The sequence below is a fragment of the Diadema antillarum genome, unplaced genomic scaffold (assembly GCF_040938485.1).
Source record: "Diadema antillarum isolate AM-2024a unplaced genomic scaffold, OU_Dant_1.0 seq00000562_RagTag, whole genome shotgun sequence".
In the NCBI taxonomy this organism is placed as follows: domain Eukaryota; kingdom Metazoa; phylum Echinodermata; class Echinoidea; order Diadematoida; family Diadematidae; genus Diadema; species Diadema antillarum.
The window spans coordinates 288,225-349,172 of NW_027271501.1; the positions used below are offsets into that span (position 1 = coordinate 288,225).

The 60,948-nt window shown below is 38.4% G+C and overlaps 5 protein-coding genes across 5 annotated transcripts in view; all 5 read left to right on the top strand.

Annotated features, from left to right (window-relative positions):
• The window catches only part of LOC139735044 (transmembrane protein 132D-like), a 74,343-nt gene extending 69,374 nt beyond the window's left edge, over positions 1–4,969 (top strand). The window contains exons 8-11 of the mRNA XM_071645819.1: positions 594–754; positions 2,148–2,345; positions 3,117–3,254; positions 3,547–4,969. Of these exons, the coding sequence (XP_071501920.1) occupies positions 594–754; positions 2,148–2,345; positions 3,117–3,254; positions 3,547–4,746 (1,697 nt within the window). The 3' untranslated portion in view covers positions 4,747–4,969. The remainder of the gene's footprint in view (positions 1–593; positions 755–2,147; positions 2,346–3,116; positions 3,255–3,546) is intronic.
• An 8,383-nt stretch (positions 4,970–13,352) lies between these two features.
• Positions 13,353–21,055, top strand: LOC139735014 (peroxisomal sarcosine oxidase-like). The gene is made up of 8 exons (XM_071645788.1): positions 13,353–13,454; positions 14,751–14,899; positions 16,187–16,403; positions 17,712–17,894; positions 18,478–18,615; positions 19,192–19,347; positions 19,711–19,786; positions 20,928–21,055. The coding sequence occupies exons 1-8, from the start codon at positions 13,353–13,355 to the stop codon at positions 21,053–21,055; spliced, it is 1,149 nt and encodes a 382-aa protein (XP_071501889.1).
• A 6,201-nt stretch (positions 21,056–27,256) lies between these two features.
• On the top strand, positions 27,257–37,562 carry LOC139735029 (peroxisomal sarcosine oxidase-like). Its single transcript, XM_071645802.1, has 8 exons — positions 27,257–27,382; positions 32,543–32,691; positions 33,124–33,340; positions 33,754–33,936; positions 34,538–34,675; positions 35,097–35,252; positions 36,137–36,212; positions 37,334–37,562. Exons 1-8 carry the CDS (start codon positions 27,281–27,283, stop codon positions 37,456–37,458), a joined length of 1,146 nt encoding a protein of 381 aa, XP_071501903.1. The 5' UTR covers positions 27,257–27,280; the 3' UTR covers positions 37,459–37,562.
• On the top strand, positions 28,223–32,473 carry LOC139735051 (uncharacterized). The gene is made up of 2 exons (XM_071645831.1): positions 28,223–30,290; positions 32,463–32,473. Exons 1-2 carry the CDS (start codon positions 28,223–28,225, stop codon positions 32,471–32,473), a joined length of 2,079 nt encoding a protein of 692 aa, XP_071501932.1.
• A 5,120-nt stretch (positions 37,563–42,682) lies between the features above and the next one.
• On the top strand, positions 42,683–56,671 carry LOC139735030 (vacuole membrane protein 1-like). The gene is made up of 13 exons (XM_071645803.1): positions 42,683–42,844; positions 44,719–44,975; positions 45,665–45,755; positions 46,363–46,473; positions 47,832–47,911; positions 48,185–48,281; positions 48,837–48,888; positions 49,519–49,601; positions 51,718–51,798; positions 52,401–52,517; positions 53,897–53,958; positions 54,993–55,098; positions 56,125–56,671. Exons 1-13 carry the CDS (start codon positions 42,755–42,757, stop codon positions 56,257–56,259), a joined length of 1,362 nt encoding a protein of 453 aa, XP_071501904.1. The 5' UTR covers positions 42,683–42,754; the 3' UTR covers positions 56,260–56,671.
• The last annotated feature ends 4,277 nt before the right edge of the window (positions 56,672–60,948 follow it).

The window sequence follows — 60,948 nt, forward strand, 5'->3', positions numbered from 1 at the left end:
AAATTTGAAACTTTTCTGGAAGGCCATCACTGTCAAGACTTTTGCCACTTATTTGTGTATATGTGTGCAAGTTGTCACTGGAGATAACTTGTTTGTTGATGATGAAATGCAGTGCACTCCCATTATAGCGAACACGGTTATTACAAAATTCCGGTTACAACAAAGTAAAAATTCATGCTACAGCATTATCCACTCTATGTCTTTTATTGCCAACTTGTTATGATGAAATTTCAATATAACGAAAGAAAACTGCCAGTCCCGAGGATTTTGTCATAACTGGAGTCAACTGTATATATTTTTGAAATTTACAGAAAGTATTATTTTCTTTGACATACTTAATTATTAGTATAAAAACGTTTTTATATGGCCTTAAACACCATCACTTTCGTGGGATGATTAACTTTTGTAGTGTTATCATCTGTTTTGGATTGGATGGGAACAAATCGTTAATCTGTTCATGTGGTAACCAAAACCTATCTACAAGCTGAAATATTGGACCTTGCATTACTTCTGTTTAAAACGGTTGTGAAACATGAAAGAAATTGTCATGAAGAATAACATTCATGTTCACTGCTTTTTCTTGTTTGCTGCAGTGTCAAGACCTGACGGCAAGAGGATCTACCTATTTGGAGAGAACTTGGAACAGTCCGTCACTCATTTAGTCAAGGACCAAATCACAGTACTGGATCGTACCATCGCCCAAGTAGAGGGGACCAATATCCTTGCTAGGATGCCTGGGAATACCAAAATACAGGTTTGTTTTTCTTAGGCAATGTGATAGCCAGTTTGTACATTACATAAAACCAAATAGCAGTTTACCAGCAGGACAATCTATGCTTGCCAAGTCCAGCTGTAAGAGCATTTTCCACTGACCATTTGAATGATAATTATCATAATTCCATTATATTGGAGAAAATGTAAAGTTCTGTTTGTTATTTTAAGGAGGGAGAGCCAGGAGTGAACAAAACTTTTCTCAAAACATTGTTGAATGCTGTGTGCCATGGGACTGGTCACTATTGGCACGTATATTGGTACATTAGATAGAGTATTCTTAAAAATCTCTTCTTATATTGCTTCTTCTGCAGTAATTGATTATATGGTTATTTTGTCTGTCCAAATATTAGTATGCTAAACTTCATGACTTTTTTACATTTCTGTCTGAATTCTTTCCAAGTATTCACAGATATGTTTCAAAGACATCTTTGATGAAAAATCTAAAGGAGGTTTCCAAAAAATTGATGGTGAGGTAGGAGAATGGCCCGTGTGAAATATCTATATTTCACAGTTAGAGTGAAATGAGCTGAACAGAACAGTGACAATATGAAGAAACTAGTGCAAAGCTGTAGAAAGCTTGGAAGGCTTTGAATACCAGGAAATCTTCTCTCTATCTGCACACTCCTGATGCCCCTCTCCTTACATGCTGTAATTCAAGGGCATCCTCAGCTAGAAGACTGGTCTTTGAGAGTGGTGCTCTGGAAGAGAGTGAAATTAAAAAAAATTGGTTTAAAGGGTGCGTACAGTTCTGGTTGAGGTGAGGATTTAGCTTTTAACGTTTTGCGAGATATTCAGAAACCACTCTATGAGATGTCAAAGAGCATGCAATTCCAAGGGGTATCAAAAGTTTATTTGATGAAAATCGGTTTTAAAATGGCTGAGATGTCCAAAAACAAGGTGAAACAAAGAGATCCTGATAAAAGGCATGGCCTGTTGCCTTTTATTATTATCACTTTTTTTGATATCTCAGCCACTTGAAAACCAATTTTCATCAAATAAACGTTGAATCCTTCTTAAAATTACATGCTCTTTCATATTTCATAAGAGGTTTCTCATTATCTCACTCAGGAATGTTCAAAACCTGAATCCCCACCTCAACCAGTACTGTACAGTCCCTTTAAAATGTGGCTAGAAATCTTTTATTAATCCTTTCTGTACCAGTGCATCAAATGCATCAAATGCCAACAAATTTCACACGCAAATCTGTGGACAGGTAATATAATGTGGCATACAAGGGTCAAGATCTATGAAGTGTGGACAGACATTGCTTAACCAATGATAACAGAAGAACAATCATCCAAGTTGAACTTTGAGAAAACTGTATTTGATCTGTAACAAGTATTAAGTCAAATGGGATTTTTCTTTCCCTACAGATTTTGCACCCCAGGAGCAGAGATATCCTGGGTGAGAGTGGACTCTTGGTGGCAGCAGACAAGGTCAACGTTGCTACCTACATGGATGTCACACTGGTCTCGGGCATGGCCCTCAGTGTCAGTGACATCACAGGTCAGGGGTCAAGAGTCAAGCTTGCCAGTGTCACAGCCCTGAGTGACCTCTTTGTGGAACATCAGGTACGTCTGTGACTCTTGTGTGTAATTCCACAAAACAGATGATTACATTGAAAGTGGGTAATTGTAGAGTAGTTTAGTATTAATTGTGATGTGGATCCTAATCAAATGATTGGCTGAGAGCTATCACATGACCAGTCGTATTATTTTTCCTAAAGCCCCAAATGTACTTTTCTCCGGGCATTAATATACTAATGACCAGTACCAGTGGCTGCTCCTGTGCACTCAACTACTGCCTTGGCATTATGTATGCTTCGCAAGTATTTGTGGATGCAGTTCAGTTAGCTTTTAGCTGGACTGGGAATCTTGCGAAAATGGCTGCCGCTTTATTCAAATCATGTTGCCTAAATTTTATAAATCATATAATGCACATTACTTGCTTGGGCATTTAGTAAAATTATCCACCCTGTGTGGAACAGTCCAAAACACCGTCAGCTTTGTCTTATATGTTTTGGACTGTCCCAAAGTAACTATCTGGTGGATAATTCTTACTAATGCCCCTGTGTCGTGTGCATTACAGTAGACTCCCGTCATAACGAAGTCCTTGGGACCAGCAGTTTTCTTTCGTTATATTGAAATTTCATTTTAACTGAACAAATAAACAATAAAAAACATAGAGCCTATAATTTTCGACCTGGATTTTTATTTCGTTGTAACTGGAATTTTGTTATAACCGTGTTCATTTTAACGGTAGTGCACTGTATCTGCATAATACCGGTATCCTACTCAGTACCCATGATACAATCATTCATGCTTTCATCTTATCACCCACAGGAGGCCTTCCTAAGTGCAGTCATATTCTTTGACGATGGCTCAAGTCTCGCTCTCCAAGATATCAGCACCAATGATTACACCATTGCCATAACAACACTGGATCCCAGCATCATCCTAGATAGTCCAGATTCTCTGCAGGTGAGCGTAGTCAAATTTACCAAAAGTAAAAAAGTTGAAAGGCCATGTAATCATTGTTTGTGCATGGAAAAAGAGATTATCATATAGAAAGTTTGTTATGCCTGGATTTTAAAACTAATAAAATGCAAAGAAACTTTGGGCATTCTCAGAAAAAAAAAACTTTGTTAGAACAAGAATCTATTATATCAGTGTTAACGAGAGTCAAGTGTACTAATGAGTAATATGTGAGAAGTAAGTGAAACAGTCGGTATAACAAAACTTAAAGCAACTCTCTGCTGCATTCATCCAACAGGCGTACCCCGGAGTTATTGCTATGGGTCAAGGGTCAACCACCATCACGCTGGAAGTGGAGCTGCCGGAGCCATGCATGAAGAGACGAGGCAGCACCATCACCCGCGGCATCATCCCCATCAATGTCACCCTCAACAACCCCAAGTATGCCGGTCTGGTTGGCTCTGAGGGCGAGTCACCTCCACAGGGTTCCGACAGCCTTTGGAGGAGTCTAACCAAGGTGCACGGTGCGGTGGATTATGGGATTGTTAGGACCAACTTCGAGTTGCAAGATGACGCCAACGTGAAGAAGGGTTCCAGCGTCATCTCCTCTATCCCCATCGATATCGATTTCAATCGGGTCTACCACGGGCCACAAAATGAAAACAGGGAAGAGAATGGTGCAGACGGTACAGTTGGACCCGGAGATGGTGACGACACAAATGATTACAGCAATGATGCAGAACGCATGTCTGGTATCGAGATTGGGATGTATGTACTGCTGGGTGTGTTCTCTCTAGCCATACTGGCGTTCATGGTGAATTGTGTCATGTTCATGGCGCGCTATCGTCGATCCAAGAGAATCCCAAAGACCCACCAGGGGCCAGCCATGTACCCCCAGAACTGGGTGCTCTTTGGGATGCATGAGGAGCATCCACGCATCTCGGCCGAACCGTCGGAGAACATCCCTCTTAGGCACAAGGATGAGGAGGAGGGGAGTAGTCGCGACGAGGCCATCGGCACCGAGAGTGAGGTGAGCGTGGAGAGACACTGCCTAGGAGAGTGTCGCAGGCTACGTGAGGGCGCCCTACAGGAGACGGTGCTGTCTCAGTCAGCGGAGTGTCACCCTAGCAACCAAGACTCTCAGGAACCAGATTGTGGTGTGGTGTTGGACTGTGATGACAACGAAGATGATTCATTACCTGACCTTGAGCGGGACTGCCACATAGCGGACAATTCATGCAGCGATGAATCACATACCAAGAAAACTAGCATTAACCATTCACCGAGGCTGGAACCAGTGTCATCCAATGATATTGGCAGTCAGTCTTCAGTGAATGCACCAACAGTGTCAAACACTAACCAGTCTAACAATTCTTGCGATGTCCGGATAACTTTAAATCCCTCGGATGAAAGCTTGCATCTGAAATCAGGATTTGAGGGAATGGAGTATAATCAGATTGTGAACTATTTAGACAGCCTGAAGGAGAGCTGTACATAGCAGCGGTAGGACAGGTGGTCTCTGGACAGAGTGCATGCGGTGTTTGTCTCAGGCGGACTCGCGGTAGCCTTCAAAATATCTACAGCACTCTTCTACTTGCCATGGAAAATTCTCCCGCCAGAGTTTTTGTCCAGTGTGTGCAGACACTGTGCGATGATGTTGGAGTGTACTGCTATGTTTCTTTCAGCCAAACAGAAATAGTTACGCAAAATACTGACCAACATCCAATCACCGACGAACCAATCTCAACCTTGTCTGTTGATTATCTCAGTCAGATGTGGTTGGTGTCTTTTAACTTACAATATATTGTCGCTGGGGTGACAAGACCTCGTATCTACAAAATGTCAAATGTACAAGAGAGCAACAAGAAAAAAAACCAAAAAAAACATGGCAGCCAAAGCACTATATCTTATGGGATAGCCTTTCCAGTGACATTGTTTGGGTATGACAGCTAGGATTTGGACAGGACATCACTTTACTGATTATCTGACCATAAATCCCCAAAAGTCATTTTCACCAAAATTTGAGATACAGGACTTGGCACCCCAGCGACAATATGTGGGTGTTGAAAAGCGTGTGTTAACTATCTACGAGCCACAGATTATATATGATGATAACTGCACTAGTCATTGCTCATACTTAAATGAGACATTATCTTGCGCAGTATGTGTTGTTTGTGTGTGTGTGTGTATGTGTGTGTGTGTGTGAGTGTGTGTGTGAGAGAGAGAGAGAGAGAGAGAGAGAGAGAGGAAATGGTGATAGAGCAATGCATGCATTGCAGATATTTAATGTGAACACAATATTAATGTACATATGAATATACAGAAAACATTTCTTTTCTAACTTGAATATATGTCTATGCCACCGTGAGTCAGTAAGGGGAAATGTGCCCAAATTGACCAAAATCTCCCACTGAAAATGTGTGTTTTTCTGTTTTGTTTGAAATTTGAAAGTTATGTGTATATGTTTCATACGGCACGCAGTGCATTTGTTTTCGTCGCATATCTTTGTTCCTGGCATACAAGTAAGAAAGATTCTTCAAGAATATGCTAAACTCACATGGAACGATGTCATGTACCTGCAAAATTATCTACAATGAAATTCTTTTTTCAATAATCATGATTTTAGTGCCTCCTTGAATGAGACTAGCTGATGAAAATTAGCTACAGTGTAGTCTCTGTGAGTTGGGTCATGCTATATTATGTTCTAGGCTATGCAAAAGTTGTAAGGCTATATTTTGATAGTGTGCTATTTTTTATTTAAGTGGAGGCAGTATATACTGTACTTGAGAACAGGACCTTCTAATTTTTTTTTTTCATTTTTCAGCATTTCACCCGTTGAGGACGAGTCCCAAGTATACTTGAGAAAGTGTCTATGGGGAATTCGTGTTGGAGCAAAATCAGCCCATCCTCAACAGGTTAAGATCTAATGTTAGCCCATTAAATGCATTAATGCAGGTATAATGTGATAGGAAATAAAGGGAATGAAGCCAATGGAAAGCAAAAAGAAATATTTCTATCCCTAGACAGAGTAGATATGAATGCTCATCCATTCCCAATCCTGAAACAGTGTGTGCTATGTCTTCAAAGAATAATGTGTTGCTTTTTTTTTTAAATATGAGAACAGATTGTAATAGTGCACTAATTGTAGACATTGACTGATGTCTACCATGATGAAAAGCTGATAGGACATAGGAAAAAGAGAATTCTACCTATCATATATAAATGTAAACATTTTACCACTTGCAGTTGGGTTTGTACACTGGCTGTACGCTACATGCAAATGAAGGAGGTGATCTTACACACCTATGTGCAACACACAGAGGTCCAGTGGGGTCACTTCTGCTGTTTATTTGTCCCCTTCCGGTAATGCCAAGTTACTGTGTAGCAGGCACAGGCAGAACCTAGATGCAGTAATCGGTATAATTTTCCCCTTTTTTATCATGACTGAAACATTGTTACTTCACAATAGAAATACAATTTCAGAGCTTGCAGTTGATATTTCTTTTCAAGACATGCAACAATTGCTGTGAAAATCTACAGAACTATAATAGTGTGAGATAGAGATAGTGCTTGGTGCTTTTCATATATGACCAAATAGAGCTCGCGCTTTGCACCTGCACAGCACTTTCAACACATTATTATGGAAATTCAATAGCGCTGCTGACGTTTGAATTTTTGACAGTTATATGGGATAGGGAGAATTTGCCCAGAACACGAGGTGATATATAAGTTTGTCATCATGCTGTTGTTGAAAAATCTTGCAATAAGGGCTTGCTTCAATGAAAATTCAGCAATGTTTCAAACATTCTGTAACTACTGAGTGTGACTAAAAAAAAGTAGCCACTACTTTAGTAGAGTAGCAAGAAGACATTCCAAAGTTTGTCTAACTTTGCTATTTTAGTTGTTATCGTTGAAAGTTGCTTTTATTGATGTCCAGAAGGATAAGATAGACCAAATAATCATGCACAAACTATTTCTATTTACGATTAATTAAGTCCAAATGTATCATAGTGTCTTTAGTATGGGATTATGTTGCATGTAATATTGCGGGGTAAAATCTTGTTGGCAAAGACCTGAAACAATACATGTATCTACAAAATGTTATAACAATGCTGCCTTTTGTTGTGCCTCAAAGAAGTCAAATAGGGCAACCACATTGTGACTCATTAACATCTCATATGTGCAGATACCATGATTTATTTGAATGTAAGGCAGCCTAAGAAAGTGGGAATGTGTATGCCACATTCCAGAAAGTATTGATATGATATATTACAAAATAAAAATGAAACTTGATATCTACTGCTCATAAAAAAAAAATAATGATAATATGTGGAGCAACTCAACTTCTCCCAGTCATTGACATTTGCCAAAATGTATGTAGCAGTAAAATGAGATGCATGCCAAAAATCATGTTTGAATACAGATAGATTTGAATAATAAATGCATTTAATACCACTCAACCCCCCCCCCCAAAAAAAAAGAAGAAAAACACACTCCGACAGACAACAACAACAACAACAACAACAACAAAAATGCTTCATTACAGCTTACAAAACTTTATATTGCTTTGTTTAAATGTGACTGGAAATGAGTTTGCAAATGCAGTACGATTTTTGCCATTCTTTTTATGATGTGAATTTCATGTACTTGTGAGTATGTAATTCACTTGTTGATATGACTTTGTTTCTCAGTGTAAGTATTCACAAACTTGACCATTTTCTTTCTAAAAGAAGTCTGAGAAATGTGAAACTTTATCCTTTATTTCTACATGAATTTTCTGTACAGAATTATTGTATTGTGTACCTGAAACATATTTGCCAACCAAACTTTATATATGAAGAATATAAATATGAATATTTCGCCATATGTATTTCTCCATTGGGAGTGAATAACGGAATTGAAATATAAACGTGGAAAAAATCATAACTTCTTTCTTTTGATGCTTCTTAATGACTGTTTTATCTCTGAATCAAATTGAAAATTGCTGCAAGTGATAACATCCATGAAGGGAGAGGAGATGACAAAAATGGAATGATAGATAGATAGTTGGGCAGACATAGAGAGAGAGAGAGAGAGAGAGGGAAGGGAATAGAATTGATGGAAGCACTATAATTTGTATATACATATATATATATATCTATATCAATATGTATGTATATATATATATATATATATATATATATATATATATATATATATATATAGAGTCAGCTGAGAACCAGAAAGGTGCTATCGCATTCTAAGATTTTGTGGCATAAATTCAAACAAAACAATCAATTCTCATGCAATCGTAAACGTTTATCAAATCAAATTGTATAGGGTAAAAGAGTGCCCTTGTGGTTTTGATCTTCAATATTTTACTTGAACCAGAAGAAATTAAAATTAACACCATAGAGGGGATATAAGATAACTCAATACCCCCCCCCCCCCCCCCAAAAAAAAAAAAAACAACAACAACAACAACAGCAGCAGCAACAACAACTTTGATAAAGGCCTCTGGTTCTCAGCCAACTATATATATATATATATATATATATATATATATTATAAGTAACAAAACTGCAACAAAGTTCATGCTGTATCAACACTTGAGAAAGGGCGGCGAGACGCTCGAAAATTTGTGTGAAGAAATAAACCGTTGGTGAATACAGCATGAACTTTGTTGCAATTTTGTTACTTATCTTTTTATCTTGCCAACACGTGGACTACCTCATCAACATATATATATATATATATATATATATATATATATATATATATATATATATATATATATATATATACACTCAGCAAAAAAAGTAAGTTCCCCCCTAACATTTTTGGATATATCTCAGAAAATATTTTACGGATGTTCATAATTCAAACGGGAATGGATAGGGAATTTCATTACTCATAACATGAATGGCATATCATTGCCACCAGATATCATTATTGGTGTAAAAAATCGCATTTTACGTCAAAATGCATGGGAAAAAAGTTGCACTTTAGGCCATAGGAAGCATATTGATCTTTTTAAATTGTGTAATATTCTCAGAAATTTCTTCAGGTACAATGTGCTTCCCTATTAAACAGATGATATGCATACTTTTTGAACAATAGGCCTTCTCAATATGAAAATATTGGTAGAAGCCATGTGATTTGTAATTCCAATTTAGGTCACATTAATATGCCAGTGGGCATTTTGCATCATGCCCTATAGATCAGTTTTGCTGAGGGAAATGGCATCGAACGTATGGAGTGGCCTGCAAGATCCCCTGACTGTGATCCAGTAGAGAATATTTGGGATATCATTAAGTGAAAAGCGAGCAAGAAGTTGAAAGATGACACTTCACTGCAAGAATAGCGCATCTTGCAGAGGGCATGGGATAACACTGAGCAGCGCCGAGTACAAACTTTAGTTAATGGTATGAGGAGAAGATGCCGGCTGGTCATTGAAGCGGATGGTGGACATTATCAATTATCAAATACTTCACCGTATGCTCATGAAAAGAAAGAGACAGAGAAATATGCAATAACCCATGCTTAAATGTTCAGAATCATGAGTGATTGTTTGATTATTTGTGTAAAAGTCATTGCAAATCACTAAAGTGCAACTTTTGTTTCCATGCATTTTGACATAAAATGCATTTTTTCACACCAATAATGATATCTGGTGGCAATGACTTGCCACTCATGTTATGAGTAATAAAATTCTTTATCCATTTCCGTTTGAATTATGAAAATCGGTTGAATACTTTTTGAGATATGTCCACAAATGCTAGGGGGGAACTTCCTTTTTTTGCTGAGTGTATATAAACTCGTGCTCTTTTCCCCCAAAAAGGAAGAACAGTAAGAGGAATATTAATTCCAAGCAATGCATCATATTCTCCATCGTTACGTCATATCTGATGACTTTAAACAATGCCCCAAATGGGTCCTTGTTTGCATTAATTGAATTCATCCCGCAAAATACTGAATAGTAATCCCGAATACATGTACACGAATGCCGTAATTTAAATCTTTTAAATATCTTCTCGTCAGCTGTTTTTCATATCTTCAATAGGCACCCCAAACAATTCGTATTTGTATTTACGAAACATCTATCAAGATCGAATTCTAATCCATTAGCTGGAGACCCTGGAGATCTGCACTTTCGTCCTGTTAATTGCGATTTATTAATCCGTAATTTTTCACAATAATAAAACAAAGTGTTCCACAAAATGATAACACTGATTTGTTAAGAAACTAATCAGTCGTTGGTGGTTTTTTTTTAGGGGGGGTTTGGTTTTGGTTTTTTGTTTTTGTTTTTGTTGTTTTTTTTTGCTTCTTTGCTTGCTTGTTTGTATTCGAGGTGAATTGATAGCCAATATTACGAGATAAATCGTCTCAAACTCTGAAAAACGCGCACCGATCCGATAAACCGATAACCGCCTGAAGAACTTCTTCGGGTCACTACTGTTGAGGGCGTATTGCAGTCATTGGTAGCACTCACTGGATAATGGCTCCTTCGGTTTGTGTGTGGTAGCTGCAACTTGTGTGTTGTGTTGTGTGAGTGGAGAGCTTGGTGTTCTGAAGTTGAACATTAGCTGTTCGCTGCGCCAAGCGAATTAAATGGACGAATTAAATGGCTTTGTATAATCATGATTGATTTTTCTTAACCCCTGTGACACATTTAGACAAAAGGTCTCATACTACGTCTTTTCAGGGAGGTGAGAGGAAACTGGTCTTTTCAAAGGGCAATGGTATCCCCCTCCCTCTTCAATCGTTGGTGGAATTAATGTGGTGGGGTTTTTTTTCCGATATCAGAACGGATTCAAAACATTTCAAAGTTCCCCTTTATGTATCTTAAAGTACGAATTTGATAGTGCCTGTTGTTACGCCGTTTTTGTTTTTGTTTTTGTTTTTTGTTTCACCAATACGCCTTTCCGTAATTTTGTGTGGTAGAATGATCTACAAAGGCATGTGCGATTTTTGGGCTCTAAACTTTATTTTTCGCTTTCTGCTATGGCATTACTCAATACACAAACGTTAACCTGAATTTTAAAAAACAAATGGGGGGGGGGGGGTGGGGGCTGCAGGTGTAGAGGGGAGTTGGGGTGAAAATGTAATATGAAGCATTTTACAATGCTTGGTATACGTGCTGCAGAAGTAATAGACCAGGAGCTGGCTGCTGGTCAATTTACCCCATCAAGCCCAAAAGGTTTGACCCCTCAAAGTTACTGGGGCCACCCCCCTCATTACAAAACTGCGTGTCAGCCTGATACCTGAGGGCGGGGTCGTCCCCCAGGGACCCCCCCCCCCCCCCAAAAAAAAAAAAAAAAAAAAAAAAAAAAATGGCCCCCGGCGGGTGTAATTTACCCCATGGACCAAACCTGGTCTAAAAGAATGGCCTAGGGGTGTACATAATAAAAATATAAAAACTGACAAAATATCTGGTCGGGAAAGGGGTTGCCAGACCGTCCCCCCCTGCCCCCCCCCCCCCCCCCCCTGGCGGATGTAATTTACCCCACGCAGCCCATGCACCAAACTTGGTCCAATGAAAGTACTATGGGTGTACATAATGAAAATATAAAAACTGACACGATATCTGGTTGGGAAAGGGGTTGCCAGATCCCCTCACTCCCCCCCCCCCCCCCCCCCACCACCGCCCATTACGCCCCTTCGTGGGTTTAATTTAGCCAACAGCACCCATGGATCAAATTTGGCTGGGGGAAAGTAGGCCCCACTATGGGTGTGCAAAAAATAAAGATAAAAGCTGACAAAATATCTCACTTACAAAGAGTAATCAAACATATCCCCTACCTTTGCTACCCCCCCCCCCCCCCATTTTTTTAGTGTGAAGGGCCTATACCGTTTGGAGAGGTATGAATGAGCGTGTCATAAAAAGTAATAAATGGAACTTCTTGAATTAAGAAGAAGTTATAACAACAGAAGCATTGTGTGTGTACATATATCCACATGCCCCATCCCACTCCCTCCCCAAAAAGAATGGAGTTATCGATATCTACACTAGAAACATACTCAGACAGTGCAGACCTTTGCCAAGCAGCTCATTTCCACCCATCCACACATGCTAAAAACTGCCAAATTTCCCATATAAAAGCCTTTTGCTTTTAAATGCCATCAACTTCCAGCTGTGTGGTAGTGCATTATACCTTGAGCACATGCCTTTACCTTTAGTGCGCATGTATGCAAACCTCAAATTCATGCAGCTTGAACTCCCAATTCCATTGATCTCATCTGCCATAAGATAAAAATCATCAAAATTTCATAAAGATTCCCGGATCACTACCAAAATTTATATTTATCATCTGTTTTTAAAATGTAATTGTGTTATTATCATCTTTTCATACAAGTTTCATCCAAATGTGTTCTCAACCTTTCAAGTTGTTTTACATACAAACAATAATGCAGACAATACTATATATAAGTAACATAAAACCTCAAGTGGCAGAAATAATTGCAACTGTATCCAACATCCTACAGTTCAACTGTGTTACCATGCATGTGGAGCAAGCTCATGTACAACAGTACAAGAAACTGTATACCTGTGATACAAAATTGTACATGCAGTGGGTGCATAGGCCATAGTGTGGTTAATTGCATGCATATATTTGTATGTTGTATACATTTTACTTGTTGCATGCAATTATACATTTCGAAGATCGGCGACACGTGTATCATCAGTCTGCAAACAATAAAAAGGCGGTGTTTTCCTGACCTTGGTAAGTGAACTGGGCTTTCCTGTTGTAGGTACTATACTGGTAGGCCCCTATGACAGTAGTACGCCCAGTTTTGTAATGAGGGGGGGGGGGGTGGCCCCAGTAACTTTGAGGGGTCAAACCTTTTGGGCTTGATGGGGTACATTGACCAGCAGCCAGCTCCTGGTCTATAATGTTTTGATAAATCTGCGTTATTTTCCTGCCGTTGAGCAACATAAACCATTTCAATAGTGCAAAGTGCGTTTCGTGCAGCCGCAGGAAATATCGCTTGACCAAGCAGTCACGGGCACTCTCGTGGATCAGGGAGGGTTCCATTCTGCAGGTTCTCTACTGGAGGAATAGATGTTTGTCATGTAACCTACCCTTGGTGTGATCTCTTCGTCTGCAACAGCTAAATACTACCATGTTGTCCTATGATGTCGTTGTGGTTGGGGGAGGCATTATGGGTCTCTCATCTGCCTATCATTCTGTACGAATCGGAAAGAAAACTCTTCTGCTGGAACAGGTAAGGTTATACAAAATTTGTCAGTAAAGTGATGTTATAGTTTTGCGTGACCAAAGCTTGAAAAGTCATAAGATTTCCATAACGCGAGATATTGACATTGTCTTTTCGTTCTTTAAAGGGATGGTACAGTATTGGTGGAGATGGGAATTGGGCTTTTAACTTTTTGCGAGATACCAAGAAAACACTTATGATATAGTACAGAGCATACCATTTTAAGAGGAATTCAAAGTTTATTTGATGAAAATCGGATTTGGAATGACTGAAACATCCAAAAACAAAGTAAAACAAAGCGACCGTAATAAAGTGTGGGTCCCACACTTTATTAGAACCGGAATCACTCTTTTTTTTATATCTCAGCCATTTCAAAACCAATTTTCATCAAATAAATGTTCAATTCCTCATAGAATTACATGCTCTTTCATATTTCATAAGAAATAACAACAATCTTTCTTATTTCATAAGAGGTTTCTCATTACTCACACAAAAAAAAATGTTAGAAACCTGAAATTAGGTCTCAACCAAAACTGTAGATCCCTTTAACACAGGAACACGCAAGGGTTATTGGAGGGGAAATGGGGGTGGACTTCGGTTCACTTGTTGGACATGATTGTGAGATACATAATAGGTCTAGTGTCAACAGGGAGGTCGAGGGACGAGAATATCGCCACCTGTTATGCATTTTTCTGCTTCGCAAGCTTCCTTGGGACATAGGGCAAAACCTATAAAGTTTGAGATATGCTTATTATTGATACAGCCAATTCACAAACATATCGCTATATATTTCACAGTTTTATCGCACTGTCTCTAACTGTATATTCTTCCCCTCTCCTTTACTTTTATGACGAATTAAGTCTTTCGTGGAATAAAACGCCGAACATCATGCGTCGCTTATGAACAACAACTTACTCTTTAAAACTGTTTTGCAACATCCAAATCAGCATAGGCATGTTCATATTGTGTGTGTTTGCAGATATACCTATACTACACCTAGCCTATGGGTGCTTACATAGGACTATATATTTGTGCCATATTATCATGAGTGTTAGCATCATAATTATTCATTATTATCATCACACGCATGTAATCAATATTGGCAGTGCTGTTACGATTTTTTTTTCGTCATCTTTTTGTAATTATTGCTATCTATAGTATTATGGCATTTCCCCAGCGATATAAACGTCTTTCATGTTTCCTATAAAGCTTTTTCTTTCGTTCTTTTTAAATCAGAGACAATCAATTATAATCTATTAGACCTTTCATACTATTGATATTTTCCCATTTAATGCTGATTTTCAGTTTCCAAGTCTCCACTCCCGAGGTAGTTCTCACGGAGGAAGCCGAATCACATGTTTTGCGAACCAAGATAGTCACTATCAAAGACTGCTTGAAGAGGCGTATCCACTCTGGGAGGCCCTAGAGAAGGACACCGACACGGAAATCTACAGGTGGGAAGGTTCAATGGACCTCAGTATTTTTTCCCTTCTTAGTAGTTCAGTTCAGTTCAGTTCAGTTCAGTTTTATTCACCATCATAGGAGTATACAATAAAAAACATACACAAAGATACATAACTATATACAAAGCAAACAAAAACAAAGCAGAAAACAATTAAACTTGATGGTTGGAACCCCAGGAGAAGCAGTGCTTATAAATAGGGGCCCCAGTAATGCTTAAATATTAATATACATGTAAAACAAACAAGCAAAAGAATAAATATACATTTCAAGGTTGTACATTTGGTTTGGTGGGAATGGGAAAGGGAAAAAACAGCATGCATATATAAATACATATATATGCACATGCAGATACCATGGAAAACAACAGCGAAAATCCAGGAGAGATGAAAGAAGAGTAGAAAACAAGGTGAGTATGATTGGAAAGGTGGGAGTATAAAAGCGATAGATGGACTATAGACAATAGACGTAGTGCTCGCAAGCAATGATTTTCATTCATGTGAGTATAAGTGTGACTAGGATGACAATAGATTGTTTTTTTCTTTCAATTTTCCCTCGGAAGGAGCAAATTAAAGGACAATCTCTTAAATCGTGATAAAGTAGAGCTATGCTTTATATCTTCTGGAAGAGCATTCCGTAATTTGGGGAATTTTACTTGGAATGAGTTCAGGGCTAATGTTGTGCGTACCTTTGGTTGTCGCAGTGAGTTTCTCTGACGGGTATCATACAAATGAACAGAACTATTTAATACTTAATAATAATTTAATAGTAAGACTGAAGAGAGAAAGATAAGGAGTATGAAATAGATATTTCGCCCTTGGTTGATTTACTCACTTAAATATGATACTTTGTATGTTCATAGACAGACTAATAGTATGCAAGCAATATTACTTAAGTGAGTGTTGATAACTGTTCCCCTTAATCTCTCTAGGAATTTATAAGGACGGTATCTGCATTTTTTCTGTTTCGCACTCAGTCGGGTAAAGTGTATTTCGCGAGCTTTTAATTCCGCAGAATTAAAATATGAAGTAGTATCGCGTATAGAAAGCAAATAATTATTTTCGCGTGCTTTTATTTTCGCGGTAGGTGCACTATTACGATTGCCAGAATACTACTGATCCAGGTAAGCCACAAATATAATGGAATTACACTATCCATAACCAATGGACTGATGTAGGGCCTGCATAGTCCAATGTGAATCCATGAAATTCAGTGTTTTGTCTATTCTGAGGTCAACTATTTTGCTTTTCGGCAACTAATTCTCCTCCTTGCCTCACCAGGGAAACTGGAATGCTGTTTGTCTCCATGGAGATGGATGAGGGATACGGAGCGAGAACCTTACAAGCCATGCGGTCATCCCCCTATCGCTGTGAGAAGATCGACCAAGAGGAGCGGGCGAAGAGATTTCCATATTATACACATAGCCCAGAATCAGAATGGTTCTTCTATGAGCGAGCTGGTTTACTGAGGGCTGACAATGCACTGGGGGCCTATCAAGTAAGTGTTTAACCATGGTTGTGAGTGTGTGTGTGTATGGTAAGATTGTGTATTACGAGAACTGATTTAACTGCCAATGAAGACATTTGGCTATTTTTTTGTATACATATTATTTTTAGTGAAATAATCGGTAGGCCTAATATTTAATGTGCGCCTGTGCGGGTGCTGTTCATTATTCCGAGGGTTCGTTATTCCGTAGGTTCGTTATTCCGAAGGTTTGTTAATCCAAAACACACAAATTCCCTAAACCTATAGAGGTTCGTTAATCCAAAAATGAAAAAAGAGTTCATTAATCCGAACATTTGTGGCGTTATTACAAAGGGTCGTTAATCCGAAAATGATATAGGATTCACTATTCCTAAGGTTCGTCTGTCCGAAAATGAAATAGGGTTCGTTATTCCGAAAATGATATAGGGTTCGCTATTCCGAAGGCTCGTTTATCCGAAAATGAAATAGAGTTCGTCATTCCGAAGGTTCGTTAATCCGAAAATTAAATAGGGTTCGTTATTCCGAAAGTTCGTTGATCCGAAATTAATAAAGGGTCCTTAACGAACCTTCGGAACAATATGAGCCTTATTTCATTTTCGGATTAACGAACCTTCGGAATAACGAATCTTCAGAATAACGAACCTTCAGAATAACGAACCTTCGGAATAAAGATCCTTTGGAATAACGAACCTTCGGAATAACGAACTGTAACCGCTTGTGCTCTCTTTACAAGCACGCTTGCTATAGAGCCATCCAGTGTATCTCACAGGGCAGCAGAATTTTTTTTAATGTTTTTTTTTTTTTTTTAAGTCTGTGCTGGGGGGGGGGGGGGGGGGGGGGGTAGGGGACGGAGGTGTCAAGTGCATGTAGTGCTCGCTATTTTGGTGAAGGGGCAATGCTCTCCCTCCCTCTCTTGTAGGAAAAATATCGGGGTTGAACTCAATATAAAGCGTGGGTTTTCTGTTTTGTTCATATTTTCCATATTTTTTGTCTTTTTTTTTTCTTTTAAGCCAAAAATGTGGGGGCTTTCTCTAAAACAACGAAATACCGATCTTTCTTTCAGCCAGGTCAGTTTCTCCAGTAGTTTTATTATATCTCACTGTCACACGTGACTATAGTCATCGAAGATGCTCCAAACAGATACCTTTACCGGTTACTTTTAGTGTCATTATCACTTTTTATGAATGGTTATGATAATCATCGTTTACATTCTTACAATAACCCATGATAGTGCGAAAATTTATAAAGTATATAGATGGGTGGAAACTCTCCCCAGGTTCTTTAGACTCGTGAGACTTTCCCCGCTCATTTCCTACATAGAGTGAATACGAAAGATTAGGTGGCGTCCTGCAAGATAAAGAAAAAGTGGAGGAAATCATTCCCGGTGCCATGGTAACCGTAAAGACTCATCGTGGATCTTACCAGACCTCTAGTCTTATCATCACGCCGGGACCGTGGGCCAAGGATCTGCTGGCATCACTAGGTCTACAGCTACCCCTTCAGGTACACCCAGATGCTGTAACAGAGCTATAGCACGTAGATTTTCCTGTGTGTCAACAGGTCAACTATAATCATTGAATATAGCAAGTTTTGTTTTAAGAGGGACAACCTACAAGGGAGTACTGTAAACTATACGTCGATCGATATACACGAATATTAACTTGTGTAATCAACTGAGTATTCACGTGATGCGGTCTTCACATTAAGAGAATGAATTTGATGATGATTGTAATAGTTTTCAAATAAACATGATTTTTTTTTCGAACTCTTTCTTATATCAGGTACTTCTATATAAAAGAAATTTAATCATAGCTATTAAAGCTTGCTTTAATTCCTCACACACATTAGTACCAACTCAACAATAAATCAAAACGTTCACACAACAGAAGGGAGAAAAAAAAATCCCTTCCATTTGAAAGACAGTTGAAATAATTGATTTGCTAAAAACGTAACAACGGCTGGACATTTACCATAATGCTATTCCCATGAAAAAAAAGGAGCTTGATGAGTATTTCTCGTGTTCTTGTTGTCAATCTTGATAACCAACTTCTCCATACATTTACTTATATGATAATTTCTTGCGAAGCCGATTGCGGCGTGCCACATCTACTGGAAGGAGAAATCCCAGGGAGCCTACCAAGAATTCCCGGTCTTTAACGACGTCGGTCCTGCGGGAATCCTATTTTCTGGTCTTCTGTCACCCAATCACGTCGGGACTGTAAAGGTATCGCCAACATCAATTGGTATTGTTTGTCAAATATCCATGCATCTATATCTTGTCATTTCAGATTTTTCTCATTAGAACACACGACTGCTTTCAAAAACCTGCAATTCTCGGTCGTAGTGTATATAAGATGCTCTTTCTCAGTCTCGACAACTAACTTCTTCATGGAGAGATCGAATAATCATGGTATACATTTCGGTCATGCAACCAATTTACCGTTTACATTATACAGTACATGATATGAAAGAATATCACGGCGATTATCTTATCATTAACTTTACTGAAGCCTTTATACAGTCATTATGATGGTGCGTACGTGTTAAGTGTAATGCATTTAATACAGAGCAAGATAGATAATTATTATCAGGTGAATGTTTAGTAACTACAGTCTGCCGTTATTATTCATTTCAATTCAATTCAATTCAAATTTCATTTCATTTTTTCGAAAAGGACATGAACATTTCACTTTGCAGCAGATCTTGTGTCTTTTGGTTTGTATCAATATAAAGATGTATTTGTACCTTTCTTGCTGTATTATACACTACCAGCTTATAAAAAGAATCTTTCTCTCCAAAGGTTACACCAATTGAGGGCGCACAACCACTTGACCCGAACAGGGAAGATCGTCTGCCCGCCGAGTGGCACATGGAGAAAGCCAAAGATTACGTGCGGGAACATTTCCCGGGTCTGATGAGCGAGGAACCCGCGATTCTCGAGCCTTGTGCCTACACGGTAAGCATGAATAGATGACAGGATTGGTGAATGGTAGGACGATACATAGGAGGATTGATAGGATTTGTTGGGAATCATGGTGCAATGTATTTTCAATTACATAGGCATTTGAAAACATCCCTTTATTGCAGTCTTATTGTTGCCTATTCATTCCCAGTAAATCCGCCCGGTTTTCACTTTTAACTCAAAAGCAAGTATCTCAGCTTTCAAAGCTAAGTGCGGTACATCTTGACACTATGAACTTTTACTGCCTGTAGCAATTGGGAAAAAGATCAGGATAAAAGGTGCACAGACATAATAATTAACTTAGAATCTGTGTTGAAACCGATTTACCCTCTCTATACCTGACATTCCATCCTGCAGAACACACCAGATTACAATTTCATTATCGACGCACTGCCGGCTCATCCGAACATAGTCTTTGGATGTGGATTTTCAGGTGAGTTAGAAAACCAAATACACTCTTTTCTTGCCTTTTTTCTAAACTTATACACTTAACTTGTGGCCTCATCTTGATATTTTTATACCACATCTGATTACGTACGTCACTTCCGGTTAACTTTACATGTCTGCGGTATGGGAGCCAAATTTTAGAATTGCACATCAGCGGCGATCAGTCTGCAGATTTCACTGATCTAACTGTACATCAGATCAAGGAAAGTCGTGTAGCATTTTCAGTCCACATGTATGATACATTTTGGGTCATGCAATACACATGATTATTATGGTAACTTGACATAGAAAAATTACTAAGAAGATGATGGTTTGGTATGATTGATAATGAGCAGCTTCATATAAAATGTGTAAAATTTGTACACTTTTCATGAAGTTAATCGTACGGTGTTTTCTTTTTCGACGTCATGCTAAAATTTCTGGAATCCGAACATAAAATCAAAACAAACGGAAAGTCCTCTAATGAACTTTCTCTTTCTTTTTGTCTATATCTGTCTCTCTTTCTCTCCATCTTCATCTATCTATCCATCTATATCTATCTATCTATCTATTCATCTATCTATCTATCTATCCATCTATCCATCCTTCTATCTATCCATCTATCTATCTATCTAGCCATCTATCTATCTATCTATCCATCTATTCATTCTTCTATCTATCCATATATCTATCTATTCATCTATCTATCTATCTATCTATCCATTTATCTATCTATCCATCTATCTATCTATCTATCAATCTATCCATCTATCTATCTATCCATCCATCTATCTATCTATCCATCTATTCATTCTTCTATCTATCCATCTATCTATCTATCCATCTACCTATCTATCTATCTATCCATCCATCTATCTATCTATCCATCTATCTATCTATCCATCCATCTATTTATCTATCTATCCATTTATCTATCCATCTATCTATCTATCTATCTATTTATCTATCCATCCATCTATCTCTCTATCAATCTCTCTATCTATCTATCTATCCATCTATCTATCTATGCATCCATCTATCTATCTATCTATCTATCCATCCATCTATCTATCTATCCATCCATCCATCTATCCATCTATCTATCCATCTATCTATCTCTCCTGCTGTTGCTTTATACTTCCCTGCAGGTCACGGCTTTAAGTTTGCCCCGGTCATAGGCAAACTCCTCTACCAGCTCGCCACGAATACCATTCCCGACATGGACATTCTCGTTCCTTTCAGTATGAAGCGATTTACTGACTTCAATCAGAAATAGCATAGAAAGAAGAAAATGAAGTGCGATCAAACCCCACGTTAATTTGATGTAAACAGGGCGCTACCTCCATGATTTTTAGTGTGAAATGGAACAAACATGTATTGTTTAGTTCTAGAAGTTTTATTAAAGTCGAACATGGGATAAGAATCCTATCTACAAGCCCTTATGTCACTTGTCTCTTCGAAAAAAAGGGGGGGGGGTTGATCGTATTATAGAAACATACATGAAAATTATTTGAGATGATGATTTCACTGCCTCACAAGGCCTCCATCGGGTCTTTAAAAAAGAACTAACATAAAAGTTGATTAAAAAAACGCACACACCGAATTTACATCGTCTACAACAGTGGAAACCTTCTCATGATATCACTGCTGGATTAGTAGAACACGACTACCATGACTATCATTAAATGACGTTGATGGCGGATGCAAGTATAGACTCTAATTCATGGACAGAAAGGGGGAAAATAGTACTTTTGCTGGTATAATACTCATACATGAATAATATCATATGCACGATCTGTATCATCATGAACACCAAGTGAAAAAGAAGGAACTATAGCCTGGGCTTGATTACCTCCTGCTTGCCAGGCAGCGACCCCTCCCCCCAGTTCAAGGTCCTGAGGACACGATGATGAATGAACAATTGCCCAGCAAAAGAAAATCTCTGTTAGCTACGCTCTACACGCCCTTCACTTATAGCCCTTAGACAGCATTTACAAATACTTACAAGTTTATGCAGCGAAAGATACTATTATATATCAGTAATGTTACAGTACTATGCATTCATATTTCTGTAGGGCTAATATGGTGTTTATGTCGATCTTTCAATCAGCCGCAGGTGCAACACATAGAACTTCAAAGCCCAGCAACCTCCCCTCCTATAGTTCAAAAGACTAGTTCGTCCCGCGACATGTAATTGACTATTTTCTTTCATTCATTCTTCACATCATACTGAGCATTTGCTATATGAACACTATGTTATCCATTAAATCTGTATGCGAAATTATAATGTCAGATATAGCCCAATAAAGAAAGAGCGATTGCTTCAATCAGAAGTATTGATTTTGTGTTGACTATCTTGCTTTGGAGGTTAGGAAAGTTATTTGAATACCAAGGAAATCGTCTTTAGGCCCTATGTGGCTCAAAATAAGATTTTGATTCACAAAAGTCGCTGCCAAGCGAGGAGGAACACCGCCGGGGAACACGGCCGGGGAACATCGCCTTTGCCTGCCTAGATATCTTTCTATCAATCGTTGTGGATTTTCTCCACCAAATACTATAGGTTTTCCCGGCCAATTTCGCACTTTTGTCAGTCCAATTCCTAATGGCTGCATTCAATTTAGCAAAATTTAGCGTAGATGACATGTTCGGTAGTTCAATTTTATGATCTCTTCATTCAAATTCATTTTGGAGCATTCAAATTACCTTTAGCCTCATTCTAATTAACACTTTTTCAATTGAAATTCGCAAAACGAGCACCATTTCGTTATTCGTTCATTCAATTTAGAATGATATAGTCACGTGATCACGGACATGCCACACTCGTTCATTCAAATTCATTTTTGGGCATCCAATTTAACATCTTTTGCAGTCAATTTAGCACGCATGTTTATGCTTTGGTTCTTTCTTTATATTTTTTATTGTCAACATATTGATTTGCAAGCGTCATTACATTTCATATTTTCGTACTTATTTTAGAGATTTTGGCAACAGTTTTTTTTTTCTTCAAATTGCGCTTAGTGATTCTTCCAGTCCGAAGACAAGTGCATCATGTGGCCACAACTTATTTGGCCGTTGAGTGCTTTATTCCGAGTGTGTCGGCCAGTTAGCTAGGAAGTCAAGGTTATGATCATCAAATGTTCCTATAATTCTTTTTCTGTCTTCTTGAGAAATACGTCTGTATCTAACTTGTGCTGTCATGACTGTAAGAAGATGAATAATCTGTAGTATTGGTACATGTAGGCCTAAAATGACATGTATGAAAGAAAAGGGGCGTTGCGGAACAACAAACTCGAGTTATATATGGTTAAAAAAATGATACTTTTACTGCTCAACAGTGCGTGGATGAAACAAAATGTCACAGAGAAATACGCGTTTAAATGTTATCACCTTTTCAAAAAAGAAATAACATGACGTTAATTTGAATGAACATGTTATGAATTTGACTGCCCATACGCGAAATTGAATGACTGAAATACCCCTTTCGGCCAGTGTTGGCGAATTTGAATGACTGAAGAGCACGTGCCAATTTGAATGCTCGTTTTACGAATTCGAAAGGCACATGTGCAAATTTCATTGATCGAAATGCTAAATTGAACGACCAACTTGCAATTTTGAATGACAGAATGTGCAGTGACGAGGATTTTCGCTAAATTGAATGAACCTTTTATCAAATGGACTGACAAAAGTGCGAAATTGGCCGGGAAAACCTATATTAAAATCATATGTTACATGTAGGCCCTGAATATGATGATAAATTGAGTAAAGTTACAATCAATATTGCAGTAATGATATCTTATTTTATACACATAATATATAAAATATCAATAGTGTATTTACTTCTGGTGATTGCACTAAAATACCGCATATTTTCTTCCTTTCCCCACACAATGTGGTCATGAAAAATTACATATAGAAAAAAAAGAAATAATAGTGTTGTTCCATCCTAAATGCAGAACTATTCAAGATACATGCGGACTTTGATCGCTATAAAGGTTAAAATGCCTACATGTACTGAGCATGGGCGTCACCAGGGGGGGGGGGGGGGGGGGGTGCGTTGGGTGCGAACGCACCCCCTTCAGATCCTTTAAAAAAAAAAAAAAAAAAAAAAAAAAAACTTCAGTCTACGAGCGACCTCAACGCCGGACGCTAAATAATTATTCTTTTCTATTTTTTTTTTTTTTATATTTTGCACCAGGATAAAAAAAAAAAAAAAAAAAAAAAATCGTCGGCAAAAACAATTCGCACCCCTGGTTCTGGCAGCACTGATTTTATACATATCTACTAGTATTCTATACAGTGTTTACTATTTATCGACCGTACTGTACATCCGTACGATACGGAGCACGTACACGTGTGCATGTACGTGTGCTACTTAAATGTAGGGTCTATGTACGTTACTTCTGACCAATCCATACTGCCAGCCCAAGAGCGAGCCTTAGCCTCATTTTAAAAAAAAATGGAGGGGCAAGCATATCATTTTGCCCACCCCCCCCCCATAATTCCAGAGACGAGAAAATTTTCTTACCTTTTTTTTGACAGAAAAACAAAAAGTTACCACCATAAAAATATTGGAAGGCAAGCGTTACCACATTTTGATTTTGCCCCCCATAATTGATAATTCCCGAAATGAGATTTTCTTGCTTTTGAAAGAAAACAAAAATGTTGCCCCCATAAAAATATTGGAAGGCAAGCGCACCATTTGCCCCACCCCACATAATCATAATTCCCGCGATGAAAAGATTTTCTTGCTTTTTTGTTATAGAAATCTGTCTAATTATTTCACCCAAAAGCAGTGGCGTAACTAAGGAGGGGGGGGGGGGGTGCCCCCCCCCCCCCTCAATCCGCTGGTAAAAAAAAAAAAATACTTACCAAAATTGTAATTCAAGGGTTAGTAAACTGCTTTTGAATAAAAGGGTGATCAAAAATAAGATATTTTTCTATGATTTCTTTTAACCATGATTAAATAGGTATATAGTGTGAAACATTATTCAAAAAGCCCGGACCCGACAAAAGGTTGTAATTCAGCGTGATTCCTGGTTGGCATTCTGCATATAAACAGGATGTGCGCAGTGTACTCAGAACATCCGAACGGCAAAGAGAGTCGCTACAATGTTGTGCAATGTGATGTAGAATGTACACCTTTGTACCTTACGCTTCGTTATATCATGGACCCTAGGGTCCATGGTTATATCAAAGCTAGATCATTGATTTTGCAGTGTTGCTTTACATACTAGTCTATATAAAAATGTCTTGCATTGCCAATAAAAAGACTTGACCTTTGGCTAATTCCTAACTTTTCCATGTATAATTATACACACACAAACAAACACGCACAATTATAGGGGATGCTCTAAAGTGCAGATTTTGGACATCCTTCTCCCGCTTGGTCACTTCGACGCCACCTCGCTGGTCATACCTCCCCCAGTCATGAACATTAACCGACACCCTTGACTACCAGTGGCGGATCCAGGGGGAGGGGCGCACCGGGCGTCCCCCCCCCCCTTAATTTCCAAAGCGAAAAAACATAGCTTCAAACGGCAGTTTTTGGACTGTAAAATGTCAAAATATTTAAACTCGCTCGCTCCGCTCGCTCGCATTTAGTCGTAATGCCATTCTCCTGAAGTTGCTGCCAGTAATTGCCGGCAGTTGCGCCCGGTGCGCCCCCCCCCCCCCCTAATTTCCACAGCGAAAAAATATAGCTACAAACGGCAGTTTTGGGACTGTAAAATGTCAAAATTTTCAAGCTCGCTCGCTCCGCTCGCTCGCATTTAAATTCTCCTGATATTGCTGCCAGTAATTGCCAGCAGTTGCGCCCGGTGCGCCCCCCCCTTAATTTCGAAAGCAAAAAAGATATAGCTTCAAACGACAGTTTTTTTCACTGTAATATGTCAAAATTTTCAAGCTCGCTCGCTCCGCTCGCTCGCATTTAATTGTTATGCAATTCTCCTGATGTTGCTGCCACTAACTGCCGGCAGTTGCGCCCGGTGCGCCCCCCCCCCCCCTTCCTTTATTTCCAAAGCGAAAAAATATGGCTACAAACGGCAGTTTTGGGACTGTAAAATGTCAAAATTTTCAAGCTCGCTCGCATGTATAGTCGTTATGCCATTCTCCTGATATTGCTGCCAGTAATTTGTCGTTTCACACCGTCATTCCATAATCCATTTATAGGGGGACAACCCCCTCCCACAACCTTCCCCCCCCCCTTGCTCGTTCCGCTTGCTCGGGCTCGGTCGCGTTCATGACATCAGTGTAAGAATTGTTACTAGAAGTTTATTTAAATTATACCATTTATAGGCAAATTGTTCAATAACAATTTACTTCAAAATGTACTGATGCCTTAAACAAGTGGGACTGTTTCAAGTCGATAAAACACGCAAAAAACTTGCATCAAATTGCACTATTTACAACATCAAAATGCAAAAAGTGCTCACCGTGGGAGGGGGACACTCCCTCCCACATCCTCCCCCTCGCCCACTCCTCTTGCTCTTGCTTGGCCGCTTTCATGACATTCAGTGTAAATATTAAAACAGGAAGTTTATTTGGATGATACTATTTCATATGCAAATTGTTCAATAATAATCTACATCAAAATATACTGCTACCTTAAACAAGTAGGACTGTTTCAAGTCGATAAAACAAGCAAAACATGTATCAAATTGCACCATACAACATCAAAATGCAATTTCAGTTCTAACCGTGGGAGGGGGTTGGCCCCCTCCCACACCCTCCCCCCTCGCTCGCTCCGCTTGCTCGGGCTCGGTCGCGTTCATGAAATCAGTGTAAGAATCAATACAAGAAGTTTATTGAAATGATATAGTTTATAGACACATTGTTCAACAAGAATTTCCATCAAAATGTACTGCTACCTTAAACAAGTGGGACTGTTTCAAGTCGATAAAAACACGCAAAAAGCCTGCATCAAATTGCACCATTTACAACATCAAAATGCAAAAAGTTCTCACCGTGGGAGGAGGGGGGGGGGGCGGGACAACAGGCACTTCCACACCCTCCCCCCCCCCCTTCTTGCTCGCTCCCTCGCATACTAACACCCCCCCCCCCCCCCCCCAAGATGAAATCCTAGCTACGCCGGTGCCCTTTCCCCGCTTGGTCTCCCTCAAAAAAACAGTAAAAGTCTAGGGATTGAGAGCTTCCTATTTTCCAAATGCCTGTCCAAAAAATCTCGTTACATATAGCGTCAAAACGCACCCCCCTTTAGAAAAAGTTGGTGACGCCCCTGCTGAGCCACACTGACTGCCGTACCAGGGTAGAAGTAGGTCAAAGCTTAAAGTGCATGCATATTATGATATAATACATGCATTCAGCCAAGTTGATTCTTACGAGCACGCTGTAGTATGGAGCGTGATACTAGTGAGATTCGTTCTGAAGCTTACTGAACTTGATATTCTTTTGTCTGTGTAAATAATACCTCCGCCTGACCTTGAAAAAAGTCTCGTCTTTTCAACTGCGAAGCACCATTTATACTGCTGCTATACAGCTTAATATGTCGTCCTACGATGTTGTTGTGCTTGGAGGAGGCATTATGGGCCTCTCATCTGCCTATCATTCTGTACAAAACGGAAAGAAAACCCTCTTGTTGGAACAGGTAAGTTTCAAAAGTGTTCACTCTGTGTCATTGCATATGGAACTTCCGTGCCCATAGTAACTTTTTTTCTTTACAGCTTGATATAAAGACAGTCGTGTAACCTATAGGCAGCTATACAATATCAAACACATGTAACATTAACATTACAGTTAGATTCTGAACGAGGGATTCACCTAAAACATGTGTTGATTTAAGGAATTTTGTAGAATAGGCTAACATCAGTGATGTTTGAGGACATCTGACAATCCTTGAAAAAGTCATTTATAAGCTTTTACAGTTTCTGTATAATCCATGTGCCGTCGTCGCTGGATGAGTAAGACTAAAACAATTTGCCATGTCAAAGTGTGGTGGAACGATTTGAAAACGTAAGATGCAAATGTTGTTGTTCTTTTTGTGTGAAAGGTATACATTCTAAGATTAAACAACATTACTTCGGCTACTATAACTGACATGAGGTAATAGTGATAAAAAAAATGGTTTCATGAATCTTTACTGCTCTCCCCTATCTCCATGATTCTCCAACATTCAACTCCTTCCTCTTCCTCTTCCCTTCTATTTCATCTTTCCCCTTCTAACGATGTCCGAACATCCTACTTGATTCTCACACTATTCTTCCTTACCACTCTCTGTGTTCCTTTCTCTACCGTCTCCACTAGTGCAACTTCAACCTCTAGCCCATTACTGTCTCCCACTCTTCACTTTCTGCCCTCCTCACAACCCCCATATGTCGCTTCCCTCTTCGTTTCTCCTCTTTCTAGGCTCTTCTGCCAAACAGCGATCCGATTAAGGACTACATACACATGGTGTCACCGCAAATCTTTCTTCCTCATTTACTTCACCATGCAAACCTTCAAACAACACATAACCGAGCTCTACGGGGAGCAAACTCAACGATCTTCTCGCCTACTTCAACGGAACCTAGTCAAACAATCTAAACTCTCCAATCATCTCACCTTTCTGAAAAGATGCCGAGATCACAGTATCATCCCTCCTGGTCTACAGCTGAAATCAACCATACAAACTCCACGTGCTCGACGTATTCTTCACCAAGCCGGCCTCTCCCTCACCAGAGAACGCATAGCCCATACTCGACAAGAACTTCACACAATCGATCAACAAATCAACACCTCACAAACACACTTGTCACAAACACTACATCCTGCTGACCTCCAGAAGATACAGACCTTCAACTCTCACACAGCAAGGACCACATTTCTCCACACCAGAGACAAGCAGATACGGAAGTTCAACACACTACATAACAGCCATACCCGTACATACACACGAGACAAGCCGCCCGCCGCCCGTAACACCGTTGTCAATTTAAGCCAGCACAACCTCACACAAGCCGAACACAACGTGTTATCCCTAGGGCTTAACTCACTCGCAACACCACCCAAGAAGATTTCTTTCACAGAAATCATACAACAAACGGAACCCAAGCTCAGATACCTGAACAAAGCCGCAGCCGACAACATTCGACTCCTTGTTACTCAAGCTCTCTCCACAGCCAAGCCACCGCAGCCCAACCTCAACAAAGAAGAACGAACAGCGGTGAAGACTCTACAAAGCAACGCATCCATCCATATCATTCAAGCAGACAAAGGCAACGCCACGGTCGTCATGGACAAAACACAATACGAACAAAAGATACAAGACATCCTCCACACCCCCACATACACCGAACTGAAACGTGACCCGACTCCTGCCACCGAGAGGAAACTCAACGCCAAGCTCCTCGAACTTCATCGATCCAATGCCCTTCCTCAACAGCTTTATTTCAGACTCCGTGCCTCTTCCAGCAGATGTCCCATCCTCTTCGGGCAACCCAAAATTCACAAGCCATCAGTGCCTCTCCGCCCCATCATTTCTACACGAGGTTCCCCCTGCTACGAAACAGCCAAACACCTGTCAGACATTCTACAGCCACTCGTTGGCAACACAGAACACCACATTAACAATTCCAAACACTTCATTGACATTCTCTCTCAAACCACCATCAACCCTACAGACACCCTCGTCAGCTTTGATGTAGAATCACTCTTCACCAGCGTTCCTGTCAACGAAGCCTGTGACATCATCAAACAACGTCTCACCGATGACCCTTCTCTTTCTTCCAGAACACAACTCACACCACAACAGATACACGACCTCCTCCTCACATGTCTCAATTCTACCTCCTTCCGATGGAGGGACACACACTACAAACAGCAACAAGGCGCAGCCATGGGCTCCCCCCTCTCACCGATCATTGCCAACATCTACATGGAACATTTCGAAAGCCACGCACTAGCCACAGCACAGCACAAACCTTCACTCTGGCTCCGGTATGTCGACGACATCTTCACCATCTGGCCACACCAAGCAGATCAACTGGACGACTTCCTCTCACACCTCAACGAACAACACTCCAACATCTCATTCACAGTGGAAACGGAACACAATCATTCTCTCCCTTTCCTCGATGTTCTCGTCACAAAGACCAACGCTGGCACTTTCTCTCACCAGGTCTACCGCAAACCCACTCACACTGACAGATATCTTCACTACCGCTCCTTCCATCATCCAGCAGTCCGCCAGTCAGTACCGAACGCTCTCGTCCGACGTGCTCATCAAATCAGCGACAAAGAACATCTTCGACAAGAACTCGAACATATCACAGACACACTCACCACTATCAACCAATACCCCAAGCACAAAATCAACACTCAGGCACCTTCTCATCCCAACCAAGCAGCCAAGGAACAGCCCATCACAACTGTAAATCTTCCCTACCTCGGCGCCACCTCGCACAAACTACAACGCATCTTCAAGTCCGCCAACATCCAGGTCCGTCATACATCTTCCAACAAACTTCACAATTCATTGCACTCACACAAAGACAAGCACCCCAAACACAAACAACCAGGTATCTATCGTATCCCTTGCGAATGCGGCAAAGTCTACATAGGTGAAACAGGGAGATCGCTAGAGACCAGACTGAAAGAACACAAAACATGCTACAGACGTTCGGAATGGGAAAAGTCAGCCATCGTGAAACACGCTCAACAGTCGGAACATCGCATCAACTGGGAAGACAGCAAACTCATCACATCCATCAAAAACTGGAACACACGACGCATCAGAGAAGCCATAGAAATTCACACACACGACACTGTTACACAGGATACTGGACTCCACATCAACAACATCTGGCTCCCTCTCATCAACAAACCATCGAACACCAACAATGACAACAACAACAACAACACACTCTCTCCACAGCACATTCCCCCCTCTACTTCTTCCTCTCATATCTCTTCCCCCACCTCTTCACAACAGCGCCCACGACGTCAACCGCGCCTCCCACTCACGACCACACCTATCGCTGGTTCGAGAAGACGCCCTCACCGACACAAGTCATCCACACCACCGGCGTCCACCCCAACCACTAACCCGGACTCCAATCTCCGGCCACGACCTACTAACAGCCAAGTTAGCTCTCACAGATATACTCCGCCATCAACACACTCCGAGAACGATAGAACGCATCAACGACCGCAACACTCCACCAACAGCCGACGCTCAGCTCGCCTGCGAGCCCGCCTCAACCGACCACTTCCGTCTAGGTCCGCATTCTCCATATATAGCCCGCCTCTTCTCGGATCACGCTTCACTTCTGACGAAGGACAGTCAACCTGCCCGAAACGTCAAGTTCCTCGGTTCTCCTAGTTATTCTTATAACTAGATTTCTTGCGCTACTTTCACTAGCACCTTTACTCAGTGTTTCATTTCTCTTTCCTCTCTCTCTCTCTCTCTTACACTTTTGTCTGTTTCTACGCTACTTATCTTTTCTTTTCTTTTCTGTTCTCTTCTCTTCTTTCTTCTTTTTGTTTTATTTCTTCCTTCCATACAACCCAACGGTCCTTTTCAGGACCACTACTTAATTTACACATTTCTCCACAGGTTATTTCTCTTGTCTTCTCTCCTCAGGTCTACACTTTAACCTCATTTTGATTTCTTATTTTTGCTTTTCTCCCACAGGAACCTTTTCAGGACTTAACTGTCATCAATTTTCCTTTCCAATTTTTTTTTTCTCCCTCTCAGCAGCATTTCATTCTAGGATCCATACTAGCTCCCTCTGATTTACGTATTGAATTTCAATTTGTTCTTTTCTACTTCTTTTCTTTGTCCCCCCCCCCCGCCTCTCTCTCTCTCTCTCTCTCTCTCTCCCTTCTATCAACATATTCTCATCTCTCCTCTACTTACCCTTCCTTCGAGGGATTATTCGTCCTTTCTCCATTGATTCCGCATTCCATAGCCACACTGTTCGCCGACTTCGTTTTTTTTTCTTCTCTTGGTTTCATGAATCTTTGCTGCTCTCCCCTATCTCCATGATTCTCCAACATTCAACTCCTTCCTCTTCCTCTTCCCTTCTATTTCATCTTTCCCCTTCTAACGATGTCCGAACATCCTACTTGATTCTCACACTATTCTTCCTTACCACTCTCTGTGTTCCTTTCTCTACCGTCTCCACTAGTGCAACTTCAACCTCTAACCCATTACTGTCTCCCACTCTTCACTTTCTGCCCTCCTCACAACCCCCATATGTCGCTTCCCTCTTCGTTTCTCCTCTTTCTAGGCTCTTCTGCCAAACAGCGATCCGATTAAGGACTACATACACATGGTGTCACCGCAAATCTTTCTTCCTCATTTACTTCACCATGCAAACCTTCAAACAACACAAGATTTAGTGTTTTCTAATCACCTAGAAAAATGAAAATATATGGAATTCTGTCGATAATTTCCATAAATTGTTAAATTCTCATATGTAATATGACATAAGAAGCAATGCATCCATCTCTCTCTCTTTCTTTCTCTCTCTCTTTTTATAGATATGTAGGACTATATTTAAAGATATCAATAAAAATATGTAAGAAAGACTGTCTCTTGAGCCATTATCATTGCTATCTTGTATTATTACCATTAATGAAATCATTATTAGTGTTGTCTTCTTCATCTTTAAAACATCATTGAACTCTTGTGCATATGGACACTTCTCAGACCTAAATTCGTATAATCGTTTCTAACGCTCTCACAGGTTTATATTGAAGACAATTTATTGATGAAATATTACTGCTATACTTTAATCATATTTTCCTATCTAATGCTGATTTTCAGTTTCCAAGGCTCCACTCCAGAGGTAGCTCTCACGGAGGAAGCCGAATCACATGTTTTGCAAACCAGGACAGTCACTATCAGAGACTGCTTGAAGAAGCGTATCCACTGTGGGAAGCTCTAGAGAAGGACACCGACACCGAAATCTACAGGTGGGATTGCAAAAGTTGACCTCTATGTTTATCCTTTGTTTATAACTGAAAAGAAAGGGAACCAGACAGAAGAAGAAAAAGAAGAAGCACGATATATCATTCTTTGTCCCATGGACGTTTTATTCGCTTCCTTAGTAAACTTATTATTTTTTGATTACAATTTATTTTTGCGGGTTTTTTGTTGTTGTTGTTCTGTTTGCGTTTGTGTGATTGTTGGTAATAAAAGAATTAGGGTACAGTCATCCCTCGCCCATGTCGCCTCCTATACATATCGATAAACTGTCTCTTAGTCGAAGAAAATTCCGTTCCCTGATATAAATACAATGTAGCAACATAGCATGAAATTCACTCCGTATGTATTTAGTCCATTTTCGAAATAATTATTCACCTTTTCCAAGAATTTTCGGCAACTTCTCCTCCTTGCCTCGCCAGACAAACTGGAATGCTGTTTGTCTCCATGGAAATGGATGAGGGATACGGAGCGAGAACCTTACAAGCCATGCGGGCATCCCCCTATCGCTGTGAGAAAATCGACCAAGAGGAGCGGGCGAAGAGATTTCCATTTTATACACATAGTCCAGAATCAGAGTGGTTCTTCTACGAGCGAGCTGGTTTACTGAGGGCTGACAATGCATTGGGGGCCTACCAAGTAAGTGCTAAGCCAGGTTGTGTGTGTTAGTGTGTATCCACGCCTGTGAACTGCGAGAGCTGATTCTGCTGCCAGCGATCTATTAGTATAGCTATGATCTTTTGTTCAACAAAATATCTGATACATATATCCGGGAATTTGTCATTGAAATAATATTTCGGTGTGTCTACTGGAGCGATTCGATGTATTACGACCTTCTTTTCGACTAGTTTTATTTCCAATGGTGGCAATGGTTGACGAAGAAGATGTAGCTGATTGAAGATGATGGAATCAGATGTCTTAATACGAAGGTCACAATTATTATGATTTTAATGTTTTTATGCATGATGGTGTCAAATCTTGAAAACTAGATGAATAGAAACTTTGTAACAGATTTTTCTTGAACACGTTAGACCTTTCCGCTCATTTCCTAGAGTGAATACGAAAGATTGGGTGGCGTCCTGCAAGATGAGGAAAAAGTGGAGGAAATCATTCCCGGTGCCATGGTAACCGTAAAGACTCATCGTGGATCTTACCAGACCTCTAATCTTATCATCACACCGGGACCGTGGGCCAAGAATCTGCTGGCATCACTGGGTCTACAACTACCTCTTCAGGTAGGCCTACATCCATTATTATACTCGTGTAACTTGTAACACGTTGGGAGAGCTTGACATTTTAAGCTTCTTTTTTTTATTTGTCAAGACATAAACTTGAATATGGAAGGCATATTCTTCAAATGATATATCTTGCTGCAGATTAAGACATCCATACTCTGTAGCACTCGACACAATGTAAAGAGCAATTCACGCCACGTGACGCAGTCATCACTTTGAGCTTCTGATAAAATGCCGTCAAGATCATTAAATGCTTTAAAATGACCATCATCCAGATGGAACCTTCTCTCGGGGGTCATGGGTTTTGCTGTGATTTTTCTGGGTTTTAATATGATTTTCTCATTTTTTTCTTGGAAGAAAAAAAAAGCCAATAAATTGCAGGGGTTGCAGCCCCCCCCCCCCCCATTTTAAAAGTTATAAAGACCGAAAACTTGCCAATATTACATTTGAGTTTGACTTTAGACTGAAGAACTACGCGTTTCTTTACTCTTTTCAGTAGGCCTATACTTCGATACTTCAGTGACCTTTTTTCATTGTCCATCTTGATAATCGATTTGGTCGACCTTGTTCTATCATGTCGTATTCATGATTTCATGCGAAGCCGACGGCAGCATGTCACATCTACTGGAAGGAGAAATCCCCGGGAGCCTATCAAGAATTCCCGGTCTTTAACGACGTCGGTCCCGCGGGAATCCTATTTTCTGGTCTTCTGTCTCCGAATCACGCAGGGACTGTGAAGGTATTGCCAAATGTTATTAGTACAATGTGTAATAACGGATATCAAATATGTAGTTTTTCTCATCGTTCAGATTTTTGAATCCACGCTGACACGTTTGCCCATCAAAATACATATCTTCTCATCAAGGCTTTAATTTTCGACGTCAGTACGCTTAAGCGCTAGGCTCCCTCGCTTGTCCGTTTCGTAAATACTCTACCGCCCCACCCACCCACCCCCCCCCCCAAAAAAAAAAAAAAAAATGCCCCCTCAGAGATCCTACCACCTTCACTCCCTAAGAAAGGTTCACAATTTTCCATTTTGAACCCCCATAAAAATCCTAGTTACGGTTATGTTCAATGTGTCTTTCATTGCACGAAATTTCACTTTCTGCAAACATCTTGTCTTCTAATCATTTCTTTTGATTATTTCTCCCCTTGGGGAGGTTACACCAATTGAGGGCGCACAACCACTTGACCCGAATGGGGAGGATCGTCTGCCCGATGAGTGGCACATGAAGAAAGCCAAAGATTACGTGAGGGAACATTTCCCGCGATTGGTGAGCGAGGAACCTGCGATTCTCGAGCCTTGTGTTTACACGGTGAGGATTGATAGACGGGTGATGTTCGTTATTTCATAGATTCGTCAATACGAAAATGAAATGGTTCGTTATTCCCGAAACACACACCTTATATATAAGTCTGTTAGTCCGAAAATGAAAAAGGGTTCACTGGTCCGATCATTAATGTGGCGTCATTCCAAAGATTCGTTATTCGGAAGGTTCGTTAATACGAAAATGAAAAAGGATTCGCAGTATCATGTGGCTCATCGAGGGGGCGAACCGGCGCGCGCCTCTTTTTCATTCTTTGTTAAAACAAACCAAATGAAAACAAAAAAAAAAAAAATGGGGGGGGGGGACGTGGGCCTCCTTTGATTTTGTAAAAGCGCCTAGCTCCCCTTTACGGAGTTCCTGGATCCGTCCCTGGATTCGCTAGTACGAAGATTTTGTGGGGTCATTTCGAAGGTCCATTAAAATGAAATATGTTTTCTTACTTCGAAGGTTCGTTAATCCAAATGATGAACAAAGTTCGTCATTCCGAAAGTTCGTTAATCCGAGAAATGAGATTTATCTTAAGGTTCGTTATTCCAAAGGTTCATTTATTCGAAAATAAAACAAGATCGATATTCCGAAGGTTAGTTATTTCCAAGATTTATCAATCCGAAAACGAAATAAGGCTCGTTATTCCCAAGGTTCGTTTTTCATAAATTTCATCATTCTGAAAGTTTGTTATCACAAAGGTTCGTTAATCCAAAAATGTGATAATGTTCACTTTCTCATTTCTAAATTCTCGGAAACAGTATTCTGTTCTCATGTATATCTAATGCATTAGGATTCGTTTTTATCTCAAAATTAAGAAGTCCGTATAGTAATTGGAAAGTAATTAGAATACAATACGGTTGCCTACGTGACATTACCTTTTACAGAACACACCAGATTACGAGTTCATCATTGACGCTCTTCCTTCTCATCCTAACATAGTCTTTGGATGTGGTTTTTCAGGTGAGCAGTAACCAAAAGCGCACGTTGTTGGTTTTTTTTTCACTCATTTTATCCTCATTTTATACACATATATTGCATTTCATTGCGTCACTTCTGGTTGATTTGACGTATCTGACTATTATAATGGAAGCCGAAGTCTATAACCGCACATCTGTGGTGACCATTTAGCAGATTTCATCATGGATTACGAAGGGAAGTATTGATATTAATAGCCCAACCAGACGTCGTACAGCGACAGGGCTGTGTATAGTTATATAGATATAATACAATGCAGTCATTGTTCCTTATCAACATCACACGTGGTAACATGATGGGATAAATGATAAACTTCAAGAAATTACAAATCATTTGATAATAATAATTAACATTTTTACCGCTCTTAATACAAAGTTTCTATGTGTAAGCGCCTTACATAACATATTGTTTCATAATTTATATGCCAAAACATATATTATTAAAATAAATGGAAACATGAATCAGCGCATTTATGAATGTTCCTCAACGTCGGGGAAGATTAAATTCAATTGTCAAACAATCAATTCAATGATGTGGATATTAGAATAATCTATTTGAAATAGATAATGCTTCTTTTTCGTTGTTTGTTCGTTTGTTTGTTTCATTTTCCAACTGAGAAGATCGCTCCAAATAGCCGATATTCAGCTGTACTAGCTGGTTTTCCATGGGGTCCAGTTGGATGTGAGACGGGACCACTTTTCTTCTTCTTCGTCTCCTTCTCCTTCAATGATGCTGCACTGAAAATCACCCGACACCCTACAATAATCTTCTTCCACTCTTTCATGATGTTTGACTGTCTGTTCATCTCTCGTTCACTCAGTCTGTCTATCCATTTCTCTCTCCCTCCCTCTGTTTGTCTGTCTATCTATCCATCTCTTTCCATTAGTCTGCTTATCAATTTCTCCTTCAATCCCATTCTGTCTGTCTATCAAATTTTATTTCCGTCTGTCTGTCTAACCATCTGTCTTTTTCGTTCACTCTTTCTGTCTATCTATCTCTCTTTCACACCGTCTGTCTATCCATCTCAAAGCGTCTGTGTCTGTATGTCTGTATGTCTGTCTATTTATCCTTCTTTCCTGTTTGTACTCCATATCATTTCCCTGCAGGTCATGGCTTTGAGTTTGCCCCAGTCATAGGAAGACTCCTTTACCAGCTCGCCACGAATACCGTCCCCGACATGGACATACTCACTCCTTTCAGAATGAAGCGATTTACTGACCTCAAATCATAAGAGATATGATTATAAAGGCCCTACATTGTATCTCTATATAACATTATGCTCCAAAGTAGAAAGTGCAGTGTTGCACCATGTTCAAGTTTATATTAATAGGTAATTTAAAGGGATCGTATAATTTTGGTTGAGACTTAACTTCAGGTTTCTAACATTTTTTTGGTGAGATGATGAGAAACCTCTTATGAAATATGAAAGAGCTTGTAATTCCAAGAGGGATTCAACATTTATTTGATGAAAATTGGTTTTGAAATGGCAGAGATATCCAAAACAGAGCAAAGGTGGGTCCCACCTTTTATTAGGATTGCTTTGTATCACTTTGTTTTTTGATGTCTCAGCCATTCTAAAACCGATTTTCATTACAAACTTTGATTTCCTCATAGAATGGTATATGTTCTATACTATTTCATGAGTGATTTCTGTGTATCTCGCAAAAAGTTATAAGCCCAATCCCTGTCTCCACCAAAACTATACCATCCATTTAAAATGGAACAAACATCTTGATTGTATAAAGATCCAACAAATCGGATCTGATAGAAGACAAGTATGTTATTGAATAATGTCGAGTTTACATATTCACATTCGTACTATTATGGTACTACTGACTGCAGGCACATTTGAAAATTAGACCAGATGATTTTAATCTATTCTGTTTAAAAATTGTTAAGAAAAAGTCACAGAAATTGTTCTATATACAAGAGTACCAAAGCCCCCCCCCCCTCAAAACGATATTAATTAGGCCTACTGGTTTACAAGAAATACATCTGTGTTTATAATATCGTTGACATAATACACATGAATGAATGTTTGCTTGCGTGCATATTTTGCGTTTAAGGTAGGCCTAATGGGTGCGTGTGTGCATGTGCGTTTAGCCAAAGAGTTACCAATTTAAATACAGTAACAGTTCAAATGAAAACAGGACATGAATGAAAGTCAAATTGACAATTTGTACCGCTTTGAATCATGTTTTCTTTTTCTTTCTTTTTTGATGGAAATAGATAAACTATTGAATTGAATTGAATTGAATTAACAGAATGGAACATTATTTTCAGGAATACATTTTTCGCTAGAAAAACTAGGGAGGAGTCAAATTACAAAGAGATATTGAGTAAAACCAAACAGATGTTAAAAGGCTTTTGGGTTGATAGAAGCAGAGATCTGTATTGCAGAGATGAACAACAACAATAACAACAGCAACAACAACAACAAACTTTTATGGTTTCATTATGGAATGATACAAAGGACGGAATCCAAAGAGCGAACTGCTTCAAACTAGGACCGTAACGGTGTAGTAAGGATGATAGATTTGGATTTATTTGTAATAAATAAATAAATAAATAAATGAATGAATAAATAAATAAAATAGATAAATAAATAGATAAATAAATAAATAAATAAATAAATGAATAAATAAAATAAATGAATGAATAAATGAATAGATAATAAATAGATAAATAAATATGTGATAAATAAATAAATAAATAAATACATAGACAAACAAATACATAAATAAATAGATACATGAATAAATAGATATATAAATAAATAAATAAGTAAGTAAGTAAATAAATAAATAAAAATAAATAAAAATAAAAAAATCAAAGGGTTATGTAGGTTAAAACGCTGTTTTATGGTGAAAGGAAGATGGGTTAGTCACACTTCGACTATGTTTTAAAAAAATAGGTGGGAGGTTTCTCTTTTTCTGTGTACTTTTGTATGTGTTCGGCGTATGGGGTGTATATTATTGTTATTATTATCATTATTATGATTGTTATCATTATCATTATTGTTATTATTATTATTACTACTATCATCATCATCATCATCATCATCATTATCATGAACGATTTCGTTCACATTATATTGTTTAGTGTACTTCTAAATTGTAGGTGTATCGAATTTTGTATATTTGAATATTTGTACATTATTTTGTTCACTACATCCAAGTGGATTTTTAATGTGTATCCTACTGGCAGGAGAATCTGATATCATGTTTCGTATATTATTTTGTTTACGTTTGAACATTCAAGTATAGAATGTATACATTGTATATGGATAAAGATATTAAAAAGAAATTAAAACTCTTTGTGTGGCACGCACGAGCATGCTAAACTTGTTTGTGCTATAACTTTGCTAAGGAGTTATCATGTGCTGTATAAATCCTTGGAAATGTATAAGACTGAATATTGTCAACATCTTAACATGTTTTCTCAGGCCTATACTTTTTTTTCTCTTGTGTAAACATGTGTTTGAGTGAAAAGTTAAAGGAATGGTTCAGTTTTAGTTTAGATGGGGCTCCGGGTTTCCAACTTGTGTGTGTGTGTGTGTGTGTGTGTGTGTGTGTGTGTGATAATGAAAAACCTCTTATGAAATAATATCCTGAAAGAACATGTAATTCTTAGAGGAATTCATAGTTTATTTTATGAAAATTGGTCTTGAAATGGCTGAGATATAAAAAAGCGACCCTAATAAAATGCGACAGGCCATGAATTTTTCAAAGGATATCTTTGTTTTACATTATTTTTTGATATCTCAGTAATATCAAAACCGATTTTCATCAAATAATCTTTCAATTCCTCACAGAATTATATGCTCTATAACATATCGTGGAGTGGTTTCTAAATATCTCGCCAAACGTTAAAAGATGAATCCTCACCTCAATCAATACTATACTCATCCCTTTAAGGGAAACATGCTATCATTAAAGGACAAATCCACCTTCATAAACATGACAGTTGAGAGAATGCAGCAATATCAGTAGAACACATAGGTGAAACTTTGAGGAAAATTGGACAATCCGTTCAAAAGTTATGAATTTTGGAAGTTTCAGTTCCGCGATCGCTGGATATGAAAACTACTACACCTTGTGATGTCATATACAACCATAAAGAAACTATAAAGAAAATTCAACGTATTTTCACTTCTCTCGCATAATAGAAAAGCACATGACTTGCCTCTTTCAGAAGGCAGGTGGAGTAATATTACCCTTAACATATATCAGTTGCAAGTTGAGGGAATGTGTACTTTTTTCAAAAAATGAAATTTTATCGAATTCTCTTTATATTTTCCTTATATCGTTGTACGCATGTGACATCATCAATTGCAGTAGTCTTCTCATCCAGCAGTGACTGCACAGAAACTTTGAAAATTCATAACTTTGATCGGATTGTCCAATTTTCCTCAAACTTTCACTGATGTTTTCCACTTACATTGCTGCATTATCTCAATCCACATGTAATATACTATATGAAGGTGAACTTGTCCTTCAAACCCGTCTGTGCTAGCAATGATTAGAATGTGCACAAATATCACACACATACCCATGGGCAGAGGGTTAATGTGTCATGCACGCTGTGAGGGTGAAAGCGAATAAAATCAATGTGTGAACATGTTTTATATGCGAAACGGAATGTTAAGGTGTCTTTTTCGTCATTGTTTATATATATTTTTTTCATTTGTGGCTCTGTCTCTTTTCTCCACATGATTATGAGCACACACACACACACACACACACACACGTACAGTAATATCTGTATAGATAGGCCTATTCTTTAGAATATGTAGACATATACATTTGACACAGCCAGATGTACATTACGTGTAAGACGAGTCATGCAATGACGTCATAAAACTTCCACAATAATATCTCATTATTAAAGCGTATGTGTGCAATATCATAGGTATAACACATGCATATTTAGTCAGGATAAATTGTCCTTTATATGTATACATGTATGTGGGTGATGCTAAATAGGTCTCTCATGAGCTCCGGGGTGGATACTTATTTTTGTGAGTTCCGCTATGGAGACATTAATTCATTTTATAAGCTCTCACATGACTAAATCATTGTGCTAGATGAACTTCCACGCGGAGACATAATGATGGATAGTGAGGCCTAGTAGCATATAGGCTTGAATAATCATATAATTTCATTTTTTGATAACATTATTTTATTTAATATCAGTAAGACGTGGGAAAATTATTTCCAATATGACCCCATTTCTTTTCTTCTTTTGATAAAACAACATCAAAATAATTCTTCATAAACACATGTTAAATAAAAAAGTATAGAATACATTATGAAATATTCAAAAAGTTTCCTGTTTCATAATATTATCAAAGTAAGCAAATTTGTTTCAGTTAGTAGTCCAGAAACTAAAATTTGCGAGATTTTTTTAAAGTCATTATATTCTGCTCAGATGACCCTGAAGAAAGACCAGTTTCACCACTCAATGATTACTTTTTTCACGTGTTTTCTGAATCTCAAAACAAATTTAGTGCCCTTAAATAATAATAATGATAATAATAATAATAATAATAATAATGATAATAGTAATAATTATAATGATAATAAAAAGTGTCCATGCCAGCCTCTTATTGGGTTGTATTTTGTGAAAGAATTCACCCTCGTCAACCACACGAAATTTTTTTTGTTTTGTTTTGTCTCTAACGACAGGCTGATATAGAGCTTAGCTACACTGTTTGATTTTTTTTTTTTTAGACTTAAAGGGACATTCCGGACGATTTTCATAATTTCACATCATGTAGTACATAAATCAACAGCTCCATGTATAGATTCGTGGAATTTGTTGTGGTCCTTGAGCAGAGAAACCAATAAATTGAAAATCTTAAACAAATTACACTGAACAGTGTTGATGACATCAGAGCCTCATATATTTCAGAAATGTAGCAGTGCAATTCCTTTACAATACCACTTGCTCAACAAGTTCACCTGTGAAGAATCTATATGCATGCCTTCTTCTTTTGTTCTGCTTCCGTGAGCCCCAACTCATGCATTCTTATGGTGAGGCTGCATGTCATCATCCTTGCTCATTGCAATTTGTTATAAATTTTGAAAACATTCTCATTCCTCATCCCAATCACTACAAATTCTGAAACTCTGTACTCAGTTTAGCTGATTTATAGTTGTTCAAATTTAAAAGTCTGAAATCATCCGGAGGTCCCCTTTATTAAGCAAGGAGCTTTGAACCTCCCCGGGGAATACACGACTGTAATCAATAATTCATCATTTCGGTTCAATCCTGCGAAAGTTTGTGCTTTTTGGGTTTGAAAGACACCATAGAATTTGCCTCAACGGATAGTGGCGTGTACGTGTGATTTACTGTATGTATCAGGAACGCAAGTGCACACTCTTGGGTGCACACACTCGTACTCCTACGTCTACGTACAGTACGTAAACGTGAAGAGGTCAGTCGTCAGCTAGCAAGCGTGTCAGTTCAGAAGGTATTTCTCTTCGAAATGGACGAATAGCATCCACAGCGTCAGTTATTTCGTGATGGACGATTACTCTAAATTAAAAGTTCCCCAGTTAAAGGAGGAACTGAAGCGACGAGGTTTAAGGGCACACGGCATCAAAGATCAATTGGTGAGTATACAGCACAGCCAACAGTCAACGACTGTAGCTAGATAATGCTATAAATAAGTAAAATACAACGTGGATGTTTATGCTGGCACAAACACCGTGCCCACCCACATGAACCACACCAAAAAGCTAGCTACGGTTAGCTGGCAGTGCTGCTACTACTACTACTACTAGTGCTAGATGTGAGTAAGGTTTTAATGTATCTGGAATTCTATGGCATGGGATAAACGGTGTAGCCGCTGAGCTGTGGTGGGTAGTGAGGTAGTCCTATAGAGGTCTAGTTCTAACATGTTAGAAATAGAAACCTAAACTTTAAATGTTTATAGAGGTCTAGACTAGACATCTACTAATGGTCAGGATGGGGGGTTGTGTTTCCGGACTCTTAAGTTCGCGCGTGAAAACTTAGCTATTTTAGTTAAATTTACATAGAATATGCACCCTTCTTTACTTCAAAGACTTGATATAGACTCCTCATATACTACTAGATTACTAGACAACATACTCTGAAAACGGCGTGAGAATTAACCCGCTAAATCGTTGGATTTTCCCCTTCAAAGTGACTCCATATGACAATGTACGAATGTATCAAAGAGAGTTGTGCATGTGTTGATTTTGTACGGGAAATATATGGGGAGCGAGCGTGCACGGTGTTTACATTCTCGCCGTACAATCGACGCTATCGAACATTCGATCAAACTGGCCTAATCCAGTCATAACACTTTCCTTGTGAGACTTTCACTTCTGATATAATTAATACCAGCTGCGAGAACGACATGCATCGCAGCCAGCGGGAGGTGTACTAGTAAATTACATATATAGGTCTTTAGCAAGAAAATATGTTTTTTATGTGAGAAAATGAAAGAATTATCATATTTTATGAAATTATGAGACAGTTACTTTCATTTTTGCATCGCATCTTGTAGATCTATCCATGAGAATTCCATTACCAGGCAGGGTTGGTTTTATTCCTGGGTGCATCATTTTCATTACAGATGCAGCTGTACACGCACTTACAATTCGCGTCCGGTCCCACAATGCTTGGTGATACTACTCTGTACTAGAGACAGTAGATCTAGATATTAAAGAACCCTACTCCGAGTCTACGTACTCTCTGACTCTGTGCTAGCTGCCAGGCCAGGGCAAGTGAAAACGGCAAAAAAAAAAAAAAAAAAAAAAGTAGACAGGTCTACAGGCCACCATCAGATGTATTTTGTAGTAGAGTCTAGACTGTTACAGGTACTGTTACGATCTTAATTAAATAAATTACCTACGAAGGTGCCCAGTAAGTTGAAAACGTTTATTTTTTATTGGGTTTTTTTTTTCAGTCAAAATGTCTGATCAGGACTGATGATTAGACTCGTAGAGTTATCCTAATTGCACCAGCAACCCCAACATGTACCGGGCTGTTAGTGTTACTGGTTGACAGCGCCCCGCCGCTCCGGGGTTAGAGTTATCCAAGACCAGTGAGAGCAAAGACGTTTTATTTATTTATTTTGATATATTATAGGCCTAGGCCTTTCAGAGATTTCATTTTATTTATTTATTTAGTTTTTTATTTTTACTAAGTACAAGTAGCTGGAGTCGATACCTGTTCTAAAGCAGGGTTATTCAAAAGGTGTGGCTAGATCAGGCAGACGTGTTTAAGCATATTATGAACATGCTTTAGGGATTGCCATGGTGAACGAAAGATATGCTGTACTTTGAGGACCCCTTTAAAACCTATTGAGGACGAGTCCCGAGCTAATACTTGGGCAGGTGTCTATGGGAAATGCGTGTTGTAGCAAAATCAGTCTGTCCGCAACGTGTTTAAAAAAGCAGAAAGGCTATTCTTCAAAATTATTATATTTATTGCCCATGATTGGCTGATGTTCTTTAAGGTACTGCGTCTGAAGGATGCTGACGCCATGTTCCAGCAGAACAACTTGAATCCTGGGATTGGTCAGCTGATCAGGGGCTCGGGGACGCCCACCAATGAGGATGCACCGTCCACGCCAGAGGAACATGAGGCTCTGAGGGAGACAAGGCGAAGAGATCGAGATGAGCGAGCCAAAGTGACCCTATTCCGCAAACCTCTCACAACTCTACAGTACTTCCTTCTCGAGCTGTACATTATGGTTGTAGGATGGACACACAGGTACAGTATGCAAGCCCAAAATTTCATCAAATTTGGGTCAAGGACACTTTTTTGAGGAGGCGCAAGTGAGTAATAAAATGTTATTCTGGCCAGTGGGAAGGACATGGCAGCAGATTGCTGATGGTCTGTGGGTATTTCGAGCACAGAGTATGTTTGACCAAGCAGGTCCTACAGAAATTATCATCTTATTCTCATCAATTTGGAAAGTCTTAATTTTACTGCTAATGTCTTATATTAGAGAATGATTAGATTGAAGTTGTCAGGTCATTAATGGTATTATTTACCATATGATTTGGAGAAGATTTTTCAGATATGTTTGAGTTTATCATATTTGATACATATGTGTACAGTGTAGATCAGTTATATCACAGAACATCCTACCATATAAAAACTTCGCAATTTTAAGACCTAAGATATATGGAGATATCACTGTTTTTTCCAATAAACCACAACTGTAGAAGTTTTATTCTCTGAGAAAATTTCTTATAACTATTCACATTTTGTATATTTATTGATACTTACCATTGATTATACCGATTTTTAAACATTTTTAAACATTGGTTGTTTTACATTGGTTTTTACATTTTACATTGGTTGTTTCTATCCCTAACTCACACATTAGAACTCTACAGATCTATACAGTGAAAATGAAAATAAATTACTATGTATCTCATTTTATTTTTTTGTAGGTTATGGTCCAACAAGAGGAAGGTGGGAATGTTCTTTGTCTTTGTCTTTGCTATGGCAGTGATGTATCACCTTGAAGGCGCACATCAAGTGGTAAGCTCGGCATCTACTGCAGCTCCTTTCCACACAATTCGCATCACTAGATATTCTGTTTCAGCATGTCATCCACAGAATTGATGAACTTCAAGAACAATTTATGCTGCTGGGATTTTCTCACAGTGATATTTTTGCAAATGAGGAGGTCATAGACACTGACTGGAAATGTTGTGTTTGTGATTTGACACCGAGGCTATCTTAAATTTGCAGATGCCTGTGTGTAAATTCAATGCGATCAAGATCATGTGACATTATTTTGTGTTGTTCAATTCGCGATCCAACAGTGATTTGTGAAATTGGCAACATTAAACCCTCACAAAAATAACAGCTCTAACAATATTAGATTCATAATCATCAGTTAGTAACTCTGTCTCTTTGCGAGTGTAAAAGACATGTTCTGAGTACTTTTGGTTCAGTGAATTTGGTATTTTGTGTATTTGTCACTTGGTCTGCTGTTGTTTTGTTTGTGAGTCTTGCGTAGCACTAGGGTAAATGAATACTTGTAAGTTAGTGCCTCATCAACCAAGCACACTCACAAGCTGTGCATGACTGGTATTATTAAATCTTACTCCATTTGTTGTGTTTGTTTGGTCTCCTCCACCAGTATGTGCAGCTGTTCAGAAAGCAGCTCCTATGGTCCCTCTACTGGGTGGGCCTTGGTATTCTCTCCTCTGTTGGTCTTGGGACTGGATTGCACACTTTTATCCTATATCTGGTAAGTACTGGATCCTCCTTTCCTAAATTTTAACCTTTGCATAACAAGATCCCTTTATAAGCTTTTTCTGACGAAGGAAGAACAGTTTGCTTCTTTATACAGTCTTGTCGTGCGATTGACAGTGATTGATAGTTTGCTTGCTGTGCAAGGTTTTAGGTAAGTCTGGGTGTGTTTATGTTTCACTTTTTTAGGCATAATCAGGCTTTTGAAATGTGTTAAGTTCAAAACGCGGTTTCATCCAGGCTCACGTTGATATGAATACGTATGATGAACTGCGTACTACAATAGAGGTTTATAGTATTTTACCAGTGCACAATGCATGTTTGCGAAATCGGCTCTTTCTCAAGATAAAAAAATTTAGCCTAAACAGTATCCTTGTGAACAGCATTTTGAATCAACATTTTGGATCACTTCACTCAGTGTTTCCAACTGCTGATTTTGCCCTTGCAAATTGAGCATAAACACACCCTTAGTAGTGACATTAAAGTGTTTGTTGAAGCTTGTATGCATACAGTAATGGTCAACGCCTAGTCGATAGAGATGCACAAGAGATAACGGAATAGTTTTGTTTCAAGAGCAAACGGATATATTATGTTGCTCTGTTTGAAAGAATTACTGCAGATTTTGATTAAAACTATAGATAATGTGCTCATGTAGCAATTTATGATTTTGCTTTTGATAAAACGGCTATTTGATTTTCCCACTGTTAAACTTCTTTTCCTTTGCAGTGTTAAAGGACAAGTTCACCTTCATAAACATAAGGATCGAGGACATGCTACAATATTAGTAGAACACATCAGTGAAAGTTTGAGGAAAATTGGACAATCGATGCAAAAGTTATGAATTTTTTAAATTTTTGTGTTGGAACCGCTGGATGAGGAGACTACTACAGCTTGTGAGTCATATGCGTACAACAGTATAAAGAAAATGTAAAAGAAAATTCAACATATTTTCACTTTTTTTCGCATAATAAAAGAGCACTTGACTTGCCTCTTTCTAAAGGCAGGGGGAGTAATATTACCGTACCCATAACATTTGTCGGTAATGATTCAGGGGAATGTGTACTTTTTTCAAAAGATGGAATTTTGTGAAATTCTCTTTATATTTTCCTTATATTGTTGTACGCATGTGACATCTAAGTTGTTCATACACTGCAGTAGTCTTCTCATCCAGCGGGTACTGCACAAAAACTTCAAAAATGCATAACTTTTGAACGGATTGTCTGATTTTCCTCAAACTTTCAATGATGCGTTCTACTAATATTGCTACATTCTCTCAATCCTTATGTTTATGAAGGTGAACTTGTCCTTTAAGTATGTTCAAAGACTCTTCATTCTGTGTGTATTTTAATATTACAGGGTCCTCACATTGCCATGGTAACACTAGCAGCATTTGAGTGTCAGTCGGTAAACTTTCCAGAACCGCCTTATCCCGACAAGTAAGTTCATTTTCGACGAAATTAGAACTCATTAGCCACCACATAAACTGAGAAATTAAATCACTTTAATCATCATGTTTAGTTTGTCATGAAGGAATATTATCATGTCTTCTTTAGATTTTTATCCATGGTACTCTGTAGTGCTGTTTCTTTTGTATTACAAACTTCAGGTTGTTGCCAATATACATGGTAATGTAATACAAAGTAGTGCCAATGAAATTCTTATCTTTAAACTGTTTATAATCTATTCTGTTTTTTCCTGCATCCTTTCAGGATAATCTGTCCAGACTCAGCACAAGAGGGCAGTTCTGCAGTTTCCATGACGATATGGGCGGTACTACAAAAAGTTCGCCTTGAAGCTGTTATGTGGGTTAGTGTAGTGGAACTTCTTATCCTTTTATGGTTGCGATAGTAAATAAAGAAAGCAGCATTACAACTTCTTTTCCAGATTGCCATATTCAGTAACCAGTGACTGTATTTGTGTAGGAACGTCAGAATATTCATACTTTTTGTTTAAAGTTTTGATGGAAAACCCATTCATTTGAATGATGTGGGAGACTTTCTTATTAAATATATCATAGCTTATTAACAAACTCACAAACTTCTCATTACTTCTCATTATTCCCTGGATTTTTTTCTTTCCTCAGATTATGCCAAAGTGATGAGTCACTCATTTGATTTTGAATTTGAAATGTAAAAATATGGGCGGACGTCAAACAGTTTTGACTTGGGAGTAAACGTAGGTCACATTTCTAATGATATTTTAGATGGTTTGTATCATAATGTTTGCCAACATGCATGCTTATATATAAATGTTAAGACTATGTTGTACGTTGGATGTTATTATTCTTTGGTGTGCAAAGTTGTATATAAGCAGTTTACATTCTCCTCCTTGGGTTTCTCTCCCCACCTTCTCTTTGATTAGGGTGCAGGAACTGCCTTAGGAGAACTGCCTCCTTACTTTATGGCCAAAGCAGGTAAAGAAGACACCTCGTCAGATGTGTTTGTCATTGTTTGTACAGTTGAATGGTGTATACAGGTGACTCTTGTTGCTACAGAGTCCTTGGGACTGGTAGTTTTCTTTTGTTATATCAAAATTTTGTTATAGCCCAATAAATAAAGTAGATGAAGATAAATAGATGATAATTTTGGGACCTGAAGTTTTGCTTTTAACAAAAATTTGATACAGCCATGTTCGTTTAAACAGGAGTGCACTGTACAATGTATGTGAGTGTGTTTGTATGCTTTATGCAAAAGACAGAGTAATATCTTGCGATGTTTCTTAAGCTACCGCTACGCCTAAAATTATTCCTCCAGGCAAGAATTTACCAGGTGTGTGCATGAGGCATCCAGCCACACAACTCTCTGTTCGATACATGCAGTATGTCCATGCCACAAAGGGTGACTCTGATGCTTTTTTGACTGCAACATAACAATGATGATTTTCATCCATTTGAGCATTAAATTGGAATAAGATTATGTGGCTGGTGGAAGTCAGTGTATGATGCAGGAATAGGTTCTTACCAATCAGATTGCAGAGATTCTGATATTTCACAGCCTATCATACAGTCAAGTATTCACAAACCATCTCTCTGCTGGAATCACAGCTCGTCTCTCAGGAGTGGAACCAGACAATGAAGACTATGAGGAGTTTGAGGAGATGATGGAGCAGAGTCAGAGGGGTGAACAAGTGAGTCATGTGGGAGGATTGGTGGGAGGGTGTAGTCACTGAGACCTGGTGGTAACATCATCACCATCATCATCACCACTGTCATTGCCATCATCATCATCATCATCACCTCTGTTATTCTCAGCATCACCATCATCACTGATACCATTACCATCATCATCATCACCCCCATCGTACTGTATAAGCTGTTATTTTTGTGTACAGATGTTTTTGTGAATGAGGAGCTCGCAGGCATTTTCATGAGATGTTGTTTTTAGCGAATGACACCAGTGCTATCATATATACACTATTACCCTAGCACATATTATTATTATTATTATTATTATTATTATTATTACTATTATTTATAGTGCGCTTTTCCCACAAGGCCCAAAGCACTTACAATCAATTCAAAACATGTACGACAGTATGTATAATTGGATAAATGTTATATATACAGCTACGAACTAGTTGCTACTGAAAAGATGTGTTTTCAAGGCTTTTTTAAACACACTGACTGATGGAGACTGTCTAACGGTAATTGGTAAATTGTTCCAGTGCTTTGAAGCAGACACAGTAAATGTCCTATCACCGGCTAAGGTGCGAGTAACAGAGTATGTGAGACGAAGCGGATCACTAGATGACCTCAAATTTCTAGTAGGTGTATATAAAGTCAAACAGGCGTCTAAATATTTCGGAGCTTGATCGTTAAGGATTTTATAAACAAACAAAAGTAATTTGAAAATTATCCGTTGCTTCAAAGGAAGCCAGTGCAACGACTTCAGAAGTGGCTGAGATGGGTAGTCCCTAGAAACCTGAAACACTAATCGGGCTGCCCAATTTTGACAATTGTCACATAATGACATTTTCGCATGTTGTTAAATTCACGATCCACCTGCGGTTCACAAAATTCTCGAAGATTAAACCCTCGCAAAAATAATAGCTTATACATGTACAGTGATTATCAGTGATGGTATCACAACCCTTGCCACTACTATCATTGTTGCGATTGGCATCATCACTGTCCTGAATGTTACATTCATCCACACTAATACAATAGAAGCACTGATCAAGTTCTCAGTTTGTTTCATTCTGCACCTTCCTTGATATGACTGCTCAAAAAGCTTCCATCTAATGTTTATCAGATGTTCTAGAGGTTGAATATGAAGGAGCAATCCAGGGATCAGAAGTTGTGTAGATGTCTTAGATGATTCTGGTACACATACAGTAGTTCTTAATTCAAGTCCTTGTATTGTCAAATCTATTGTTTGTAGGGATCAACGGCTGTCGTCAAATGTTTAGATTTCATTGCAGACTTGATAACACAAGAGATACAAGCTGCAATATTACATGTTCATGTTTACTAAATGGATGTAGTGTGACTGTTCCATTAGAAGTGATCTAGCAGGGAGTCGGTGATGAAATAAAAAGTCTTAGTTTTCACTGCATCTAATTCCCTTTCTATGAGACTTGGTGTTGAGTGTGACAGACAGGTTGAAACACTGGCATAATGCATTTTGAAGTATTGTACAACACATGCAAACTTCTGTGCAACACAATTAGTTGAGTGTTCATCACTTGACATTTGCTAAAAAAATAAAATTGCAGGCTTTCACTGTTGATCGTTCAATTTTTGTAAAGCTGTGTGGATTGTGTGCAATAACAGCATCCTTGTACATTAACTCTCATGATCATACTCACAGTTTTGCACTGTTGCACTCTGACATCACAATGTGCAGTCGTTTGCAGCATGCACTGGATCAGACACTATTGCAAAAGTTACTTTTGTGATTTCAGTCAATTGCCTCATCATGCAACTATGTACCATTTGCCTTTCTAGAGAAATGGTTGCCATTACTGTACTGCATCCAGGCATGGCTAGGACCACACTCATGAATGTCTGATGTGATTTATAAAACAAATGTATGTGAATTGTTTACAAGTGATTTACAAAACAAATAGTAAATTGTTGACTAGTGATTTATAAAACAAACAGTGAATTGTGTACAAGTGATTTTGTAAAACAAATAGTGAATTGTTTGCATATGATTTATAAAACTTATAGTGAATTGTTCACACTTGTAACCATTCTCTGTTGGTATATTATGTCTTGCTCCCAATCATGTCTCCTTTTCAGGACTTCATAACAAGAATGAAAGTTGGTATTCAAAAGTTTGTCCAGAAAGTGGGTTTCTTTGGTATCCTGGCGTGTGCTTCGGTGAGTACCTGAGTCGTGTGTACCTTGATTATATAGATGTGCAGTGTGAAGGGCTATATTCTATTTTAAGTTTGGTTTGCAAAATGTCAAAAAAAGATAAAAATGATGTGTAAGGAATGTAAAGTGACTGGATAAACAGTCCATTGAAGTAAGTCAATCGAAAATCATGTTCTATGCCATTAAATGTATTGCATGCAAGGCAAATGAACAGCCCCATTCACATCTCTTTGGTCAATGATGATTTTTTTTTTTGTTCTCTCTCTCTCTCTCTCTATCTGTATACTGTAAAACAAGGAATGTTCACGTGCATTTTGATTTCACAAATTTCACGAGAGCCAAGATTCGAGAAATTAAAATGCACATAAAAGTTCTTGTCTACATTATACGCATTGAATGTAAGAGGCAACTCGCGAACATTTCATGCCACGAAAATATCATGTTTTACAGTATCTGCAAGTTTTTTTTTGTGTGTGTGTGTCTATGTGTATGTGTCCATTACAGTCTACAGAATAGTTTTCTTGGTCTCATGGTGATTGTATTGTTAGATTTTTTTTCTCTCTGATACATTCTTTGGTCTCTATTGTCTGACCTTTCCTGTGTAGATTCCCAATCCTCTCTTTGACCTAGCGGGCATCACGTGTGGTCACTTCCTGGTGCCATTCTGGACATTCTTTGGTGCTACCCTTATTGGCAAAGCTGTCATCAAAATGAGTATACAGGTAAGATCCATAGGCTATGCTTTAAAAGGAGACCTCCGGATGATTTTCAGACTTTTACATTTGAACGACAATAAATTAGGTATACTGAGTACAGAGTTTCAGAATTTATAGTGTTTGGGATGAGGAATAAGAATGTTTTCAAAATTTATAACAAATTACTATGAACAAGGATGATGACATGGCAGCCTTACCATAAAGAATGCATGAGTTGGGGGTCAAGGAAGCAGAACAAAAGAAGAAGGTATGCATAGATTCTTCACAGGTGTACATGTCAATCAAGTTGCATTGTAATGGAATTACAGTTCTACATTTGTGAAATATGTGAGGCTCTGATGTCATCAACACTGTTCAGTGTAATTTGTTTAAGATTTGTCAGACTATTGGTTTCTCTGCTAAAAGACCACAATAAATTCCACAAATCTATACATGGAGCTGTCGATTTATGTACTTCATGATGTGAAATGATGAAAATCGTCTGGAATGCCCCTTTATATATATACAGGCAAGGCCCATAGGCTATGCTCTGAGTATACGGTTAAAGCCCATGAGCTGTTCACCAAGTAGCCACATAAAGCCCATGGGCTATTCTTTGAGTATACAGGTAAGGCCCATACGTGTAGGTTGTGCTTAGACTATACAGGTAAGATCCATAGGCTAAGCACAAGCATTTTAAGGAAACTTCTACTATGAATTTTATATCATTTATTTCACAGGTGTGTGTGCAATATGGATTGAGTGAAAAAAAGAAAAAAAACTACCCAGAAAATCCAACAAAAGAACAAAAATGATGTGTGGGTGATGTGAACACATTGTCTCAGTTCTTTTGTCTTGAGTTGGCAAAACTGTGACTTTCCTTTTTGAATTTTACCCACATTTGGCACTCAATCTTCTCTTTGATAACTTTATCTCAGTGTGTCGATTGTCAATATGGATATTTTCTAGCCTTTTGTGTGATATTTCACAAATTATTGTCAATGCTTGTACGTACCTGTCATCTGACAAGTTTGTAACTGATGCCTAGATATAATTGGTTGCATTTTCAGCGACATTGTGCAATATATGCAGGTGCATTTGTGAGCAAAGTATCTTAACTATTTTGAGTAAAATTATGTGAAGTGAAGTTTAAAATAGCTACTGAGAAAAATGAATTTCGTATTAAAAAAGAAAGTAAACCTTATTTGACAATGAAATTTTATGGTCATGGTAAGATGTTTATAGGATTAAAAGTTAATTAGAATTTTTTTCAAATATGATATGCTGTGTGTTTCATTTCTCAGCATGGAAGCCACTTGGCAACAGCTGTTCAGTGAATGCTATCAAGATTAACTTAGTGTCATTTCATGTTTTTCTTTTCTTTTCATGCTTTTCTTCTCACACAGACAATGTTTGTCATCATTACGTTTAGTGAGCATCATGTAGATCTTCTTGTTGATTTAATTGGGTAAGTGATGTGTTTGTCTTATGTGTGAAATTCTATGCAAAATATCAGTTATGCTTCAAATTCATAATTATAGTTAATCACAGTAATTACAGAAACCTACCTTCTACACTGTATAATTGTCTGTCAAATTTATTCAGCTTTTGTCATGTGGTGTTTGTGTAAGTTATAGGAAAGTTCAGCTCACAGCAATTTCTAGCTCTGGAAGAAAATGCCAAGCTCCTTGAGATTGTCATAACTCCTGTTCAAAAACCGTCCATAGACAATTTGAAATCATCCAGTTTCACCTGACATATGAATGGTTTTGTATGGAAGTCTATTTACACTTTATGATGTGAACTCATTCATCATATTCATAGCATAAAATTGCTGTATTGGCCCCAAAACATTAATATACATGTACGTGACAGTTTTGGTGCCATAAATTTGGATACAATAAGAGGACTCTTTAGCAATTTCTTTCATACCACTTCGATGAAACTCTTCTATAATCATATTTAATTATTCGAGACAATACTGTGTAAAAAAAAAACCTGAGACAATGGTAACTTATTGAAGATGTCTGACCATAAAATGGTCCTGCAGCTCTGAGGACTTGTAGTTGATATCTTAACCCGTTGAGGATGGTTTGATTTTGCTACAACACGCATTTCCCATAGACACCTGCCTGAGTATACTTGGGACTCATCCTCAACGGGTTTATAATTCTGTTGTGAGTGTTGATGCTGCAGGGTGTAGAAGTCACTGTAGAATAGGATTTCTCCTGACACTTCTCACCTTCTCTTGTCAATATCCAAAGAAGGCTTTGAACCTTGAACCTGGAATGAATTAACCCTGTGCAGCAGCACCAGGAAAGCTAAATTGGGATGGTGCGTGCACTGCAGATCTGGTGTCAGTGACCGTGGTGATGCTTATCAAATTTGGAATAAAACATACTAAGGCTATATAAGACAAGGAACTGGTCCCATAAGACTGCATAGTTCGCATGAAGTAGGACTACATCATCGATTGCAAATCCATGTCTCTCTCGAATACAGTATGCTTCCACTGATTGGTCCACCCCTTCAACGACCCTTCCGTGACCTCCTGGTCAAGCAGAAGGCTAAATTACACCACCAGCCGGGCAGTGGAGGGACTGATCAGGTAAATACTATGAATCCATCCTCTTTTGTGCACTGTTGTGTTTCACTTTCTTGCTTGGCAGCTACTGTTTATGCCGAATATTTCGCGAGGTTTTTATATTCGCGAATTTCGCGAGTCAGGTGCTATTCGCGAAATTAAAAACACGTGAAAATATTGACTCTGATCCCCGATGCGAATGTGACGTACGCGTGTACCCTTCTCCGTTCCATACAGGCCTCCACGATCGCGAATTTAACCACTCGCGAAATTGTCGAGAAGTCCCGATTCGCGAAAATTTAGACTCGCGAAATATATGGCGTATACAGTATTTGAAACCTTTAGCTGCCTGCACAAGGCTACACTGCTCAAACATTAGTGAACAGCCTGCTCTCTGTATGCATAAGAATTAGGAACATAGGGGCAATGTCTTTGTAATGAGCAGTTAATAAACAGATGTATTCCTTTTTAGTTACTCAGTAATCAATATATGGGACTATTCAACACAAAATATTTGTAAGCATTGGAAATGCACATGAACAATTTCTTCAAGTGTGTTTAAAAGAGAAATGAAAATTATTGAATAAAATTGTGGTGACTCTACTCTCCTGAAATTATTTTCATACAGGGGACAGTGTGATAAAGTGCATAAAACCTGTCTTCACATGATTCATGCTGTAAGTTGCAGGTGCTTTTGACATGCATTGAGTTATACTCAACTTTATCCATGTAAATAGCAGTTGAATCCATGTTGATCTCATGTATCAGAATTGTTTATCAATGGGGCTGAGATTTATCAGATTTTCTTGTACAGACCTTTCCCGATAATTATTAGATCAGGGGAAAAAAATAACGGGGAGATCGCATCCGAATAATAGAGAGATCCAGATAAAGGGAGGCCGGATAAGAGAGGTCGGACTGTATATAAGGGCACTGATATATTTTGTCATATCTTAGTATATATTATTATCCATCTATTTCTCTTTCTTTCTCTCTCTCTCTTTACGACTATGTATCTTTTTCTCTCCCTATCTCTCTCTGCTGCAGAAGAAGAACCTCCTTGGCTTCCTCTTTGAGAAGCTGGTCATTGCCATGGTGATCTATTTTGTGATTTCCATCGTCAATTCGCTGGCCCAGCGCTACATGAAGCGGGTCCAAGAAAAGAATCGTGACAAGATGCATTGATGTCAGCTAATGGCAGTTATGTACAGCTTGGTAGCTAGTGACAGTTTTTGCATATATTTCCTCTTTATTTTATAAATTTTTATTTCTTTATTATTATTATTATTATTTTTTTAATCTTTATATTTTTTGGTGTGGGTTCAATTTCCGAGAATATATGTCGGTATACAGTATTTGATGTTGGACACCACCGGCCAGGTAATATCATTCCAGTCCAGAGTTTTCTGCAAGTTTTGCATGAAGTATGGATGATAACACCATTTGCATAAAAATGAATTCATTTTTAGCCGACCATTTTCCCCCCACCCAACAAATAGACAGCCATGGCAGTTGTGTAGTATAACACATAATTCATGGCAGTGTAAGATGATGTTCTAATCTTGATAATGAATAATAATGATGGCTATTTGTATACTGTAAAACGAGGAATGTTCGTGTGCATTTTAATTTCACGAATTTCGCGAGCGCCAATATTCGCGAAATTAAAATGCACGCGAAAGTTCTCGTCTACACTATATGCATTGGATGCCAGTGGCAATTTGTGAAAATTTCATGCCGCGAATATGTCATGTTTTATAGTAGTGCACATGTCAGCATGTCGATGCTCTTGGTGCTTTGATACAGGCAACTAACTACACGTGGTGGGATACACCTGAACAGGGGAGCAATTAAGTGAACAAAAAGCAATTAAAATAAGGCATGGATAGTTACAGGTTAAATAAGCGCGTTTTAAGTTTGGATTTACATTCGACTGTTGTGGAAATTTGGCAGAGTCTGGGGAATATTGTTCAAAAGATTTGGATTTGAATTTGAAACAGAACGTGCTCGATCATCTCATTGTGTTTGATTTTTCGTTCATGAAATTTTAAAACATAGATTCTGGGTTGGTTTGTATACTTTGATCGATTTACTCATATAACCAGGGATAAACGAATGTGCTTTAGTGTGCTTAATTTGTGTGAGGCTTTATATGTGATGGCCTTGCAGTACAGTGCCACTTCGTATTGAATTTGCTTGAATAAAGAGAGTAAAGTCACACAGTCAGATTAGTAGAAATTTCCTCAAAATTTCCTTGGACCCGAAATAGGAAAGTTATGGAATTTTAAAGTTTCACATTTTCAGTGAACAGTTATGCTGGTTACAAAACACATATCAAACAAGCAAACACCATTGCTATGCTATAACAATACAATAATCCTTTGTGCAAATGATGCACATTGTTCAGTCTCATTTCATTGCAAAAAAGGGGAAGTGGAGTGAAGGTTTGTTTGTTGGTCAAAGGACTTTTACTGTATTGTGAAAACATTGAATTTTCAGCTCAAAGCCTGCAATTGTTTACATTTTGTTTGTATTTCATAGCTAACTTTGAAATTGAGGGGACATTTTATGTACTCTCAAGGGATACATGGTAGCTGCTGCAGAATCAAAGGTGCCAAAGCTTCTTTTCTTTTCATGGTTTTTTCCTACATTTTTATGAAGATTCTCAATCCAGTGAGTTAATGAAGGAAACCATAACCCTCAATGTTTGATTACTTTTGATGTAAAGCTGGACAAAATGTCATTAAGTTGGTGAAAATGTAAGTAACGTCCAGTGAGGACTAAGTAGTTTCCATCAAATCCAATATTATTGCTCAGGAAATTTCTTACTTTACCACTTTTCCCCATTTGTTTTCCCCTTGATATAATCTGGCATTGGACCGTAAAACCAGACAAATCAAAAGAAAATGAAAAGCTATTGTAATTTTGTCTTAAATATGAATGGAGATTTTCTACAAGTTGTCAAATTATTTCTTCAAACTTTCACTAGTACATGTAAACTTCAAAAACTTTGTGCCATAAATGTAACTTAAAAGGAAGCTTCTTCAATCGGACACCCTTTTCTAGATCAAACCAAGCTCCTGTATGTGTGCATGTAATTGTAGAATATGAGTGACATGCCAGAAAAATATTTAAAGCAAAATGAAAATGAGTAGATGCTTTCTTTTCATCTAGAGGACCTCCTATGTAGACTGGTCATAAAGATCGACACTTGTTCTAAGCTATGTGATTGCAAATATTGTCAACTGTATAGCGCCCTCTTGCATCAATTCTTGAACACATTTTAACATGTGTCACTTTACATAGAGTTTCCTTAATATTATGTAGCCAAGATCTTTTGAGAAGTTTAGACCGTATCAGGGCAATTACCCCCCGAGGGCAATTACCCCCGGCTAAACACTGGTTAGTGATAAGGTTAGAGTAGCGGTTAGTTTTAGGGTTAGGTTTAGGGTTAGAGTTTGGGTTAGGTTTAGGTTTGGGATTAGGGTTAGGATCAGGGGAATGGTCTGGGGTAATTGCCCAGGGGGGTAAATGCCCTAGACCCTGTTCTGTTTGTGAGTGGTAATAGGTGCAAAGCACTTTAATATATTTGATAGATGCTTTTTCAATGATGTTTTGATACTGAGAAAATTAGATATTAAGGGAAGAATTTGCCAGTTTCCTTTAATCTATTTCTTTCTGTGAATTTGTGTGTCTGTTTGTGTCTGTGTGATTGTGTATAGGTTTTATGTTTTTTTATCAGGAAGAAAATAGTGGCAGGATAGATGTTCTAGACAAACAGAAGTTTTAGGAATCTTATACTGTTGTCTCCTGCTTTTCTGTAACAAAGACTTTGTTCTGTTGTGCCAGAAGAAAATAAAAATCATGGTATGAACATGGAAGGGAAGACTGAATTTATTTCTGTTGATTGTTGCTCCCACCTATGACTTGTGGTGCTAAGGATCATGGGATTGGGAGGGGGTTGGGGAGTTAGGATAGGAGAGGAAAGTGGGAAACATTTGTCTTTATTAATGAAGTGGAACCTCATTTGAACAAGATCCGATATAGAAAAATACCTGATAAATTGAAGCAATTTTGCAGTTCTCATTCCCTTTATATTCTTTTGTTTTTTATCCCTGATGTAAGGAGATACCCCATATAACAGGGAAATTTCACTGGTCCCAAGCAGCTTGTTGTAACCGGATTCCCCTGTAGTTGACATGGTTACTCTAGTTGGCATTGTAACTAGAGTTCATGGTAATGTGTGTAACTTCTTTGTTTATTGTTTGTAGGTTAATGACTTAATTCTAAAGAAGGTGAATGTCAGCACTACATTGGCCCTTCACTGTAATGGGAAACTCAAACCTTCAGATATTATCTTGTCATTACTTCAAAGAAGTGACATGTTATGGTCAAAAACATTGATATATATGAATATATAAATGTATATGAACATTGTGATAGTCCATTCTTATGCTGAAATATATTGACTACATGGTTAAATAAAAAATAGGAATGTATATCTTTAATTCTACATCACACCAAGTGTGGGTTTCAAAGGCATTTTTGTAAATGTAGACTTTCCTTTCATTTCTTCAAGTATGTCGGATGTTTACCATATACAGAAGAGAGTTCTGTGTGTTTATGATTACATGCTTGTAGTATAAATGTACATGATTTCCTCTGGTTTGCATTGTGATTCAAGTTTTCATATACATTGTAGTCATCACATTCGGCTGCAGTAAATTAATTTTAGTCTCTTGATTCTCAACAAGGAAGGAAATTAATCTTAAAAGACCGGGTAGTGTTGGGATACCATGGAGTGGGGAAGGCTGGGGATATATTCCAGAATCCCCGTAGCAAATTGTGTACAGTTTTATCACTTATCTCTGTGTATGTACACACACAACCAAAGAATTTCAGTTGGAGTCAACTGCTATCAATGAGCGTATGCTTCAATGCACACATTCGCTGACCAGTGCTATTCATGGTTTTTGGATGTACCCCAGTGAGCAGGGAATGAATTGGACCACCCATTAATCCTCACGCTACTGGGCCTTTAAGACAGAAATATGTTATCCATACAGAGGAAGAAGAAGATATGAAAATGTATTCTAGTATGATTGCCACAAGAATAGGCTGAATGATATATCCAGTAGAACTCAAATGAATGAAGAGTATATGAAATATAATTGGCTGATTTGTAATAATTCTATATAACATCAATTCCATCATAATCATAGCAGCATTCAGATAATAAAGTGTGATTTATAAGGTCCAGTCACTCAGGAACAGCACAAATCCTAGGTGTCTCTCATATCAGTTTAGTCCATATATCAAGCATACAAAGATTGACTGGTCACTACCCATGGATAAGAGTAATGTCCAGTGTGAACTGACCCATTCTCCATATGATAGATATACTGACCGTATTGATGCACTGCTCATCCAAAACAAACCTGTTCTAGCCTCACCATGGGAAAGCCCTTCTGCAACTCACATGGTTATGTGGCTATGTGTTTATGTGGTATGTGTATTTGATATTGGCAAGTATGATCTGTGCTTGCATTGCTTCATATCCGTAAACAACAAGACCTAGAGCAAAATACTGTAAAAGTAGATATTTTTGCGCGACTAAATTTTCGCGCTCGGCCCGGTAAGAAGAGTTTCGCGTGTTTTTAATTCTGCGGAATCAAGACAGTAAGTAGGAGAACATATGGCAAGCAAAAATATTTGCGTGCTTTTATTTTCGCGCTAGTTTCTCGTTACGCGAAATGCGCGAAAATTTCAACACCGCGAAAATTTCCACTTTTACAGTAGTTGAGGGAATGAAGAGCTACACTTGAAGTTTTATTTCTGATTGATATGTACGTCCTTTAGTTCATTTTTGTGCAC

Coding starts and splice junctions, on each gene's coding strand:
- LOC139735029 (XM_071645802.1), top strand. CDS start 27,281: ATGTCGTCCTACGATGTTGTTGTGCTTGGAGGAGGCATTATGGGCCTC. Junction 35,253..36,136: donor TCGAGCCTTGTGTTTACACG/GTGAGGATTGAT, acceptor TACCTTTTACAG/AACACACCAGATTACGAGTT. Junction 36,213..37,333: donor CTTTGGATGTGGTTTTTCAG/GTGAGCAGTAAC, acceptor ATTTCCCTGCAG/GTCATGGCTTTGAGTTTGCC.
- LOC139735051 (XM_071645831.1), top strand. CDS start 28,223: ATGCAAACCTTCAAACAACACATAACCGAGCTCTACGGGGAGCAAACT.
- LOC139735030 (XM_071645803.1), top strand. CDS start 42,755: ATGGACGATTACTCTAAATTAAAAGTTCCCCAGTTAAAGGAGGAACTG. Junction 45,756..46,362: donor TTGAAGGCGCACATCAAGTG/GTAAGCTCGGCA, acceptor CTCCTCCACCAG/TATGTGCAGCTGTTCAGAAA. Junction 48,282..48,836: donor GCCTTGAAGCTGTTATGTGG/GTTAGTGTAGTG, acceptor CTCTTTGATTAG/GGTGCAGGAACTGCCTTAGG.
- LOC139735014 (XM_071645788.1), top strand. CDS start 13,353: ATGTTGTCCTATGATGTCGTTGTGGTTGGGGGAGGCATTATGGGTCTC. Junction 13,455..14,750: donor AAACTCTTCTGCTGGAACAG/GTAAGGTTATAC, acceptor GCTGATTTTCAG/TTTCCAAGTCTCCACTCCCG. Junction 16,404..17,711: donor ATGCACTGGGGGCCTATCAA/GTAAGTGTTTAA, acceptor TTTCCTACATAG/AGTGAATACGAAAGATTAGG.